The sequence below is a fragment of the Columba livia genome, chromosome 11, assembly GCF_036013475.1.
Source record: "Columba livia isolate bColLiv1 breed racing homer chromosome 11, bColLiv1.pat.W.v2, whole genome shotgun sequence".
Classification (NCBI taxonomy): domain Eukaryota; kingdom Metazoa; phylum Chordata; class Aves; order Columbiformes; family Columbidae; genus Columba; species Columba livia.
Window position 1 is genome coordinate 21,641,858 of NC_088612.1, and position 69,353 is coordinate 21,711,210.

Consider the following 69,353-nt stretch of genomic DNA (forward strand, 5'->3'; position numbering starts at 1 on the left):
CCAGAAAGTTCAGTTGGGACACTCAGCCCAGCCTTTTGCCATTTTGCAGAGGCCTCTGGGCTCCTCTGCCTTTTTTCTCTCTTTCTCTCTCTCTGGGATCAGCTTTAGGACCAGGTGTGGCTTGCTGGGATTAGCTGCTCATTTGTGGCCAGAGTTTATTTGGAATTGTTTTGAGTATATTTTATTTCTCTTATTTATATATCTCTCTCTATATCTATCTATATATATATAGATATTTACTAGTAGTGTATTAGTATTTTGTTATTTTAGTTATTTTATTAAACTGTGTTTATCTCAATCCGAGTTTCTCCCTTCCTTTTTGATTCTTTACCCTGCTGGGGTGGGGCAGGGGAGGGGGAGAGCGAATGGCTATTGGTTGTACTGCTAACTTGGCTTAAACCACGACACCTTGTTAAACCTCAGGCACTTGCCCTCAGCGCAACGCTCCAGCTGGTCCAGATCCCTCTGTATGGCCTTCCTACCTTCCAACAGATCAACGCTTTCACCCAATTTGGTGTCATCTGCAGACTCACTGAGGGTGCACTCAATCCCCTCATTCTGATTATTGACAAAGAGACCAAACAAAACTGCCTCCAGTACAGAGCCCTGAGGACACCACTCATAACCAGCCACCCACTGGATTTGGTTCCTTTCACCACAACTCTTTGGGCCCGGCCATCCAACCAGTTCTTTACCCATTGCAGATACACCATCCAGGCCATGAGCTGCAGCTTCTCCAGGAGATGCTGTAGGATATGGTGTCAAAGGCTTTACTAAAATCTAACTACACAACATCCACAGCCTTTCCCTCATCTACTACGTGGGTCATCTTGTCGTACAAGGAGATCAGGTTGGTCAAACAGAACCTGCCTTTCATAAACCCACGTTGACTGGGCCTGATCTTATGGTTCTCTTCTATATTCCATGTCATGATCCACAGGATTATCTGCTCCATGACCTTCCCTAGCACCAGGTTAGACTGACAGGTCTGTAGTTCCCTGGATCTTCCGTCTGACGCTTCTTCTAGATGGGTGTCACGTTAGCCAAATTCCAGTCAACTGGGACCTTCCCAGTTAGCTAAGACTGCAGATAATTAATGGAAAGTGGCTCAGTGATCACCTCCGCCAGCTCCCTCAGCAACGTTGGGTGCATCTCATCTGGCCCCATAGACTTGTGGATGTCCAAGCAGTATAGCAGGACGCTAACCATTTATCCTTGGATTATTTGTGCTTCATTCTGCTCAGCATCCCTGTCTTCTGGCTCAGGGGGCTGGGTACCTGAAGCACAACTGTTCTGACTATTAAAGACTGAGGCAAAGATGGCATTTAGTACTTCAGCATTTCCCTCATCTTCTGTCACTATGTTTCCCTCTGTATCCATCAGAGATGGACATTCCCCTTACCGCTCCTTATGTTGCAGATATATTAAACTTGTTGCCTTTTACAGTGGTGACCAGGCCCGTATCTTGACACAATGGAGTGCAACAGACTTACCACAGAATCCCAGAGTGTCAGGGGTTGGAAGGGCCCTGGAAAGCTCATCCAGTGCAATCCCCCCATGGAGCAGGAACACCCAGATGAGGTTACACAGGAAGGTGTCCAGGCGGGTTGGAATGTCTGCACAGAAGGAGACTCCACAACCTCCCTGGGCAGCCTGGGCCAGGCTCTGCCACCCTCACCCCAAACAAGTTTCTCCTCAGATTTCAATGGAACCTCCTGTGTTCAAGTTTGCACCCATTGCCCATTGTCCTGTCACTGGTTGTCACTGAGAAGAGCCTGGCTCCATCCTCCTGACACTCCCCCTTTCCATATTGATAACCATTAATGAGTCACCCCTTAGTTTCCTCTTCTCCAAGCTAAAACTTATAGATTTAACCAGTCAGTTTACAGGGAATGTTGGTGGGGGGACACATAAGGGGATGTTGCTGGCTGAATACAAAAGGCAGATCACAAAGCTTGTGTGCTCCAAGTACCTCAGTCAATGGGTAAAGGAGGAGGAATCACCTGTGTTTGGAATTAGGGTAAATACGGGGCTGTGTCTTCCCATGCTTTTGAGAGACCTCATAGAGACTCCAGTGCACTTTATTTATCAGTGTCCTCCAGGCTGAACAAAACCAGAGGCTTTAGCTGCTCTTCATTTGGCTTCTTCTCCAAACACTTCAGCAACTTTTTAGCCCTCTTCTGCTCACTCTCTAGTAGCTTAATATCTTCTTTATCCCATGGCACCCAGCCCTGCACACAGTGTCTCAGGTGAGGCCGCTCCAGTGCAGAGCAGAGCGGGACAGTCCCCTCCGTCACCTGGCTGGCCATGCTGTGCTGGATGCACCCCAGGGTACGGTTGGACCTCTTGGCTGCCAGGGCACACTGTTGGCTCATGTGCAACTTGACGTCAAACAGAACCCCCAGATCCTTCTCCGTGGAGCTGCTCTCCAGCATCTGGTCCCCCAGTCTGTATGTACAGCAAGGGTTGCCAAAGAGGGGAGAAGGACAAAGCAATGCCCTTGCACTTGCCAGCCCGAGTGCGGGGACACTGAGGTTTGCAGGGAGAGCTTGGTGCAGCCTGGTGATGGGTGCAGGGAAGAGTAGGGCAGGAGGCCTGAGAAGCAGTGCTGGTGCTGGCAGGTCCAGGCAGCATCAGGCAGAGCTGGGGAGGTCCCTGCAGAGCTGCTGGGGGGAGCAGAGTGGCGGAGCGGGAGCGTGCTGGGCCCATAACCCAGAGGTCGATGGATCAAAACCATCCTCTGCTACTTGCTTTTGGCCTCGCTCCAGCCCCACCAGACACTGCCTCTCCAGGTGCTCCCTGCACTGCTGCCCTCCTGCCCTCTGGACACCCAGGGCTGCCCAGGGCTGTCCCAGTGCCTGAGCCCCCTCTCTCTGCCACTGACACCTTCTCCTTTGCTTTCTCTGCAGGCACCGCTTCCAGTGCAGAGGAGGCTGTGGACCAGCAGCCAGAACACAGCACACAGTTCCCCCAGCAGGCAGGGGATGTCCTGGGGACACTGCTGTTTCCCACTTGCCACCAGGCAGCTCAGTCCCCGCCTTCCCAGGAACAAGAGGGGACTATCAGGGTTCTGCAGCTGGGAAGGAGGACAAGCCTGTTAGTGTGGGAACCACCTCTGTGTCAAGAGGTAAGGGGAAGACCTGTGTGGGATGTGGACAGTTCCAGCTCTGCAGTGCACCTGCTGCACCATAAAGCTGAGCCATCAGCAATGTGTGTGGCCCCTCTGTGAAGACATAATCGAGAAAGGGCAGAAAAAGCCAGGCTGAGAGAGGAGGAAGAAACGAAAAGAGTGGGAAAGAGCAGAGGGAAGATGCATCCTGCTCGTGCAGGTAAAGGAGCCTGGTGTGAAGGAGTCTGGAACAGCCTTAGGAGATGAACGCCATTCTCACTGAGGGAGAGGCTACTTTGGGACAGAAGGGAACAGTGTGTCCTGGAAGAAAGGCCCAGGGTTTGAAGTCAGCCAAGACAATCCTAGCAGAGGAAAGCAGTCTGGATCATGCAGGGTCTTTAACATGGGGGCGCAGGGAAGCAGCACTAGAGAGCACAAGTACAAGCATCAAACCACCCAACTCTGGGCTATCAATGCACTCTGTGAGGGGCAATGTTGAAGAGCATAAGCTGGAAACTTCATAACCAGGTCTTATGAACAGAAAGTGAGATTCTCAGGGCTTAGCAGCCTGGATCTTGTAACAGAAGGCATGTGAGGCTTATGCAAATAGCTCTGGCATTCCCTTGAAAAGCCCTGTGAGTAGGGGGTGCCTGGTGGCCCTGGAGGAAGAGCGTTTGTACTTGGTGATGGCCAGGCAGATGGAGAGAGTGCCAGGCTCACCCAGGACCATATGGCTGCAGTGGGGTGGCCACAGGAGAAAGACAACAGGTGTTCAGCAGGTCCCATGGTGTAATGGTGAGCACTCTGCACTCTGAATCCACTGGTCTGAGTTCAACACTCAGTGGGACCTCAAGTTTTAGCTCTCTCAGAGCTTTCCTCAGCATGCACACACCTCCACAGCCTTGCTGTTGGGTCATTTCTTTAATGCATTCCCATCAGCCCTCCTCTCCTGTGCTCCCAGCCCTGGGACTGACATCAGTGCCCCTTCTCCTGCCCTGTGCCCAACAAACCTCTGCAGGTTTCCCGAGCTCTGGCCCTGCCCCGTCTCAGCTCCCTTCTTCCTGATGGCTGCTTCTGGATGGGGGATCCAGCAGCGGCTCAGCAAATCACACAAGAGCTGAGGTGCAGATCATGCAGGCCAAGCCTGGCTCAAAGCAGGGTCAAGAAGAGGAGGCTGTTGAGGGCCTTGTCTGGTTGGCTGTTGGACATTTTCTAAGATGGAGAATCTACAGCCTTGCTGGGAACCTTTTCCCCATCTTGACCACCATTGTTTCTGGCATTAAGTTTTTTCCTCTCCTGTCCATTGCTTCTGGTGTCCTGTCAGGGAATTCCACCCGCCCTGGCACTGTTTCTGCATGGGGACACAGTCATTGTCATGGGAAAGAGCAGGTTCTCCCTCTTTCTTGCAGAGCGGTTGAACAACTGACAGAGGAGGAGGACAAACCACCATGAGTCTCCAGCTATGCTGCACAAAGTCTTTAATGAGAAGGAGCAAAAGCAGTGGCACAGAACAGAGATCAAGAAACACATCTGCAGGGTTCAGGGCAACACAGAGAACAGCCCATTGCCCAAGGACAAGCTTGAAACACCAAGCACTTGCCTTTCCCCATTCTGCTCCACCTGCTGGCAATCCCAGCCCAGCAAGAGCAGTCCCTAACTCCAGCACCCTCCCCCAGCACCAGGAGGTTCAGCAAAGCAGAAGAGAACGAGCCCTTTCTCAAGGAGCTCAGAGCAAAGCAGAGCCAGAGGAGGCACAGCGAGGCCTGACGTGCAGCCAGGAGCCGTGGGCACAGGTCCCTCCTGCCAGCTGGCATGAGGACACCCAGCCCATCTGCAAGGCCTGGCCACACTCCTGCTGTGCAGTCCCCATCATTCTTCCTGCTCCAGAAGGGACGATGCACCAGGTTCAGCAGTTCAGTCGGCAGCGGGGGGGAGGCAGGCACAGCCCTGACCCCCCCAGACCAAGGGAGCCCCCAGAAGAGATGGGAACCCCCCCAGTGCTGAGGGAGCTCCCAACAGCAGCTGACAGAGAGGATCCCACAACTGTGTTCTGAGGGAAAGAAGTGAGGATGGGGCCCGGCAGGGTCACCACCACTGGAGAGGCCTCAATGGCCACCGTCGAGTCACCACAGCGGGCGACACAGGGCTCACTGCAGCTGCTTGCAAGTGGGGTTGGGCCAGAGGAACCACAAGGTGCTGGAATACAGGGTCTGAAGCAAGACATCTCTCGGTGAGGGGGGCAAAGCTGAAACACAGAGCACAGACACAACACAATTTCAGTCTGTCTTTCTTGTCCTCACTTCTCTCTGCAGATGCACTTCACTCTCCTCCACCTGCCTTTTAACTCTAAGTTCAGAAATTGCCTCCAGCTCATCTTGCTGACATGTACAACAGGTATGACACCTCAGCTAAAGCTAGATTTGAATGCCTACGACCAAAGAAGTGCCTAACTGACTGCTGATGTCACAAGGACCTCCTCCTGCATTACCCAGTGCAAAAGCCCAGATGAAGGTTCATGCCACTAGTCCAGCAGAAATAGGCTGCGTGGAACAAGGGTCTCAGAAATCAGCTCTTGAGAACACACAGTGTGCACAGAGCTGCCATGGCCCTCACTGTGCTCTCTGAGTTGCATGGTCCAGAAAGGCTGAACCACTGTTGGGACAGGACCCAGCTCAGTGGATTTAAAGCCCCTGTGGAGAGCCTGATCATACCCCATCTCCAGAACAGGCAGTGCTGCATGGAAGGAGCCACTGGATGCACTTGGCCATTTGGTTAGAGACCATCTGTCTAAAGCAGAAATTCTGCTGAGCAGACCTCCCTGCAGCTGAGCCCCATTCATCCCCTTGTGCTTGAAAGAACCTTCCTCTTCCCAGCTATCCCCAGCCAGGCCCATCAAACGGGAAAGAGGTGGCAGCCCTTCAACAGTTCTATTGCTGTGCACATTGAGGCAGCCCAAGCATCCACCTGAGTAGCCACCATGACAGCAGTCCAGCCCATGGGGAGAGATGGAGTGCACAGAGTCTTACCTCGTTCCTGGAGGAAAGGGAGGCAAGAGAGGAGGATGCAGAGCCTGGAGCAGCGCAGGCTTTTATGCTGTGTCCTAGTGCTCTGTGGGGCCACAAACATTCCTTGCTCATGAAGCATCTAAGCTCCCATTAGTTGTTGCTTGCCAAAGCCTTGCTGGTGATTGAGTCCCTGCCCCTTTCATCTGAAATATTTTGCTCCCACTTCATAGTAACTGGAATGAGCTGTGAATCACAGAATGAGTTTTGATTCTAAAGGTCCTTAAATATAATTTTGTTCTACCCCCCTCACGTGGACAAGGACACCTTTCACAAGAAAAAGTTTCTCAAAGGCCCTTCCAGCTTTAAAGTGCTTTAAACACTTCCAAGATGGAGCAATCACAGCTTCTATGGAAGGCCTGGTCCAGTGTCTCACCACCATCACAGGGAAGAGTTTCTTTCAAATATTTAATCTACATCTAACCTTTTTCATTTTAAAAACTTTGCCTCTCTTCTTGTCACTGCACTCCCTGACAAAGTGTCCCTCCCGATCTTGAGGTCTCTGAAGAGCCTTCTATTCTCTAGCATAAAAAACCCCAAATCTCTCATCCTCTCCTCCTAGGAGAGGTGCCCAGACCCCCTGATCATCTGTGTGTACTACTCTGGACCCAATTGAGCAGGTCCATGTATTTCCTATGTTGGAGGCCCTACATCTAAACACTGTACTCCAGGTGGAGTCTCATGGGGCAGAGTAGATGGGTAGAATCACCTCTGACTTTCAGGCCACCCTTCTTCTGATACAGCCCAGGATACAACTGGCTTTCTGGGCTGCAAGCATGCATTGGCAGCTCATATTCAGTTCTTCATCCACCAATATGCCCAAATCCACCACCACAGGGCTGCTCTCTATTCAGTCATGGCGCAGCCCATATCCATGTTTGGGATTGCCCTGACCCAGGTGCAGGACCTTGCATATGGCTTTGTTGAACTTCATGAGGTTCGCCTGGACCCCCTCTCTAGCCTGTCAAGGTCCCTCTGGCTGGCATCCCTTCCCTCTAGAGTAACAACCATGTCACTCAACTTGGTCCCATCCGCAAGCTTGTTGAGGGTGAACTCAATCCCACTGTCTATGTTCTCAGGAAAGATTTTAAATAATACTGGTCCCAGTACAGACCCTTGTGGGACACCACTGGTCGTTGGTCTTCCCCCGGACTTCAAGACATTGACTGCAACTCTTTGAGTGTGACCACTGAGCCAATGTGTAGAAGGCCAGTAAGTTTCTCGGGCACAATTTGCCAGGACAACCATGTTGGCTGTCACCAGTCATCTTTGTTTCCATGTGCCTTAGAATAGTTTCCAGGAGGATCTGCCTTATGGTCTTGCTGGGCAAAGAGGTGAGACTGACCAGGCTGCAGTTCCCTCAGTCTTCCTTTCTACACTTTTAAAAAGTGGGGGTTATGTTTTCACTTTTCCAGAAATTTCACCAACCTGCCACAGCTCTTCAAATGTAATCGCTATTGGCTTTGCAACTTCATCTGCCAATTTCTTCAGGATCCTTGGATGCATCTCAACAAGTCCCGTGGAGTTGTGCACATTCACGTTTGTTATATGGGCTTGAACGTGATCTCCCGTGATGACTGGTACTTCATTCTCCCAGGCCCTGCCTTTGGATTGCATTAATTTGGTGTTGTGGCTAAGACACTTGCCAGTGAAGACAGTGACAAAAAATGTTGTTGAGTATATCTACCTCTTGCATGTCAATTGTAGTCATACTACCCCAGTCTTGACCCATTGGGTAAATTCTTCCGCACTAGTAAACAACAGGTCCAGCAGTGTCTCTCCTCTGGATGGAGTTTCCATCACCCGTAATAAAAAGTTGTCCTCAGCACATTCCAGTAGTTTCCCGGACTGCTTGCGGTTTGCCGTACCACTTTCCCAGCAGATGTCTGAGTGGCTGAAGCCCCCTATCAGGATCAGTGCTTGGTGACTGTGTGTCCTGGTTTTGTTAAAAATAAGTTTCTCTTTCAGTGAATTTGCCTGTCAGCTAAAGCCTTCATATTAACTGCATTTTCCTGGAGAACCAGACACATGTTTTGGTAAACCTAGCAATGGAATGCAGCCTTATTGATAAGCACGGATGGACATCTCGCGAGAGGGGAGACGAGAAACAAGTGACCAAGAAACTGACCAACTGTGTATAACATTCCATTCACGTGAATACTTCACATAAAAGTGCGAGATCACGAGGATCTCGTCCCTTTTTCCCTTTTTTTCCTTATGGCCGTCATTAGGAGAGGACCTTGCTAGTCGTCACTGCGAACTGAGGCCTAGTGAGAGACTGAATCCAGCTCCGGTTGGCTGCAGAGTCCAGTCCAGGACTTCGGGTGCCGGCTCTGCAGTTGCTGAGACTTTCAAGGTAGGTTTTGTATATTTTGTGTTATTTTCTCTATTCTTATTAGTAGCATTAGTAAAACATTGTTAATTTTTCCAACTCTCTTCTCTCTGTCCTTCTTTCCCTCCCGATCACCTGTCCTGAGTGGGAAGGGGGGAGAGGGAGGGGCAAAAAAGGGGGAAGTGGGGGGGAAGAGGAGGTTAACAATGTATTTGCCAGGGTTTTATTGTCACCCCGCAGTCTTAACCCTCGACATTGTGATACGTCGAAACAATTCTTCTGTGTCCCGCATTTGTAACGTAAATAAACTCTGAGGCTCAGCTTGTATGCAGCCAGATTTTAAGTGGGTTTGTGTCTCATGAATTGCCTTTGTCACATTGCCCTCTTCATGGTGAGCATAAACATGAGCCACGGTGAAATCCATCTATGATGGACACCTTGAGTTAGCTGTTGGGTGCTTTTAGTGCAGATATTCAAGCTAAACCTAAGGAACATTTCTACAATGGGTCATTGTAGACACACAGGAGAGAGCAAGTAGGTTCAAGACTGCACAATCTTGTACAGGAGAATAGATGCTGTTCTGCAGGGATGTTGCAAAGCTCAATAGCAAAGAAGGATCATTGTGGGCTGGAGGAAAACCCCTTGCAAGCAGGACTGAGGGCCACAAGGACCTTAAATACTCATATCAGGCTCTGCCACAGCTTGTTTAGTCTGCCCATGAGCCCAGGGAACAAAAGGAAGATTAATAATAATGAAGAGCAGACCAGAGGGTCAAGCCGATCTCTTTCAAGTAACCTCTCCATGGGATCTCCATAGCCACATCCCTTGATAAGCAGGCCCTCATGTTTCTTCCAAGAAGGAATCTAGGCTCGGATCAAGAAGTGAAGAACCTTGTGAAAAGAAGCAAATCAACACATAGGAGAGTGATCACAGAGAAGCCCATGCCCATCTGTGAAAGACACCCACACCCAAATCGACTTGATTTGCTCAGAAAGAGCATCCCATACCCCAGAGGTATGCATGGCCTGATTTTGCAGAGAGGTTCAGGGCGAGAGGCAAAAGCTCATGGCCTCTTTTCTTGGTCACAGATGGGGTGATCTATTCCATACATTTCAGACTACAAAGGGACATTGGATCAGTCTCACAGAGCACCTGGGAGTCATCATGATGTGAAAGAGTTGGGAAAAACCCTGAGCTCCTGGCAAACGTGAGTCATCATGCTGTGGACTCCAGTGGACAAAGTGCCCCAGCCTCAGGCATGTCAGAGATACCAGAGTCATAGCCTCATTCCTCTGAAAGCTCTACTTTCCTCAAAGGCATTACCACACCTTTTAGCATCATTCCTGAATCAACTGGTGCTTCTATGCAGCCTTGTGCTGCAGCTGACTTCCAAGGCATTGCTGTTTGTTTGCTGCTCAAGGGCTCTTGAGACTCCATGCTCTTCCAAATAATGATGGTTAGAAGGGACCTGAGAAGGTCCTCTGGACCAATCTCCTGCTCTGAGCAGACAAAGCTTCCCACTTACCTCAGGAAGCTCTGAGCCTTGTCCTGTTGACTTCTGAACTCTGCCACCATTGGAGAAGTCACTGTCTCTAGGACAGCACATCCAGGGCTGCACTGTGCCCCTTGCGGGCCACCAGGAGATGGCAGTGAGGGTGCCAGCATTGTTTAGCAGTTACACAGAAAGGTCTGGGGAGATGAGATGAATAGATTTTCTCATGTGGTCAGTATAATGACACCTCAGGGATGGCCACTTCTCTTTCTCCTTCTCAGTCTGGTTGTTTCATCCCACTTTTGAAACCCACCGATATCTAGGTTTGATCTGAATGAGCCAAGAAATCTGGTAGTGCTCCATGAAGACCATGAGTGCTGGATGTGTGAATGCCACATGGTCTGCATTTCACTTTCATGCCATTGAGTATAACCCTCTTCTGGGCAGCAGGTGTGACAGGAAGAAGAGGGAAAGTCTGTAGAAGCAGAACTTTCACTGTAAATCCTGGAAGGAGCCTTCACTCCTAATCCTTCTGTTTACTTCCCATCCACCTCCAGACCTCATCCCATAACCCTGGGATCTTCTGGAGAGAAGTACTGGCAGAGGAACAGACAGAACGTGAGGGCTGGAGCACGTGGTGTGTAGGGTAAGGCTCACGCCACTAGGGTTATGGAGTCTGGTGAAGATGAGCAATGTGGGGAGCAGGAGATGGATGTAAATGCAAAAGGGTAAGAGGGCTGAAGCTGTTGAGTTATTGGGGAATTTGAGCTGCTTGGAGCAGTTCATTGGAGCAGAGGACCTCCAGACACCCATTCCAACTGTTGTACTTCTCAGGTATGCTGAATGAAAGAGTCGCTTTGGTTGGAAGAGACCCTCAAGAAAATCAAGTGCAGCCGTTGACCTAACACTGTCACATGAGTCCTTGAGTAGCCAGCAAAAGGTCATGCCTTGGAACATAGCAACAGTTCAAGATCACGTAGAAGCACCAGTGGTTTCATGAGGCTACCAGCTGTGGTATCGCTGGTGCACCTGAGGCCAGGACAACATGTCCACTGAAATTCACAGCAATGACTCATGTTTGATGGTAGTTCAGGGTTTTCCCAGGTGCCCTAGGATGCTGATCCAATGTCCCTTTGTAGTCTGTAATGCATGGAATGGGCCGTGCCATTCCTGACCTTAGAAAAATGGCCATGAGCATTTGGTTCCTTGCCCTGCACTTGTCCGCATAAGCAGGCCATGCAAGCCTTAGGGCTCTGGGGTTCCCTTGCAGAGCAAACCAGGTCCATTTGGGTGTGGGTCTCTTTCAAGAAAGGACAAAGGCATCTCTTTAATCACAAAACCTGGATGTGGTACAGCCTGATGAACATGAACAAGGTTGTCGTCGCTGTCATTCCAACCCACAAGGGACTTCCCTCCAGCCTCAAGTGGTTTTTCCTTGCTGTTCAGCTTTGCCACATCCCTGTAGAGGTGCATCTCTTCTCCTGTATGAGATTGCACAGTCTCAACATTCTGTTACAACTTACTCATAGTCTCCTCCGTGTCTACAATGACCTGTGGGGAGAAACGTCTCTCAGGTTTAGCCTGTGTGCCTGCACTGAAAACATTGGAGAGTTGACTTGACGTATCCTTTAAAGCAGAACTTCACCATGATTGGTGGTTGCACTCACCATTAAGAAGGCAATGTAACAATCCATATCACAAAATAACCAAAAAAATCAACATGAATACTAGACTTAGACCTCAGAAGTAAGTTGCCTTATGAAGCTGGGACACAGATTAATTATTTTGGTGTCCAGCAGTATTAAAAAGGAACACAACATTTGGGATGAAAGGACCAAGTAATTAAGCACCAGCAAGGACTCATCAAGCAACAGCTACTATGTGTTTAAATGCTTCATGAGCAAGGAATGTTTGTGGCCCCACGGGGCACTAGGACACAGCATAAAAGCCTGCGCTGCTCCAGGCTCTGCATCCTCCTCTCTTGCCTCCCTTTCCTCCAGGAACGAGGTAAGCCTCTGTGCACTCCATCTCTCCCCATGGGCTGGACTGCTGTCATGGCGGCTACTCAGGTGGATCCTTGGGCTGCCTCAACGTGCACAGCACTAGAACTGTTGAAGGGCTGCCAACTCTTTCCCTTTTGATGGGCCTGGCTGGGGAGAGCTGGGAAGAGGAAGGTTGTTTCAAGCACAAGGGGATGAATGGGGCTCAGCTGCAGGGAGGTCTGCTTGCTCAGCAGAATTTCTGCTTTAGACAGATGGTCTCTAACCAAATGGTCAAGTGCATCCAGTGGCTCCTTCCATGCAGCACTGCCTGTTCTGGAGATGGGGTATGATCAGGCTCTCCACAGGGGCTTTAAATCCACTGAGCTGGGTCCTGTCCCAACAGTGGTTCAAGCTTTCTGGACCATGCAACTCAGAGAGCACAGTGAGGGCCATGGCAGCTCTGTGCACACTGTGTGTTCTCAAGAGCTGATTTCTGAGACCCTTGCTCCACGCAGTGCATTTGTGGTGGACTAGTGGCATGAACCTTCATCTGGGCTTTTGCACTGGGTAATGCAGGAGGAGGTCCTTGTGACATCAGCAATCAGTTAGTTCTTTGGTCCTAGGCATTCAAATCTAGCTTTAGCTGAGGTGTCATACCTGTTGTACACGTCAGCAAGCTGAGCTGGAGGCAATTTCTGAACTTAGAGTTAAAAGGCAGGTGGAGGACAGTGAAGTGCATCTCCAGAGAGAACTGAGGACAAGAAAGACAGACTGAAATTGTGTTGTGTCTGTGCTCTGTGTTTCAGCTTTGCCTCCCTCACCGAGAGATGTCTTGCTTCAGACCCTGTATCCCAGCACCTTGTGGTTCCTCGGGCCCAACCCCACTTGCAAGCAGCTGCAGTGAGCCCTGTGTCGCCCGCTGTGGTGACTCGACGGTGGCCATTGAGGCCTCTCCAGTGGTGGTGACCCTGCCGGGCCCCATCCTCACTTCTTTCCCTCAGAACACAGTTGTGGGATCCTCTCTGTCAGCTGCTGTTGGGAGCTCCCTCAGCACTGAGGGGGTTCCCATCTCTTCTGGGGGCTCCCTTGGTCTGGGGGGGTCAGGGCTGTGCCTGCCTCCCCCCCGCTGCCGACTGAACTGCTGAACCTGGTGCATCGTCCCTTCTGGAGCAGGAAGAATGACGGGGACTGCACAGCAGGAGTGTGGCCAGGCCTTGCAGATGGGCTGGGTGTCCTCATGCCAGCTGGCAGGAGGGACCTGTGCCCACGGCTCCTGGCTGCACGTCAGGCCTCGCTGTGCCTCCTCTGGCTCTGCTTTGCTCTGAGCTCCTTGAGAAAGGGCTCGTTCTCTTCTGCTTTGCTGAACCTCCTGGTGCTGGGGGAGGGTGCTGGAGTTAGGGACTGCTCTTGCTGGGCTGGGATTGCCAGCAGGTGGAGCAGAATGGGGAAAGGCAAGTGCTTTGTGTTTCAAGCTTGTCCTTGGGCAATGGGCTGTTCTCTGTGTTGCCCTGAACCCTGCAGATGTGTTTCTTGATCTCTGTTCTGTGCCACTGCTTTTGCTCCTTCTCATTAAAGACTTTGTGCAGCATAGCTGGAGACTCGTGGTGGTTTGTCCTCCTCCTCTGTCAGTTGTTCAACCGCTCTGCAAGAAAGAGGGAGAACCTGCTCTTTCCCATGACAGTGACTGTGTCCCCATGCAGAAACAGTGCCAGGGTGGGTGGAATTCCCTGACAGGACACCAGAAGCAATGGACAGGAGAGGAAATAAACTTAATGCCAGAAACAATGGTGGTCAAGATGGGGAAAAGGTTCCCAGCAAGGCTGTAGATTCTCCATCTTAGAAAATGTCCAACAGCCAACCAGACAAGGCCCTCAACAGCCTCCTCTTCTTGACCCTGCTTTGAGCCAGGCTTGGCCTGCATGATCTGCACCTCAGCTCTTGTGTGATTTGCTGAGCCGCTGCTGGATCCCCCATCCAGAAGCAGCCATCAGGAAGAAGGGAGCTGAGACGGGGCAGGGCCAGAGCTCGGGAAACCTGCAGAGGTTTGTTGGGCACAGGGCAGGAGAAGGGGCACTGATGTCAGTGCCAGGGCTGGGAGCACAGGAGAGGAGGGCTGATGGGAATGCATTAAAGAAGTGACCCAACAGCAAGGCTGTGCATGCAGAGGAAAGCTCTGAGAGAGCTAAAACTTGAGGTCCCACTGAGATTTGAACTCAGACCAGTGGATTCAGAGTGCAGAGTGCTCACCATTATACCATGGGACCTGCTGAACACCTGTTGTCTTTCTCCTGTGGCCACCCCAGTGCAGCCATATGGTCCTGGGTGAGCCTGGTACTCTCTCCATCTGCCTGGTCATCTAAGCCCTGAGAATCTCACTTTCTGTTCATAAGACCTGGTTATGAAGTTTCCAGCTTATGCTCTTCAACATTGCCCCTCACAGAGTGCATTGATAGCCCAGAGTTGGGTGGTTTGATGCTTGTACTTGTGCTCTCTGCTGCTGCTTCCCTGCACCCCCATGTTGGAGACCCTGCATGATCCGGACTGCTTTCCTCTGCTAGGATTGTCTTGGCTGACTTCAAACTCTGGGCCTTTCTTCCAGGACACACTGTTCCCTTCTGTCCCAAAGTAGCCTCTCCCTCAGTGAGAATGGCGTTCATCTCCTAAGGCTGTTCCAGACTCCTTCACACCAGGCTCCTTTACCTGCACGAGCAGGATGCATCTTCCCTCTGCTCTTTCCCACTCTTTTCGTTTCTTCCTCCTCTCTCAGCCTGGCCTTTTCTGCCCTTTCTCGAATATGTCTTCACAGAGGGGCCACACACATTGCTGATGGCTCAGCTTTATGGTGCAGCAGGTGCACTGCAGAGCTGGAACTGTCCACATCCCACACAGGTCTTCCCCTTACCTCTTGACACAGAGGTGGTTCCCACACTAACAGGCTTGTCCTCCTCCCCAGCTGCAGAGCCCTGATAGTCCCCTCTTGTTCCTGGGAAGGCGGGGACTGAGCTGCCTGGTGGCAAGTGGGAAACAGCAGTGTTCCCAGGACATCCCCTGCCTGCTGGGGGGAACTGTGTGCTGTGCTCTGGCTGCTGGTCCACAGACTCCTCTGCCTTGCTGATGGGCACTTTGGAAGCGGTGCCTGCAGAGAAAGCAAAGGAGAAGGTGTCAGTGGCAGAGAGAGGGGGCTCAGGCACTGGGACAGCCTTGGGCGTCCAGAGGGCAGGAGGGCAGCAGTGCAGGGAGCACCTGATGAACGCTGCAAGGGAGAGGCAGTGTCTGGTGGGGCTGGAGCGAGGCCAAAAGCAAGTAGCAGAGGATGGTTTTGATCCATCGACCTCTGGGTTATGGGCCCAGCACGCTCCCGCTGCGCCACTCTGCTCCCCCCAGCAGCTCTGCAGGGACCTCCCCAGCCCTGCCTGATGCTGCCTGGACCTGCCAGCACCAGCGCTGCTGCTCAGGCCTCCTGCCCTCCTCTTCCCTGCACCCATCACCAGGCTGCACCAAGCTCTCCCTGCAAACCTCAGTGCCCCCGCACTCGGGCTGGCAAGCGCAAGGGCCTTGCTTTGTCCTTCTCCCCTCTTCGGCAACCCTTGCTGTACATACAGACTGGGGGACCAGATGCTGGAGAGCAGCTCCACGGAGAAGGATCTGGGGGTTCTGTTTGACAGCAAGTTGGACATGAGCCAACAGCGTGCCCTGGCAGCCAAGAGGTCCAACCGTACCCTGGGGTGCATCCAGCACAGCATGGCCAGCCAGGTGAGGGAGGGGACTGTCCCGCTCTGCTCTGCACTGGAGCGGCCTCACCTGAGACACTGTGTGCAGGGCTGGGTGCCATGGGATAAAGAAGATATTAAGCTACTAGAGAGTGTGCAGAAGAGGGCTAAAAAGTTGCTGAAGGGTTTGGAGAAGAAGCCAAATGAAGAGCAGCTAAAGCCTCTGGTTTTGTTCAGCCTGGAGGACACTGATGAATAAAGTGCACTGGAGTCTCTATGGGGTCTCTCAAAAGCGTGGGAAGACACAGCCCCGTATTTACCCTAATTCCAAACACAGGTGATTCCTCCTCCTTTACCCATTGACTGAGGTACTTGGAGCACACAAGCTTTGCGATCTGCCTTTCGTATTCAGCCAGCAACATCCCCTTATGTGTCCCCCCACCAACATTCCCTGTAAACTGACTGGTTAAACCTATAAGTTTTTGCTTGGAGAAGAGGAAACTAAGGGGTGACTCATTCATGGTTATCAATATGGAAAGGGGGAGTGTCAGGAGGATGGAGCCAGGCTCTTCTTGGTGACAACAAGTGACAGGACAAGGGACAATGGGTGCAAATTGGAACACAGGAGGTTCCATTGAAATCTGAGGAGAAACTTGTTTGGGGTGAGGGTGGCAGAGCCTGGCCCAGGCTGCCCAGGGAGGTTGTGGAGACTCCTTCTGCGCAGACATTCCAACCCGCCTGGACACCTTCCTGTGTAACCTCATCTGGGTGTTCCTGCTCCATGGGGGGGTTGCACTGGATGAGCTTTCCAGGGCCCTTCCAACCCCTGACACTCTGGGATTCTGTTATAAGTCTGTTGCACTCCATTTTGTCAAGATACGGGCCTGGTCACCACTGTAAAAGGCAACAAGTTTAATACATCAGCAACATAAGGAGCGGTAAGGGGAATGTCCATCCCTGATGGATACAGAGGGAAACATAGTGACAGAAGATGAGGGAATTACTGAAGTACTAAATGCCATCTTTGCCTCAGCCTTTAATAGTCAGAACAGTTGTGCTCCAGGCACCCAGCCCCCTGAGCCAGAAGACAGGGATGCGAAGCAGAATGAAGCACAAATAATCCAGGGGGAAATGGTTAGTGTCCTGCTATACTGCTTGGACATACACAAGTCTATGGGGCCAGATGAGATGCACCCAAGGGTGCTGAGGGAGCTGGCGGAGGTGATCACCGAGCCACTTTCCATTAATTATCTGCAATCTTAGCTAACTGGGGAGGTCCCAGTTGACTGGAATTTGGCTAACGTGACACCCATCTAGAAGAAGCGTCAGAAGGAAGATCCAGGGAACTACAGACCTGTCAGTCTAACCTGGTGCTAGGGAAGGTCATGGAGCAGATAATCCTGTGGATCATGACATGGCATATAGAGGAGAACCAGAAGATCAGGCCCAGTCAAGGTGGGTTTATGAAAGGCAGGTCCTGTTTGACCAACCTGATCTCCTTGTATGACAAGATGACCCACGTAGTAGATGAGGGAAAGGCTGTGGATGTTGTGTAGTTAGATTTTAGTAAGGCCTTTGACACCATATCCCACAGCATCTCCTGGAGAAGCTGCAGATCATGGCCTGGATGGTGTATCTGCAATGGGTAAAGAACTGGTTGGATGGCCGGGCCCAAAGAGTTGTGGTGAAAGGAACCAAATCCAGTGGGTGGCTGGTTATGAGTGGTGTCCTCAGGGCTCTGTACTGGAGGCAGTTTTGTTTGGTCTCTTTGTCAATAATCAGAATGAGGGGATTGAGTGCACCCTCAGTGAGTCTGCAGATGACACCAAATTGGGTGAAAGCGTTGATCTGTTGGAAGGTAGGAAGGCCATACAGAGGGATCTAGACCAGCTGGAGCGTTGGGCTGAGGGCAAGTGCCTGAGGTTTAACAAGGTGTCGTGGTTTAACCCAAGTTAGCAGTACGACCAATAGCCATTCGCTCTCCCCCTCCCCTGCCCCGCCCCAGCAGGGGAAAGAATCAAAAAGGAAGGGAGAAACTTGGATTGAGATAAACACAGTTTAATAAAATAACTAAAATAACAAAATACTAATACACTACTAGTAAATATCTATCTATCTATCTATATATATATATATATAGAGAGAGAGATATATAGGAGAAATAAAATATACTCAAAACAATTCCAAATAAACTCTGGCCACAAATGAGCAGCTAATCCCAGCAAGCCACACCTGGTCCTAAAGCTGATCCCAGAGAGAGAGAAAGAGAGAAAAAAGGCAGAGGAGCCCAGAGGCCTCTGCAAAATGGCAAAAGGCTGGGCTGAGTGTCCCAACTGAACTTTCTGGCTACCAAGAGAGAGAGAGAGAGTGAAAAACCAGAGAGATCACTAGAGCCAAAACTGGAAGTTTCTTGCTCCCCAACTCTCCTTAAATCATTAGCAGGATACTAATGGGATGGAATACTCAAATTGATCAGTCTGGATGTCAGTCAAGCTCTGCTCCATTTCTGCTGCCCTTCCTTGATGCCTCACACCTGTAAGCAAGGTACTCAAAATGTCCTTGGCTCTCAGACCAAAGCAATTAAAAACATTAACTCTGTGTTGGGGTGTTATCTGCTTGTTCTCAACTAAGTCCAAATAAATAGTGTGCTAGCTATAAAAAAGGAAAGTTTTCTAACTGCACGAAGAAAGCTAACCCATTTTCAGTCAAACCAGCACACAAGGCCAAGTGCTGGGGCCTGCACTTGGGTCACAACATCCCCATGAACGCTGCAGGCTCAGGGAAGAGTGGCTGAAAAGCTGCCTGGCAGAAAGGGATCTGGGAGTGTTGATTGACAGCCAACTGAACATGAGCCAGCAGTGTGTTCAGGTGGCCAAAAGGCCGCCAGCATCCTGGCATGTATCAGGAATAGTGTGACCAGGAGGACTAGAGCAGTGGTGGTGCCACTGCACTCGGTGCTGGGGAGGTCTCACCTCGAATAGTGTGTTCAGTTTTGCGCCCCTCATCATAAGAGGGATATTGAAGTACTGGAGAGAGTGCAGAGGAGGTGATGAAGCTGGTGAAGGACCTGGAGCACAAGTGTGATGAGGAGCAGTTGAGGGAACAAGGTCTGTTTAGCCTTAAGAAAAGGAGGCTGAGGGGAGACCTTATTGCTATCTACAACTGCCTGAAGGGAGGTTGGAGAATGGAGGGGGTTGGTCTCTTCTCCCAAGAAACAACTGATTGGACAAGAGGAAATGGCCACAAGTTATGCCAGGGGAGGTTTAGATTGGATATTAGAAAAAGATTTTCCCGGAAAGGGTTTTCAGGCAATGGAACAGGCTGCCCAGGGCAGTACTGGAGTCACCATCCCTGGAGGGGTTGAAAAGGTGTTTCGAGAAGGTTCTTAGGCACATGGTTTAGTGCTAGGATTGGGTTATGGTTGGACTCAGTGATGCTGAGGGTCTCTTCCAACTGAAATGATTCTATGATTCTATGATACGATTCCATGACATGAAACTGTAATCCAGGCTAAGACTGAAGGTGCTGAATGTCTGTGTTAAGACACACAAAATCTCAAAATTAAGTACTTATAAACCGCTGCATCCCACACTAAAGTTGGGATTTGGTACCCAAGTATAAGTAGATATCCAGTGCTCTTAGGAATGTCCTTAAATCACAGGCATGGAGTGTGACAAAGGAACTGCAACAGACGTGTCCAGTTCTGGATCCAAAGGCAAAGTCAGGGTAGGATACTTGAGGACATTTAACATGTCTGTAGCAGTTCATGTAAATACAGATCAGTGGTTTCATCATTCAGCAGATCCTTCCAGTGGTCTGACTCAAGTCAAATGTTGACAATATCATGCTCAAGTTATGTCCACTCAAAACATAGCATTTTTTTCAGGGCAGATCTCTTCTCCGGGTTCCTAAGAGTGTAGATCAAGGGGTTCAGAGCTGGGGTGACAGCACTGTACAGGAGAGACACTTGCACATCCCTTTGAAGGGAGCTTCCTGAGGAGGGTGGTGTGTAATTGAAGAGCACTGGAATGTACAACAGTGCCACAACAGTGAGGTGGAAGGCACAGGTGGTGAAGGGCTTCCATCTTCCTTCCTGGGACCGGACTTTATGGAAGGTGAAGAAGATGAGGTAGAGGTAGGAGAGGACTATGAGAGCAAAGGAGCCTAGTGCAACAGATGTGGTAATGACATTGAGGAGGGTCATGTTGAGGCTGGTACTACTGCAAGCCAAATTCAACAGTGGCTTGATGTCACAGAAGAAGTGATGAATGTGGTTGTGGCCACAGAAAGTCAGCTGAGAGGTCATGACTGAGTGTATCATGGCATGCACAAAACCAATGGACCAGCTGGCCACAGCCAGCAGCAGACAAGTCTGGGGGCTCATGACAAGGGTGTAGCGCAAAGGATTGCAGATGGCCACGTAAGGGTCATAGGCCATGGTGGCCAGTAGCACAACCTCAGTACTTCCCAGGAAGTGGAAGAAGTGGATCTGAGCTAAGCACCCACCAAAAGAGATGGGCTGATGTCCAAAGAGAAGGCCAGTCAACATCTTGGGACCAGTGACTGTGGAGAAGACAATGTGCAGGCAGGACAAGTTCCCCAGGAAGAAGTACATTGGTGTGTGAAGATGGGGCTCAGCTATCACCGTGGTCACAATGGCACCATTTCCCAGAAGACTGGTCAAGTAGAGCAAGAGGAAGCAAACAAAGAAAAAGTGCTGCAGCCCCTGGATATCAGTGAGACCCAAGAGGATGAACTCGCTGAGCTCTGTCTGGTTCAGCATTGCTAGAACAGTAAGAAACAAAAGCAAAATCTCAAGGTTCCACAGTTGTGAGCAGCAAGAGCATTACAATACTTCAGACATGTAATCAAACACAATAGAAATGATGTGAGTGTGATGTATGTATATATGAAGTAAAACATGGCTAATTTCTCACATTCGCCCACATTCTTATTTCAGTTGTCCTCATCTGTAACTTCCTGCTGCAACCCATGATCTCATCAATCCAGCTCATAACTCATCATGTGAATCATTCTTGATGCTTTCTTTCCAGTATTGTGCCTACATTTCATTAAGTGGATTTCAACTTTCACATTTTATTGGTTGCAATCTCTTTTAGACAATTCTTCCATCTGAAAAACTGCACAATTTCCAATTTTGTATAAACAGCCAGCAGAACGTGCCCCAAGGTATCATACAGTCCTCAGTATTTCTTTTGGATGTTGATGAGAATATAGGAAGAGGCTGCCTGAGCTTGTGATCACAAACTGCTTTTCCTATTGGACTGTATACTTTGCCTAAAGAATGTCTCTAGGTTGCTCAGCAGCAGATGAATGGGACAAAAGCCAAGATCTCAGCTCCCGCAATACTGTGATGGAGCAAGACTGAACTTGCAGGAGACGAGTTACCTGGTGCAAGTTCCAGACGAACGGGCTCATCCCACTGAAAGTCGGTCATACTGCCCAATGAGACAACAAGGTCAGTTCTGTCACCATCGTTCGTCTTCTGAAATGCAAATGGGTACACACTTGCTTTCAGTTTTTTTTTCATAAAGAACAAAGAACAAACTCCTGACATTATTCTACTAGAGCAGGCAGGCACAGGTATTTCTGGCTTACAACAGAGACCCCAAATTTTACAAGTTGAGTAGTTTTCTCTGTACATTCAAAGCAGTGATGATTAAGATTGACGAATCCAACTAGAAAAATATAATTACTTGCAAAATATGCCTTTTAAATACGTTAGAAAATATACATATAGGTTAGAACATATCCTCAGCAAAGCTGAGGATAAATCAGAATATTTTGTGGAGTTAAGAGACCGAGAATTTCTGCTCTCCTTTTTTCTGTGGTATCTCCTTGACATTCTTGTAGCTGAGAGATCAATGCTGCAGCTGTGATGACAATGACTACTATGAGTTCTCAAGGGCTTGTAGTTATTCAGGTAGGATGCATGGAGGAAGCTTTGCAAATGGTACTAGAAATCTCTGGTGACCTCATTAGAGGAGGAATAAAGATTTTCCTTCATGTCCAAAATGTGCAAAATATCAACAAGCTCATGTGGGAATTAAATTTCCTATTGCTTTGTTCAGTCTCCTGAGATGAGATTTCTGAATCAATGGGGAATTGCACAGCAACATAGTGTTGCCTGAAGAAAGTGCATAGATGAGCACCCGTAAAACAGAAAAGATAAAGTGAAACAGTCCACAAAACACAAACAACCTATCTACCTCTCCTCCTCAACACCCCCCCCCCTAAAAGATCTAACACAAAGATCTCCATCTCGGTGCACAGAGTGTACGGCTGGAATTCCTCCTGAGTTGTGCAACCCCAGCTGACCTGAAGCAGTGTTTGGGCAACATTTCCTAAATCTCTTTCAAATATTAGAATTAGAATTAGTATTTGTGAAACCTCACATTTGTTCCATCCATTGTGCTCTCTTTGGATTTCTGATGTTTTATTTTCGCTGTGGTTTCACAGATAAGGATGAGATTCTGGCGTCTTTGTAGCAAAATACTTGCCAAATTTGCTTCTCAATGTCAGGAGTCAGCCCAAGGGCTCCTGGTTTCCTTTCTGAAGCAAAACAGCCATCCATTAAAAATTGTGGGATCCATACCAAGGTCTGGCTGCCCTACATACCACTCCAATAGTAAGATGGGGCTCAGCTATCACCGTGGTCACAATGGCACCATTTCACAGAAGACTGGTCAAGTAGAGCAAGAGGAAGCAAACAAAGAAAAAGTGCTGCAGCCCCTGGATATCAGTGAGACCCAAGAGGATGAACTCGTTGAGCTCTGTCTGGTTCAGCATTGCTGGAACAATAAGAAGCAAAAGCAAAATGTCAAGGTTCCACAGTTGTGAGTAGCAAGAGCATAACAAAACATCAGACATAATCAAACACAGAAGAAACTAACATGGACAAAAAAAACTTGAATGTAGTCTTCTCCTATTTCTGTCTAGAGCCAAGAAAATCTTCAAATGAAGCCTTCCACCTATGCATAACAGAAGAGTATGTAAGATGTGAAACAGGACTGCTTTCTCACCTTCACCCACACTCATATTTCAGTTGTTCTCATCTGTAACTTCCTGCTGCAACTCCTGATCCCATGAATAAATCTTCTAAGTTCTGATGCTTTCTTTCCACTGTTGTGCCTACATTTCATTAAGTTGATTTCAGTTTTCACATTTCTAATGGTTACCATCTCTTCCAGACAGTTCTGAGATATGAAAAATTGCACACTTTCTGATTTTGTATAAACAGCCCGCAGAAGGTGCTCTAAGGTACCATACAGTCCTCAGCATTTCTTTTGGATGCTGATGAGAATAAAGCAAGAGGCTGCCTGAGCTTGTGATCACAAACTGCTTTTGCTATTGGAATGTATACTTTGCCTAAAGAATGTCTCTTGGTTGCTCAGCAGCAGACGAATGGGACAAAAGCCAATATCTCAGCTCCCGCAATACTGTGATGGAGCAAGACTGAACTTGCAGGAGACGAGTTACCTGGTGCAAGTTCCAGACGAATGGGCTCATCCCACTGAAAGTCAGTCATACTGCCCACTGAGACAACACGGTCAGTTCTGTCACCATCGTTCGTCTCTGGGCAATTCCCAACCATACAGAATAAAGAACAAAATCCTGACATTATTTTAGTAGAGCAGGCAGGCACAGCTATTTCTTGGTTACAACAGAGACTGCAAATATTACATGATGAGTGGTTTTCTCTGTACATTCAATGCAGTGATGACTAAAATTGATCAATCCAACTAATGAAAAAATATTACTTTCAAAAGACATCTTTTAAAGAAGCTAAAACATATATAGGAACATTTCACAGTCTTTCTCATCCATTCTGTTGTATTATATACTTCTACTTGAAACAAATGATTTTTGAAAGCCATTCAGAGAGGTCTCCAGCCCTATCGCTCCTTTTCTCATGCTTCCTTAGCTTAGTTTTTCAGCATGAAAACAGGAAACAAACAGGGAACTTCCAAACTGATTTCACCATAAAAGAACATGAGCATGTTGCACACATGCGTTCACTCTGGAACACTGCTCACATTTCTCTGAAAATGCCTTTAGTCTGATCTTTGGACAAGCTCCATTGGAAAAATCAGATTTGATAATATTACAGCCTTATCAATATTTTAGTCTGTCACCTGCACTGCAAGAGTTAGAGATGCCATTCTGTGTGCAATACCAATGCTTCAGTTTCTTCCATGTGATTTGCCACCTTTAGGCTCCAAAGCCCTCCTCATTGAAATGCATCTGCAGAAAGACAGCATTTCATTCAGGTGTGTTCCACTACCTCCTCTGGTTCTGCCTGTTTTTCTCACTCAACCACAGATGATCTAATCCCTTTCCTTTCTTCCCTCTAAACACCTTTTTCTTCTGTTTCTAACACTTCCCTTCTATTTCCCAGTTGCTGACTAATAAATTTTCTGTGATAAACTAATGAGCACATGCAGTCAAAAGAAAATAGTTTTCCCAAACATATTCTCTTTTATTTTCAATTTTATTTTTATTTTAGTTTCCTTCTAACTTAAACACAAATGCCAATACAAGATATTTCATGCTGAGGTTTTCCTATTTTTCCAACTATATAAATAACGTAATATAAAAAAATAGTTCTGCACAATCCTCACCTCTCTGTCAATCAGCACTTTTCTCATTGCAGTAGGGCCCTTTGATTGAGAGTCAGGAAGCAAAGCCGAGGACAAAGCAACGTATTTTGTGGAGTTAAGAGTGTTTCTACTCTCCTTTTTTCTGTGGTATCTCCTTGGCATTCCTGTAGCTAAGAGATCAATGCTGCAGCTGTGATGACAATGACTACTGTGAGTTCTCAGGGGCTTGTAGTTATTTGGGTAGGATTCAAGGAGCAGACTTTGCAAATGCTACCAGAAATCTCTGATGACCGAATTAGAGGAGCAAAAAGTCTTTTCTTCTTGTCCAGAATGTGCAAAATATCAACAACCTCATGTGGGAATTAAATTTCCTATTGCTTTGATCAGTCTCCTGAGATGAGTTTTCTGAATCAATGGTGAATTGCACAGCAACATAGTGTGTAGATGAGCACCTGCAAAGTAGAAGAGTGAAAATAAAGCAGCACATAGAGACTAGATAATAACAAAATCTTCCCAAAACTAACCAAACCAACCAACCCACCCGCAGCCCTCCTTCCAAGAAAACCAAAAAACATCTCCCAATTTGGTGTCATTGGTGAACTTACTTTACATTCCATTAAGTCCTGCGTTTAAGTTGTTTATGAAGATATCTGGCCCTAAGAGGGATCCCTGCAGGACCCCATAGTGGCTGCTCATCAGCCCAACAAAAACTGTTTACTAGAACCCTTTGAGCCTGACCCATCAGCCCAATTCTTGCCCACTGCGTGGTTCTCTGGGACCCCCAGGGCCCACCTTTGGTATTGTAGACCAAGAGGAAGAAAGCACGACATCTCTGCTTGTCTGTGTCCCTGTTTATGAAGTGATCATGCTCACCAAGCCATGAGTACGGGTATGAGATCCAGATTCAGTTGCCTAAATGCAGATCTGTAGTGCAATTCTTGACAAGGTAAGGTATCCTAGGATGATGGATGTGACCCAGAACTTAATATAGTCCCTTCTTCTTCTGTGATGATATTTAGACCCCAGCTGGCACACTCCATAGGGTCTAAACCATTTCTGTACACCTGTGTACACATAACTACATACCAGTCCTAGACTGTCTCTATAAAGGACAAAACCAAAGGCACTTCCCAGTGCCATCCCAGTTGTCTCAATAACTACTTTGTACAGCATGTCTTTTAGTGATTTTGCCTGTCAGCTAAAGCCTTCATATTAGTTGCATTTTCCCTGAGAACCAGATACATGTTTTGGCACACATATCAATGGAATGCAAACTTATTGATAAGGACAGATTCACATCTCGCGAGAGGGACAACAAGAAACAAGTGACCAAGAAACTGATCAACTGTGTATAACATTCCATTCACATGAATACTTCATATAAAAGTGGGAGATCATGAGGACCTATTCCCGTTTTCCTCATGGCTGACATTAGGAGAGGATCTTGCTAGTCGTCCCTGCAAACTGAGGCCTAGTGAGAGACTGAATCCAGCTCCGGTTGGCTGCAGAGTCCAGTCCAGGACTTTGGGTGCCGGCTCTGCAGTTGCTGAGACTTTCAAGTTAGGTTTTGTATATTTTGTATTATTTTCTCTATTCTTATTAGTAGCATTAGTAAAACATTTTTAATTTTTCCAACTCTCTTCTCTTTGTCCTTCTTTCCCTCCCGATCACCTGTCCTGAGTGGGAAGGGGGAAGAAGGAGGGGCAAAAGTGGGAAGTGGGGGGAGGAGAGGAGTTTAACAATACATCTGCCAGGGTTTTATAGGCACCCCACAATCAAAACCCTCGATAAGGAACTACTCTGTTAGGCTGGGATTTGCTTGGAGTTCTATATCACTAATGCTTTTTTTCCATCTTCTTCTCTGTTGAGTCTTCTTTCTTGATGAAATGTGGTTCTTAATGGGCCAGATATGACTTCTGCACAAAGTATGCCAGCAGGTGTAAGTAACTCACATGGTTGTGCTTTGAAGCTGTGCAGAAACAACACTTTGTCATGTACAGGCTGCCTTCCCTTCCAACAGCAAGATAAAGGATGTCAGCATGGAGTCTTCCTCTGGTTAGAGGGTCTTTCTATTCACTGATGAATCAGTTGAAGAACAACTCACAGATGATTTCCATTTTATTTTTATTTTAGACACGTTATAATTAGTAGCAGTAGGAGTATATTACTTTATTTTGTTATTTTATTATGCTGTTTTTATGTCAGTCCATGAGTTTCCCCTTTCCATTTTGCATCTCTTCCCTGTTTGGAGAAGAGGGACGGGTGGACTGAGTGAGCAGCTCTCATGGTTTTGATTGCTCACTGGGGTTAAGCCACAACAGCTTGGAAAAGGTTCACCTCATGAGTTCCTCCATCACCTTCCCAGAGACCAAAGTGAAGCTGGGCAACCTGTAGTTCTCCATGTCCTCCTTCTTGCCCTTTTCAAAGACAGGAGTGACATTTCCATTCCTTCCGTCCTCAGACGTCTCCCCCAGTCACAGTGAGCATACAAAGATTATGCAGAGTGGCCTCATGATGACGTCAGCCAGCTCCCTCAGCACTCATGGGAGCATCCCGTCAGGGTTCCTGGACTTATGTATGTCCGGTATTCCCTGCCGTGATCTTCTTTCACCGAGGATTTGCCATTCATGCTCCAGACTCTGTCCCTGATCTCTAGGGTCTGGGATTCCTGAAGCCTGGTCTTGCTAGTAAACACCAAGGACAAGTGGGCATACGGTATATCCCCCTTTTCTATGTCCTGTGTCACCAGGTCCCCCAGCTCATTCAGCAATGGGCCCACATTTTCCTTTGTCTGCCTTTTGTCACCTATGTACTTACAGAAGCCTTTCTTGCTGTCTTTGACATCCCTGGCCAGATTCAATTCCATTTCAGCTTTGGCTTTCAATACCGAGCCTATTGCATGCTCAAACAGGACATGAACTTTGAAAAATAAGAATTCTTAATTATCTCATGCACTTTCACCATGCAAACTGGCAGATTGATGCTTCAGAGAATATACCTGTGTGGCTGATGAAAAATCCCTTCAGCCATGCAAAACACGCACACACACCACACACTGCAGGAATGCTCTGAAGAGGCAGGTGGAACCCAGGAGAGCTTGAGGCTCAGAGGAGGAGGATGGAGCAAGCATTCAAATCTGTTGCAACAGAAACCACAATCATCTCAATGTGAAAGGAAACTGGAGAGATTATTTGTTTGGGTTTGGTTTTGTTTTTTTTTTGACAAATGAGCAAAAACTGTAACAAGCAGTTGTACTTTAGGAAAAGCCAACATACAGTCTTTTTAGGATTATGTTAAAGTAACGTATCTTGAGCATTTATTAGGGTCAGTGTGAATTGCTCGTGATGGCAATTTGTAAGTGATCTCCCTGAGATGGAAGCTTTTCATCTCGTTTTCTCCCCCATCCTGTCCTGTCCTGTCCAGGAGGGGGAGTGAGCGAGCGGCTGCGTGGGAGCCTGGCAGCCGCCCAAAGCCAGGTCACCACACACGGATAAAGACATTTCCATTCACACGGATGAGACAATGAGAGAACTCACAGAAACGAGAAAGCCATGTAATTTGTGACAGAGCAGCAGCAGTTCTGAACACGTGGAAAGAAACACTGCTAATACTATAATTAGATTGCTAGTATGTCATAAGACATACTGCACACTCATATAGCCCAAAGATATTAAAAAAAAAGATCACTTAACGCATGATCTCATCATCCTAAGAAGTTGCTCACTGGAGGTCTGATCCTACTGGGAGCAAGTGAAAATTCAAATACTTCCACCCATTTGCTGTCAGAGCCTTTGGAATCAGAGACAAGAAGCAGCCTCTTACAGATGAAATCAAAGTTATGTTCCTTTCCTTTTTTCCCTCTATTCATAATTTCTCATCCTCTCTGCCTTGAGAATTATTGCCTCTGCTGAAGAGAGAGAGAAAACTCTACCCGTTGTAGTAAGATAAGGTAATATTTCTGTTCCTCATTCTTACTTGATGCCTATGGCAGAACCAAGACATAAGTGTGTTTCTATGGTTTATTTTTTCTCATTGGAGCCTGGAGCTGCTATTACGATGTACAAGGGGAATCCATCTCACCTACCTTTAGGCACCAGCAGTGCAGATATTTAAATCTGAATTAGCCACTCAAACAAGAGAAATAAAAACCTCCGTGGCATCAGTGGTTAATATTATCTGAGATGCCTACGGGGGTGAAACAGTAATTACACTGACAGTATGCCTGCTTATTTCTATTGTCTATAGAAAACCTTGGCAACTGTAGCTGCCCATTTTGCTCATAAATATGTTGATTAAGGGAATCACAGCATCCATACTTTCTAACCTCCCCCCCACCCTTTTCCCTTTCATCTTTGTCTTTCAAAAATCAGCCAAGTATCTTTTGGCCAAAACAGTCCAGGAAGTTTCCCAGAGAAATAATTCTGTGAGCAGATCTGCTGAGATGATAAATCCCAGAAAATGGCAGCAAGGTGTAGATGCTGGCAGCCACTTTCATGGGGGCAGCCGTTGGTATGCTGGGCATCATGTTACTTCCCAGAGCTTACATTAAATGAAAACTCAGAATACAGATTTTATATGATTTGATGAAACAAAAGTAAGTGAGTGAACACTTTTATGAATTTAAAGCTGTTTAGGTTTGGATTGTATTTTGCAGGATTAACAGTGAAAATAACTCAGGTAGATCACTTCTGCTTGAGTCAGACCAGGAGGTGGGAAGCCACAGGATCTCCATATCACCTGGCTTAGAGCACCAATAATATTTCAGTTATTTCCAGCTATCAAAAAATTAGGCCATTGTACACTCATTTCATGATTAATGATCCTCCAATCCTGGCATCCTTGGACATCCACTTTAGAAGGAAATAAATGGTGCTTCTGTCTTGTGCTGTATTTCCCACCATTAAATACAAACCAGTTCCAAGATGACTGGTTCACAGTTAGATGCCTGCAGACATTTAGATGCTGAAATTTACTGAGAGACATCCAGCCCATCCACAGTGAATTCTTCTGTCACATCATAGATGCCACTCTTACACTAAGGTGACCTGCCCTTTGGAAGGATTCATTTGTTTCTATATAAAATAAGGACAGAATGGTTATTGGAAATTTTAATGTCTATTTTGTGTTTACCTAAATATGAGAAGATGCATCCCAGCCTGTGACTGTTAAAGATGATCTTGAAGAGGTTGCCCAGCTGAGATATTTTTCCACTGGGGTCACTGTCATATCCAGTCCAAGTTTCATCTCATTCATATTTTAAGCTTCATTGTACTTGCAAGTGTAGCAATTCCTGAGACCACAAGTCTGTCCCAATCTACTAACCCTTTTTCTTGTGTGTTTTGTTTTGCTTTTTCTCTTTTAGGACAGAACCTGTGGAGGAAATGAAGCCAGGAAACCAAACCATCGCTACTCACTTCTTCCTTTCAGGGTTTGCCTTCCATGGCAAGATGCAGCTCCTGTTTTTCATGCTGATTTCCATCATGTTCCTGGCCACGTTGATAGGGAACTCTCTAATTGTTGTGATCACAACCGTTGACCCTGTCCTACACACGCCCATGTACTACCTCCTAAAGAATCTTGCCTTGACAGAAATCTGCTACAGCCTCACCATTGTCCCCAAGATGCTTGCAATTCTGCTGGTGGAGAGAAAAATTATTTCCTTCACAGCTTGCGCCTTGCAGCTCAACTGCGTTATTCTTTTTGTCACCTGTGAGTGTTTCCTCTTAGGAGCAATGGCTTATGACCGGCAAGCGGCAATATGCCACCCATTGCATTATGCCACCCTGATGAACAGGGATCGCTGCTTCAAGATGGCCATTGGGTCTTGGCTGTGTGGTGTCCCTGTGGCTCTGGGCTTCACCACATGGTTATTTACCCTGCCCTTCTGTGGGAGAAACACAGTTGATCATTTCTTTTGTGATGTTTCTCCTTTGCTGAAGCTGGTGTGTGTAGACACAGCCTTCTTTGAACTACTGATTTTTATTGCTATTGTCCTAATAGTGATGATTCCCTTTTCTCTGATAGCCATCTCCTACCTTTGCATTATCCATGCTGTTCTTCAGATCCCCTTGGCTGTGGGCCAGAGGCGAGCCTTTTCCACCTGTGCAGCTCACCTGGTGGTTGTGACTCTTTTCTACAGCACAACTGGCATCATTCACCTGCGACCCAAGTCCAGCCTCTCATCCAACATGAAGAAAATGGTGTCCCTGTCTTACACCGTGGTCACTCCCATGCTCAACCCCATCATCTACAGCCTGAGGAACCAGGAAGTCAAGCAAAGCCTGAGGACATGTATTGACAAGTGGTTACTCTGGAAGCAGATGACTGTTTTTTCGCTCTCCAGGTGATTGATTCCTTGTAGATGCAAAGATTACAGGTGTTTCCCTAATGGAAAAAAATCATTGGTATTTATGAATGAAATGAAATGCTTTTAAAAGACCTGTGCTATTTGAGTAATTTTTTGCAGTTAAATCCTTGAAATATCTGCCCTTTTTTACTTGACGTATTAGAATTAATTATAGTTGTTGCACCTCAGGGCTTGCAAACAAAGAAGTGAACCCAGCTCATAGTAGGAATATTGCAAAGTAGATTACAAAATTCTTATCCCCCCAACCCCCTCTACCTCCATGTCCATTAAACAGACAAACTCTCTGGCTTGGGAAACAGATGTTTGTTTTCCTCTGCATCAATGCGAAAGTTATAGCCTGAATCGTTTCCCCCTCAAGAAAGGACCCTCAATAACGCTTTGAGAATCAAGTTAGTAGCTCATGATTGGAGCAAGTGTCCTTGCTGCTGGTGCGAGAGACTGGGTTCTAGTCTGGACTTGATCTGATTTTTTTGCACTCAGAACAAAGATCTCTTTCCCAAACTAGCTAGTAACTTGCTCAGTTCAGGACAGAAAGGGTAAGCTGAAACAGCGCCAGCTCGCTGCGGTAGCTTTGTTTTAATTAGTTCCCTTCTCATGTAGACTGAGGGAAAGCTAAGGGAGGGGATGGATCCATAACTCATTGAACCTGGTACTTTCTGTCTGATTCTTTCTCTGGCTTGCCAGAGGGAGTATTCATTAAAGTGAAATGTAACTTGTGCATCTATTTTCTTACAGCATATTATAAGATTTTTCATCTTATTTTCTCCTCCTGTCCTGTCCTGTTGAGGAGGGGACATTAGAGAACAGCTGGGTGGGCGTCCAGCTGCAGCCTAAGGACAACCCACCACAGTAGCAAAAGTAACAAGTGTTGCTAAGAGTGGATTTTGGGAATAAAAAATGGATAAAATAGGAAATGAAAATAAAGGTATGGGGTAGAAGGATGAAAGATTTTAATGCATTGTGGGACAGGCAAGTGGAAAGGTTACAGTTGATTATAGAAATGACACAATGTGTGAATGGAATGGTCAGAGGATACTTTGATGTTTCAGAGAATGTTGGACCTGAGCATGATGCAGATGGCATGGAGATTATACTGTGTCCGACTGGCATGGAGTCAACCGTCTTCCTAGCAGCTAGTGTGGTGTGTGCTTTGCATTTTTGGCTTAAAGAGTGTTGAAAAAACACCAATATTTTGGCTATTGGTGAGCAGTGCTTGTTCAGAGTCAAGTCTTTCTCTCCACAAAGACTCATAGTCTTGGGATAGGATGGAGACTAGGAGGGAACACAGCCAGGACAGCTGGCCCAAACTGCCCAAGGGGACATTCCATACCATATGAGGTTTCGCACAGCAAGAAAAGCTCAAGGAATGGAGGAGGATGAGACCATGTTCACAGTTAAGGTGTTTGTTTTCTCAAGCCACACTTAGGCATGCTGAGTCCCTGCTTCCTAGGAAGTGGCTGGACATCTGCCTGATGATGTGAAGTTGTGAATTAAGTCCATTTTTGCTTGTGCACACAGCTTTTTCTCCCCTTATTAAACTGTCATTACCTTGATCCACAACTCTTTCCACTTCCTTTTAATTTTCTCCCCACAAGAGAGGGGAGTGTGAGAGGTACGATGCTTACGCAGTTGCAGAAAATTGGAGAATAAACTGACTCCCTTGACATGGTAATAAGGGACAAACGATAAGGGAGACATTGAGAAGAACCAAACCTTGTCAGTCAATGACTCGATGAAGGTAAACAGGGACAAACAAAGGCAGGGTAACCAGGAAAGTGTATAAAATGAACTGGTCCCGTGAAAACAGGGCCAGTCAATGCACTCACCTGGTGAGCCCTGCACCTCATCTCTGCAGTCTGTCCTATCATCTTATAGCTTCTTATTTTCAATCTCTTCTCTGCTGCTGGTGGGACCTGGGTGTGGGATTATAAACCAGGAATATCCAAAACTGTCTTACTATTGGAGTGGTATGTAGGGCAGCCAGACCTTGGTATGGATCCCACAATTTTTAATGGATGGCTGTTTTGCTTCAGAAAGGAAACCAGGAGCCCTTGGGCTGACTCCTGACATTGAGAAGCAAATTTGGCAAGTATTTTGCTACAAAGACGCCAGAATCTCATCCTTATCTGTGAAACCACAGCGAAAATAAAACATCAGAAATCCAAAGAGAGCACAATGGATGGAACAAATGTGAGGTTTCACAAATACTAATTCTAATTCTAATATTTGAAAGAGATTTAGGAAATGTTGCCCAAACACTGCTTCAGGTCAGCTGGGGTTGCACAACTCAGGAGGAATTCCAGCCGTACACTCTGTGCACCGAGATGGAGATCTTTGTGTTAGATCTTTTAGGGGGGGGTGTTGAGGAGGAGAGGTAGATAGGTTGTTTGTTTTTTGTGGACTGTTTCACTTTATCTTTTCTGTTTTACGGGTGCTCATCTATGCACTTTCTTCAGGCAACACTATGTTGCTGTGCAATTCCCCATTGATTCAGAAATCTCATCTCAGGAGACTGAACAAAGCAATAGGAAATTTAATTCCCACATGAGCTTGTTGATATTTTGCACATTTTGGACATGAAGGAAAATCTTTATTCCTCCTCTAATGAGGTCACCAGAGATTTCTAGTACCATTTGCAAAGCTTCCTCCATGCATCCTACCTGAATAACTACAAGCCCTTGAGAACTCATAGTAGTCATTGTCATCACAGCTGCAGCATTGATCTCTCAGCTACAAGAATGTCAAGGAGATACCACAGAAAAAAGGAGAGCAGAAATTCTCGGTCTCTTAACTCCACAAAATATTCTGATTTATCCTCAGCTTTGCTGAGGATATGTTCTAACCTATATGTATATTTTCTAACGTATTTAAAAGGCATATTTTGCAAGTAATTATATTTTTCTAGTTGGATTCGTCAATCTTAATCATCACTGCTTTGAATGTACAGAGAAAACTACTCAACTTGTAAAATTTGGGGTCTCTGTTGTAAGCCAGAAATACCTGTGCCTGCCTGCTCTAGTAGAATAATGTCAGGAGTTTGTTCTTTGTTCTTTATGAAAAAAAAACTGAAAGCAAGTGTGTACCCATTTGCATTTCAGAAGACGAACGATGGTGACAGAACTGACCTTGTTGTCTCATTGGGCAGTATGACCGACTTTCAGTGGGATGAGCCCGTTCGTCTGGAACTTGCACCAGGTAACTCGTCTCCTGCAAGTTCAGTCTTGCTCCATCACAGTATTGCGGGAGCTGAGATCTTGGCTTTTGTCCCATTCATCTGCTGCTGAGCAACCTAGAGACATTCTTTAGGCAAAGTATACAGTCCAATAGGAAAAGCAGTTTGTGATCACAAGCTCAGGCAGCCTCTTCCTATATTCTCATCAACATCCAAAAGAAATACTGAGGACTGTATGATACCTTGGGGCACGTTCTGCTGGCTGTTTATACAAAATTGGAAATTGTGCAGTTTTTCAGATGGAAGAATTGTCTAAAAGAGATTGCAACCAATAAAATGTGAAAGTTGAAATCCACTTAATGAAATGTAGGCACAATACTGGAAAGAAAGCATCAAGAATGATTCACATGATGAGTTATGAGCTGGATTGATGAGATCATGGGTTGCAGCAGGAAGTTACAGATGAGGACAACTGAAATAAGAATGTGGGCGAATGTGAGAAATTAGCCATGTTTTACTTCATATATACATACATCACACTCACATCATTTCTATTGTGTTTGATTACATGTCTGAAGTATTGTAATGCTCTTGCTGCTCACAACTGTGGAACCTTGAGATTTTGCTTTTGTTTCTTACTGTTCTAGCAATGCTGAACCAGACAGAGCTCAGCGAGTTCATCCTCTTGGGTCTCACTGATATCCAGGGGCTGCAGCACTTCTTCTTTGTTTGCTTCCTCTTGCTCTACTTGACCAGTCTTCTGGGAAATGGTGCCATTGTGACCACGGTGATAGCTGAGCCCCATCTTCACACACCAATGTACTTCTTCCTGGGGAACTTGTCCTGCCTGCACATTGTCTTCTCCACAGTCACTGGTCCCAAGATGTTGACTGGCCTTCTCTTTGGACATCAGCCCATCTCTTTTGGTGGGTGCTTAGCTCAGATCCACTTCTTCCACTTCCTGGGAAGTACTGAGGTTGTGCTACTGGCCACCATGGCCTATGACCCTTACGTGGCCATCTGCAATCCTTTGCGCTACACCCTTGTCATGAGCCCCCAGACTTGTCTGCTGCTGGCTGTGGCCAGCTGGTCCATTGGTTTTGTGCATGCCATGATACACTCAGTCATGACCTCTCAGCTGACTTTCTGTGGCCACAACCACATTCATCACTTCTTCTGTGACATCAAGCCACTGTTGAATTTGGCTTGCAGTAGTACCAGCCTCAACATGACCCTCCTCAATGTCATTACCACATCTGTTGCACTAGGCTCCTTTGCTCTCATAGTCCTCTCCTACCTCTACCTCATCTTCTTCACCTTCCATAAAGTCCGGTCCCAGGAAGGAAGATGGAAGCCCTTCACCACCTGTGCCTTCCACCTCACTGTTGTGGCACTGTTGTACATTCCAGTGCTCTTCAATTACACACCACCCTCCTCAGGAAGCTCCCTTCAAAGGGATGTGCAAGTGTCTCTCCTGTACAGTGCTGTCACCCCAGCTCTGAACCCCTTGATCTACACTCTTAGGAACCCGGAGAAGAGATCTGCCCTGAAAAAAATGCTATGTTTTGAGTGGACATAACTTGAGCATGATATTGTCAACATTTGACTTGAGTCAGACCACTGGAAGGATCTGCTGAATGATGAAACCACTGATCTGTATTTACATGAACTGCTACAGACATGTTAAATGTCCTCAAGTATCCTACCCTGACTTTGCCTTTGGATCCAGAACTGGACACGTCTGTTGCAGTTCCTTTGTCACACTCCATGCCTGTGATTTAAGGACATTCCTAAGAGCACTGGATATCTACTTATACTTGGGTACCAAATCCCAACTTTAGTGTGGGATGCAGCGGTTTATAAGTACTTAATTTTGAGATTTTGTGTGTCTTAACACAGACATTCAGCACCTTCAGTCTTAGCCTGGATTACAGTTTCATGTCATGGAATCGTATCATAGAATCATAGAATCATTTCAGTTGGAAGAGACCCTCAGCATCACTGAGTCCAACCATAACCCAATCCTAGCACTAAACCATGTGCCTAAGAACCTTCTCGAAACACCTTTTCAACCCCTCCAGGGATGGTGACTCCAGTACTGCCCTGGGCAGCCTGTTCCATTGCCTGAAAACCCTTTCCGGGAAAATCTTTTTCTAATATCCAATCTAAACCTCCCCTGGCATAACTTGTGGCCATTTCCTCTTGTCCAATCAGTTGTTTCTTGGGAGAAGAGACCAACCCCCTCCATTCTCCAACCTCCCTTCAGGCAGTTGTAGATAGCAATAAGGTCTCCCCTCAGCCTCCTTTTCTTAAGGCTAAACAGACCTTGTTCCCTCAACTGCTCCTCATCACACTTGTGCTCCAGGTCCTTCACCAGCTTCATCACCTCCTCTGCACTCTCTCCAGTACTTCAATATCCCTCTTATGATGAGGGGCGCAAAACTGAACACACTATTCGAGGTGAGACCTCCCCAGCACCGAGTGCAGTGGCACCACCACTGCTCTAGTCCTCCTGGTCACACTATTCCTGATACATGCCAGGATGCTGGCGGCCTTTTGGCCACCTGAACACACTGCTGGCTCATGTTCAGTTGGCTGTCAATCAACACTCCCAGATCCCTTTCTGCCAGGCAGCTTTTCAGCCACTCTTCCCTGAGCCTGCAGCGTTCATGGGGATGTTGTGACCCAAGTGCAGGCCCCAGCACTTGGCCTTGTGTGCTGGTTTGACTGAAAATGGGTTAGCTTTCTTCGTGCAGTTAGAAAACTTTCCTTTTTTATAGCTAGCACACTATTTATTTGGACTTAGTTGAGAACAAGCAGATAACACCCCAACACAGAGTTAATGTTTTTAATTGCTTTGGTCTGAGAGCCAAGGACATTTTGAGTACCTTGCTTACAGGTGTGAGGCATCAAGGAAGGGCAGCAGAAATGGAGCAGAGCTTGACTGACATCCAGACTGATCAATTTGAGTATTCCATCCCATTAGTATCCTGCTAATGATTTAAGGAGAGTTGGGGAGCAAGAAACTTCCAGTTTTGGCTCTAGTGATCTCTCTGGTTTTTCACTCTCTCTCTCTCTCTTGGTAGCCAGAAAGTTCAGTTGGGACACTCAGCCCAGCCTTTTGCCATTTTGCAGAGGCCTCTGGGCTCCTCTGCCTTTTTTCTCTCTTTCTCTCTCTCTGGGATCAGCTTTAGGACCAGGTGTGGCTTGCTGGGATTAGCTGCTCATTTGTGGCCAGAGTTTATTTGGAATTGTTTTGAGTATATTTTATTTCTCCTATATATCTCTCTCTCTCTATATATATATATATAGATAGATAGATAGATATTTACTAGTAGTGTATTAGTATTTTGTTATTTTAGTTATTTTATTAAACTGTGTTTATCTCAATCCAAGTTTCTCCCTTCCTTTTTGATTCTTTCCCCTGCTGGGGCGGGGCAGGGGAGGGGGAGAGCGAATGGCTATTGGTCGTACTGCTAACTTGGGTTAAACCACGACACCTTGTTAAACCTCAGGCACTTGCCCTCAGCCCAACGCTCCAGCTGGTCTAGATCCCTCTGTATGGCCTTCCTACCTTCCAACAGATCAACGCTTTCACCCAATTTGGTGTCATCTGCAGACTCACTGAGGGTGCACTCAATCCCCTCATTCTGATTATTGACAAAGAGACCAAACAAAACTGCCTCCAGTACAGAGCCCTGAGGACACCACTCATAACCAGCCACCCACTGGATTTGGTTCCTTTCACCACAACTCTTTGGGCCCGGCCATCCAACCAGTTCTTTACCCATTGCAGATACACCATCCAGGCCATGATCTGCAGCTTCTCCAGGAGATGCTGTGGGATATGGTGTCAAAGGCCTTACTAAAATCTAACTACACAACATCCACAGCCTTTCCCTCATCTACTACGTGGGTCATCTTGTCATACAAGGAGATCAGGTTGGTCAAACAGGACCTGCCTTTCATAAACCCACCTTGACTGGGCCTGATCTTCTGGTTCTCCTCTATATGCCATGTCATGATCCACAGGATTATCTGCTCCATGACCTTCCCTAGCACCAGGTTAGACTGACAGGTCTGTAGTTCCCTGGATCTTCCTTCTGACGCTTCTTCTAGATGGGTGTCACGTTAGCCAAATTCCAGTCAACTGGGACCTCCCCAGTTAGCTAAGATTGCAGATAATTAATGGAAAGTGGCTCGGTGATCACCTCCGCCAGCTCCCTCAGCACCCTTGGGTGCATCTCATCTGGCCCCATAGACTTGTGTATGTCCAAGCAGTATAGCAGGACACTAACCATTTCCCCCTGGATTATTTGTGCTTCATTCTGCTTCGCATCCCTGTCTTCTGGCTCAGGGGGCTGGGTGCCTGGAGCACAACTGTTCTGACTATTAAAGGCTGAGGCAAAGATGGCATTTAGTACTTCAGCATTTCCCTCATCTTCTGTCACTATGTTTCCCTCTTTATACATCAGGGATGGACATTCCCCTTACCACTCCTTATGTTGCAGATATATTAAACTTGTTGCCTTTTACAGTGGTGACCAGGCCCGTATCTTGACAAAATGGAGTGCAACAGACTTATAACAGAATCCCAGAGTGTCAGGGGTTGGAAGGGCTCTGGAAAGCTCATCCAGTGCAACCCCCCCATGGAGCAGGAACACCCAGATGAGGTTACACAGGAAGGTGTCCAGGCGGGTTGGAATGTCTGCGCAGAAGGAGTCTCCACAACCTCCCTGGGCAGCCTGGGCCAGGCTCTGCCACCCTCACCCCAAACAAGTTTCTCCTCAGATTTCAATGGAACCTCCTGTGTTCCAATTTGCACCCATTGTCCCTTGTCCTGTCACTTGTTGTCACTGAGAAGAGCCTGGCTCCATCCTCCTGACACTCCCCCTTTCCATATTGATAACCATGAATGAGTCACCCCTTAGTTTCCTCTTCTCCAAGCAAAAACTTATAGGTTTAACCAGTCAGTTTACAGGGAATGTTGGTGGGGGGACACATAAGGGGATGTTGCTGGCTGAATACGAAAGGCAGATCGCAAAGCTTGTGTGCTCCAAGTACCTCAGTCAATGGGTAAAGGAGGAGGAATCACCTGTGTTTGGAATTAGGGTAAATACGGGGCTGTGTCTTCCCACGCTTTTGAGAGACCCCATAGAGACTCCAGTGCACTTTATTCATCAGTGTCCTCCAGGCTGAACAAAACCAGAGGCTTTAGCTGCTCTTCATTTGGCTTCTTCTCCAAACCCTTCAGCAACTTTTTAGCCCTCTTCTGCACACTCTCTAGTAGCTTAATATCTTCTTTATCCCATGGCACCCAGCCCTGCACACAGTGTCTCAGGTGAGGCCGCTCCAGTGCAGAGCAGAGCGGGACAGTCCCCTCCCTCACCTGGCTGGCCATGCTGTGCTGGATGCACCCCAGGGTACGGTTGGACCTCTTGGCTGCCAGGGCACGCTGTTGGCTCATGTCCAACTTGCTGTCAAACAGAACCCCCAGATCCTTCTCCGTGGAGCTGCTCTCCAGCATCTGGTCCCCCAGTCTGTATGTACAGCAAGGGTTGCCGAAGAGGGGAGAAGGACAAAGCAAGGCCCTTGCGCTTGCCAGCCCGAGTGCGGGGGCACTGAGGTTTGCAGGGAGAGCTTGGTGCAGCCTGGTGATGGGTGCAGGGAAGAGGAGGGCAGGAGGCCTGAGCAGCAGCGCTGGTGCTGGCAGGTCCAGGCAGCATCAGGCAGAGCTGGGGAGGTCCCTGCAGAGCTGCTGGGGGGAGCAGAGTGGCGCAGCGGGAGCGTGCTGGGCCCATAACCCAGAGGTCGATGGATCAAAACCATCCTCTGCTACTTGCTTTTGGCCTCGCTCCAGCCCCACCAGACACTGCCTCTCCCTTGCAGCGTTCACCAGGTGCTCCCTGCACTGCTGCCCTCCTGCCCTCTGGACACCCAGGGCTGCCCAGGGCTGTCCCAGTGCCTGAGCCCCCTCTCTCTGCCACTGACACCTTCTCCTTTGCTTTCTCTGCAGGCACCACTTCCAAAGTGCCCATCAGCAAGGCAGAGGAGGCTGTGGACCAGCAGCCAGAGCACAGCACACAGTTCCCCCCAGCAGGCAGGGGATGTCCTGGGAACGCTGCTGTTTCCCACTTGCCACCAGGCAGCTCAGTCCCCACCTTCCCAGGAACAAGAGGGGACTATCAGGGCTCTGCAGCTGGGGAGGAGGACAAGCATGTTAGTGTGGGAACCACCTCTGTGTCAAGAGGTAAGGGGAAGACCTGTGTGGGATGTGGACAGTTCCAGCTCTGCAGTGCACCTGCTGCACCATAAAGCTGAGCCATCAGCAATGTGTGTGGCCACTCTGTGAAGACATATTCGACAAAGGGCAGAAAAGGCCAGGCTGAGAGAGGAGGAAGAAACGAAAAGAGTGGGAAAGAGCAGAGGGAAGATGCATCCTGCTCGTGCAGGTAAAGGAGCCTGGTGTGAAGGAGTCTGGAACAGCCTTAGGAGATGAACGCCATTCTCACTGAGGGAGAGGCTACTTTGGGACAGAAGGGAACAGTGTGTCCTGGAAGAAAGGCCCAGGGTTTGAAGTCAGCCAAGACAATCCTAGCAGAGGAAAGCAGTCCGGATCATGCAGGGTCTTCAACATGGGGGTGCAGGGAAGCAGCAGCAGAGAGCACAAGTACAAGCATCAAACCACGCATCTCTGGGCTATCAATGCACTCTGTGAGGGGCAATGTTGAAGAGCATATGCTGGAAACTTCATAACCAGGTCTTATGAACAGAAAGTGAGATTCTCAGGGCTTATCAGCCTGGATCTTGTAACAGAAGGCATGTGAGGCTTATGCAAATAGCTCTGGCATTCCCTTGAAAAGCCCTGTGAGTAGCGGGTGCCTGGTGGCCCTGGAGGAAGAGCGTTTGTACTTGGTGATGGCCAGGCAGATGGAGAGAGTGCCAGGCTCACCCAGGACCATATGGCTGCACTGGGGTGGTCACAGGAGAAAGACAACAGGTGTTCAGCAGGTCCCATGGTGTAATGGTGAGCACTCTGCACTCTGAATCCACTGGTCTGAGTTCAAATCTCAGTGGGACCTCAAGTTTTAGCTCTCTCAGAGCTTTCCTCAGCATGCACAGCCTTGCTGTTGGGTCACTTCTTTAATGCATTCCCATCAGCCCTCCTCTCCTGTGCTCCCAGCCCTGGCACTGACATCAGTGCCCCTTCTCCTGCCCTGTGCCCAACAAACCTCTGCAGGTTTCCCGAGCTCTGGCCCTGCCCCGTCTCAGCTACCTTCTTCCTGATGGCTGCTTCTGGATGGGGGATCCAGCAGCGGCTCAGCAAATCACACAAGAGCTGAGGTGCAGATCATGGAGGCCAAGCCTGGCTCAAAGCAGGGTCAAGAAGAGGAGGCTGTTGAGGGCCTTGTCTGGTTGGCTGTTGGACATTTTCTAAGATGGAGAATCTACAGCCTTGCTGGGAACCTTTTCCCCATCTTGATCACCATTGTTTCTGGCATTAGGTTTTTTCCTCTCCTGTCCATTGCTTCTGGTGTCCTGTCAGGGAATTCCACCCACCCTGGCACTGTTTCTGCATAGGGACACAGTCACTGTCATGGGAAAGAGCAGGTTCTCCCTCTTTCTTGCAGAGCGGTTGAACAACTGACAGAGGAGGAGGACAAACCACCACGAGTCTCCAGCTATGCTGCGCAAAGTCTTTAATGAGAAGGAGCAAAAGCAGTGGCACAGAACAGAGATCAAGAAACACATCTGCAGGGTTCAGGGCAACACAGAGAACAGCCCATTGCCCAAGGACAAGCTTGAAACACAAAGCACTTGCCTTTCCCCATTCTACTCCACCTGCTGGCAATCCCAGCCCAGCAAGAGCAGTCCCTAACTCCAGCACCCTCCCCCAGCACCAGGAGGTTCAGCAAAGCAGAAGAGAATGAGCCCTTTCTCAAGGAGCTCAGAGCAAAGCAGAGCCAGAGGAGGCACAGCGAGGCCTGACGTGCAGCCAGGAGCCGTGGGCACAGGTCCCTCCTGCCAGCTGGCATGAGGACACCCAGCCCATCTGCAAGGCCTGGCCACACTCCTGCTGTGCAGTCCCCATCATTCTTCCTGCTCCAGAAGGGACGATGCACCAGGTTCAGCAGTTCAGTCGGCAGCGGGGGGGAGGCAGGCACAGCCCTGACCCCCCCAGTCCAAGGGAGCCCCCAGAAGAGATGGGAACCCCCCCAGTGCTGAGGGAGCTCCCAACAGCAGCTGACAGAGAGGATCCCACAACTGTGTTCTGAGGGAAAGAAGTGAGGATGGGGCCCGGCAGGGTCACCACCACTGGAGAGGCCTCAATGGCCACCGTCGAGTCACCACAGCGGGCGACACAGGGCTCACTGCAGCTGCTTGCAAGTGGGGTTGGGCCCGAGGAACCACAAGGTGCTGGGATACAGGGTCTGAAGCAAGACATCTCTCGGTGAGGGAGGCAAAGCTGAAACACAGAGCACAGACACAACACAATTTCAGTCTGTCTTTCTTGTCCTCACTTCTCTCTGCAGATGCACTTCACTCTCCTCCACCTGCCTTTTAACTCTAAGTTCAGAAATTGCCTCCAGCTCATCTTGCTGACATGTACAACAGGTATGACACCTCAGCTAAAGCTAGATTTGAATGCCTAGGACCAAAGAAGTGCCTAACTGACTGCTGATGTCACAAGGACCTCCTCCTGCATTACCCAGTGCAAAAGCCCAGATGAAGGTTCATGCAACTAGTCCACCACAAATGTGCTGCGTGGAGCAAGGGTTTCAGAAATCAGCTCTTGAGAACACACAGTGTGCACAGAGCTGCCATGGCCCTCACTGTGCTCTCTGAGTTGCATGGTCCAGAAAGACTTGAACCACTGTTGGGACAGGACCCAGCTCAGTGGATTAAAAGCCCCTGTGGAGAGCCTGATCATACCCCATCTCCAGAACAGGCAGTGCTGCATGGAAGGAGCCACTGGATGCACTTGTCCATTTGGTTAGAGACCATCTGTCTAAAGCAGAAATTCTGCTGAGCAGACCTCCCTGCAGCTGAGCCCCATTCATCCCCTTGTGCTTGAAAGAACCTTCCTCTTCCCAGCTCTCCCCAGCCAGGCCCATGCAAAAGGAAAGTGGTGGCAGCCCTTCAGCAGTTCTATTGCTGTGCACGTTGAGGCAGCCCAAGGATCCACCTGAGTAGCCACCATGACAGCAGTTCAGCCCATGGGGAGAGATGGAGTGCACAGAGTCTTACCTCGTTCCTGGAGGAAAGGGAGGCAAGAGAGGAGGATGCAGAGCCTGGAGCAGCGCAGGCTTTTATGCTGTGTCCTAGTGCTCTGTGGGGTCACAAACATTCCTTGGTCATGAAGCATCTAAGCTCCCATTAGTTGTTGCTTGCCAAAGCCTTGCTGGTGATTGAGTCCCCGCCCCTTTCATCTGAAATATTTTGCTCCCACTTCATAATAACTGGAATGAGCTGTGAATCACAGAACGAGTTTTCATTCTAAAGGTCCTTAAATATAATTTTGCTCTACCCCCCTCACGTGGACAAGGACACCTTTGACAAGAAAAAGTTTCTCAAAGGCCCTCCCAGCTGTGCTTTAAACACTTCCAAGATGGAGCAATCACAGCTTCTATGGAAGGCCTGGTCCAGTGTCTCACCACCATCACAGGGAAGACTTTCTTTCAAATATTTAATCTACATCTAACCTTTTTCATTTTAAAAACTTTGCCTCTCTTCTTGTCACTGCTCTCCATGACAAAGTGTCCCTCCCCATCTTGAGGTCTCTGAAGAGCCTTCTATTCTCTAGCATAAAAAACCCCAAATCTCTCATCCCCTCCTCCTAGGAGAGGTGCCCAGACCCCCTGATCATCTGTGTGTACTACTCTGGACCCAAATGAGCAGGTCCATGTATTTCCTATGTTGGAGGCCCTACATCTAAACACTGTACTCCAGGTGGAGTCTCATGGGGCAGAGTAGATGGGTAGAATCACCTCTGACTTTCAGGCCACCCTTCTTCTGATACAGCCCAGGATACAACTGGCTTTCTGGGCTGCGAGCATGCATTGGCAGCTCATATTCAGTTCTTCATCCACCAATATGCCCAAATCCTCCACCACAGGGCTGCTCTCTATTCAATTATGGCGCAGCCCATATCCATGTTTGGGATTGCCCTGACCCAGGTGCAGGACCTTGCATATGGCTTTGTTGAACTTCATGAGGTTCGCCTGGACCCCCTCTCTAGCTTGTCAAGGTCCGTCTGGCTGGCATCCCTTCCCTCTAGAGTAACAGTCATGTCACTCAACTTGGTCCCATCCGCAAGCTTGTTGAGGGTGAACTCAATCCCACTGTCTGTGTTCTCAGCAAAGATTTTAAATAATACTGGTCCCAGTACAGACCCTTGAGGGACACCACTGGTCGTTGGTCTTCCCCCGGACTTCAAGACATTGACTGCAACTCTTTGAGTGTGACCACTGAGCCAATGTGTAGAAGGCCAGTAAGTTTCTCGGGCACAATTTGCCAGGAGAACCATGTTGACTGTCACCAGTCATCTTTGTTTCCATGTGCCTTAGACTAGTTTCCAGGAGGATCTGCCTTATGGTCTTGCTGGGCAAAGAGGTGAGACTGACCAGGCTGCAGTTCCCTCAGTCTTCCTTTCTACACTTTTAAAAAGTGGGGGTTATGTTTTCACTTTTCCAGAAATTTCACCAACCTGCCACAGCTCTTCAAATTTAATCGCTATTGGCTTTGCAACTTCATCTGCCAATTTCTTCAGGATCCTTGGACGCATCTCAACAAGTCCCGTGGAGTTGTGCACATTCACGTTTGTTATATGGGCTTGAACGTGATCTCCCGTGATGACTGGTACTTCATTCTCCCAGGCCCTGCCTTTGGATTCCATTAATTTGGTGTTGTGGCTAAGACACTTGCCAGTGAAGACAGTGACAAAAAAAGTTGTTGAGTATATCTACCTCTTGCATGTCAATTGTAGTCATACTACCCCAGTCTTGACCCCTTGGATAAATTCTTCCGCACTAGTAAACAACAGGTCCAGCAGTGTCTCTCCTCTGGATGGAGTTTCCATCACCCGTAATAAAAAGTTGTCCTCAGCACATTCCAGTAGTTTCCCGACTGCTTGCGGTTTGCCGTACCACTTTCCCAGCAGATGTCTGGGAGGCTGAAGCCCCCTATCAGGATCAGCGCTGGGTGACTGTGATACGTCAAAACAGTTCTTCTGTGTCCCACATTTGTAAGGTAAATAAACTCTGAAGCTCAGCTTGTGTGCAGCCAGATTTTAAGTGGGTTTGTGTCTCATGAATTGCCTTTGTCACATTGCCCTCTTCATGGTGAGCATAAACACGAGCCATGGTGAAATGCATCTATGATGGACACCTTGAGTTAGCTGTTGGGTGATTTTAGTGCAGATATTCAAGCTAAACCTAAGGAACATTTCTACAATGGGTCATTGTAGACACACAGGAGAGAGCAAGTAGGTTCAAGACTGCACAATCTTGTACAGGAGAATAGATGCTGTTCTGCAGGGATGTTGCAAAGCTGAATAGCAAAGAAGGATCATTGTGGGCTGGAGGAAAACCCCTTGCAAGCAGGACTGAGGGCCACAAGGACCTTAAATACTCGTATCAGGCTCTGCCACAGCTTGTTTAATCTGCCTATGAGCCCAAGGAACAAAAGGAAGATTAATAATAATGAAGAGGAGACCAGAGGGTCAAGCTGGTGTCTTTCAAGTAACCTCTCCATGGGATCTCCATAGCCACATCCCTTGATAACCAGGCCCTCATGTTTCTTCCAAAAAGGAATCTAGGCTCAGATCAAGAAGTGAAGAACCTTGTGAAAAGAAGCAAATCAACACATAGGAGGGTGGTCACAGAGAAGCCCATGCCCATCTGTGAAAGACACCCACACCCAAATCGACTTGATTTGCTCAGAAAGAGCATCCCATACCCCAGAGGTCTGCATGGCCTGAGTTTGCAGACAGGTTCAGGGCAGAGAGCCGAAAGCTCATGGCCTCTTTTCTTGGTCACAGATGGGGTGACCCATTCCATACATTTCAGACTACAAAGGGACATTGGATCAGTCTCACAGAGCACCTGGGAGTCATCATGATGTGAAAGAGTTGGGAAAAACCCTGAGCTCCTGGCAAACGTGAGTCATCATGCTGGGGGCTCCAGTGGACAAAGTGCCCCAGCCTCAGGCATGTCAGAGATACCAGAGTCACCAGAGTCATAGCCTCATTCCTCTGAAAGCTCTGCTTTCCTCAAAGGCATTACCACACCTTTTAGCATCATTCCTGAATCAACTGGTGCTTCTATGCAGCCTTGTGCTGCAGCTGACTTCCAAGGCATTGCTGTTTGTTTGCTGCTCAAGGGCTCTTGAGACTCCATGCTCTTCCAAATAATGATGGTTAGAAGGGACCTGAGAAGGTCCTCTGGACCAATCTCCTGCTCTGAGCAGACAAACTTCCCACTTACCTCAGGAAGCTCTGAGCCTTGTCCTGTTGACTTCTGAACTCTGCCACCATTGGAGAAGTCACTGTCTCTAGGACAGCACATCCAGGGCTGCACTGTGCCCCTTGCGGGCCACCAGGAGATGGCAGTGAGGGTGCCAGCATTGTTTAGCAGTTACACAGAAAGGTCTGGGGAAATGAGATGAATAGATTTTTTCATGTGGTCTGTATAATGACACCTCAGGGATGGCCACTTCTCTTTCTCCTTCTCAGTCTGGTTGTTTCATCCCACTTTTGAAACGCACTGATATCTAGGTTTGATCTGAATGAGCCAAGAAATCTTGTAGTGGTCCATGAAGACCATGAGTGCTGGATGTGTGAATGCCACATGGTCTGCATTTCACTTTCATGCCATTGAGTATAACCCTCTTCTGGGCAGCAGGTGTGACAGGAAGAAGAGGGAAAGTCTGTAGAAGCAGAACTTTCACTGTAAATCCTGGAAGGAGCCTTCACTCCTAATCCTTCTGTTTACTTCCCATCCACCTCCAGACCTCATCCCATAACCCTGGGATCTTCTGGAGAGAAGTACTGGCAGAGGAACAGACAGAACGTGAGGGCTGGAGCACGTGGTGTGTAGGGTAAGGCTCACGCCACTAGGGTTATGGAGTCTGGTGAAGATGAGCAATGTGGGGAGCAGGAGATGGATGTAAATGCAAAAGGGTAAGAGGCCTGAAGCTGTTGAGTTATTGGGGAATTTGAGCTGCTTGGAGCAGTTCATTGGAGCAGAGGACCTCCAGACACCCATTCCAACTGTTGTACTTCTCAGGTATGCTGAATAAAAGAGTCGCATTGGTTGGAAGAGACCCTCAAGAAAATCAAGTGCAGCCGTTGACCTAACACTGTCACATGAGTCCTTGAGTAGCCAGCAAAAGGTCATGCCTTGGAACACAGCAACAGTTCAAGATCACGTAGAAGCACCAGTGGTTTCATGAGGCCATGAGCTCTAGTATCGCTGGTGCACCTGAGGCCAGGACAACATGTCCACTGAAATTCACAGCAATAACTCATGTTTGCCGGTAGTTCAGGGTTTTTCCCAGGTGCTCTAGGAGGCTGATCCAATGGCCCTTTGTAGTCTGCAATGCATGGAATGGGCCGTGCCATTCCTGACCTAAGAAAAATGGCCATGAGCATTTGGTTCCTTGCCCTGCACTTGTCCGCATAAGCAGGCCATGCAAGCCTTAGGGCTCTGGGGTTCCCTTGCAGAGCAAACCAGGTCCATTTGGGTGTGGGTCTCTTTCAAGAAAGGACAAGGGCATCTCTTTAATCACAAAACCTGGATGTGGTACAGCCTGATGAACATGAACAAGGTCGTTGTGGCTGTCATTCCAACCCACAAGGGACTTCCCTCCAGCCCCAAGTGGTTTTTCCTTGCTGTTCAGCTTTGCCACATCCCTGTAGAGGTGCATCTCTTCTCCTGTATGAGATTGCACAGTCTCAACATTCTGTTACAACTTACTCATAGTCTCCTCCGTGTCTACAATGACCTGTGGGGAGAAACGTCTCTCAGGTTTAGCCTGTGTGCCTGCACTGAAAACATTGGAGAGTTGACTTGACGTATCCTTTAAAGCAGAACTTCACCAGGACTGGTGGTTGCACTCACCATTAAGAAGGCAATGTGACAATCCATATCACAAAATAACCAAAAAAATCAACCTGAATACTAGACTTAGACCTCAGAAGTAAGTTGCCTTATGAAGCTGGGACACAGATTAATTATTTTGGTGTCCAGCAGTATGAAAAAGGAACACAACATTTGGGATGGAAGGACCAAGTAATTAAGCACCAGCAAGGACTCATCAAGCAACAGCTACTATGTGTTTAGATGCTTCATGAGCAAGGAATGTTTGTGGCCCCACAGAGCACTAGGACACAGCATAAAAGCCTGCGCTGCTCCAGGCTCTGCATCCTCCTCTCTTGCCTCCCTTTCCTCCAGGAACGAGGTAAGCCTCTGTGCACTCCATCTCTCCCCATGGGCTGGACTGCTGTCATGGTGGCTACTCAGGTGGATGCTTGGGCTGCCTCAACGTGCACAGCAATAGAACTGTGAAGGGCTGCCAACTCTTTCCCTTTTGATGGGCCTGGCTGGGGAGAGCTGGGAAGACGAAGGTTGTTTCAAGCACAAGGGGATGAATGGGGCTCAGATGCAGGGAGGTCTGCTTGCTCAGCAGAACTTCTGCTTTAGACAGATGGTCTCTAACCAAATGGACAAGTGCATCCAGTGGCTCCTTCCATGCAGCACTGCCTGTTCTGGAGATGGGGTATGATCAGGCTCTCCACAGGGGATTTTAATCCACTGAGCTGGGTCCTGTCCCAACAGTGGTTCAAGTCTTTCTGGACCATGCAACTCAGAGAGCACAGTGAGGGCCATGGCAGCTCTGTGCACATTGTGTGTTCTCAAGAGCTGATTTCTGAGACCCTTGTTCCATGCAGCCTATTTGTGGTGGACTAGTGGCATGAAACTTCATCTGGGCTTTTGCACTGGGTAATGCAGGAGGAGGTCCTTGTGACATCAGCAGTCAGTTAGGCACTTCTTTGGTCCTAGGCATTCAAATCTAGCTTTAGCAGAGGTGTCATACCTGTTGTACATGTCAGCAAGATGAGCTGGAGGCAATTTCTGAACTTACAGTTAAAAAGCAGGTGGAGGAGAGTGAAGTGCATCTGCAGAGAGAAGTGAGGACAAGAAAGACAGACTGAAATTGTGTTGTGTCTGTGCTCTGTGTTTCAGCTTTGCCTCCCTCACCGAGAGATGTCTTGCTTCAGACCCTGTATCCCAGCACCTTGTGGTTCCTCGGGCCCAACCCCACTTGCAAGCAGCTGCAGTGAGCCCTGTGTCGCCCGCTGTGGTGACTCGACGGTGGCCATTGAGGCCTCTCCAGTGGTGGTGACCCTGCCGGGCCCCATTCTCACTTCTTTCCCTCAGAACACAGTTGTGGGATCCTCTCTGTCAGCTGCTGTTGGGAGCTCCCTCAGCACTGGGGGGGTTCCCATCTCTTCTGGGGGCTCCCTTGGACTGGGGGGGTCAGGGCTGTGCCTGCCTCCCCCCCGCTGCCGACTGAACTGCTGAACCTGGTGCATCGTCTCTTCTGGAGCAGGAAGAATGATGGGGACTGCACAGCAGGAGTGTGGCCAGGCCTTGCAGATGGGCTGGGTGTCCTCATGCTAGCTGGCAGGAGGGACCTGTGCCCACGGCTCCTGGCTGCACGTCAGGCCTCGCTGTGCCTCCTCTGGCTCTGCTTTGCTCTGAGCTCCTTGAGAAAGGGCTCATTCTCTTCTGCTTTGCTGAACCTCCTGGTGCTGGGGGAGGGTGCTGGAGTTAGGGACTGCTCTTGCTGGGCTGGGATTGCCAGCAGGTGGAGCAGAATGGGGAAAGGCAAGTGCTTGGTGTTTCAAGCTTGTCCTTGGGCAATGGGCTGTTCTCTGTGTTGCCCTGAACCCTGCAGATGTGTTTCTTGATCTCTGTTCTGTGCCACTGCTTTTGCTCCTTCTCATTAAAGACTTTGTGCAGCATAGCTGGAGACTCGTGGTTGTTTGTCCTCCTCCTCTGTCAGTTGTTCAACCGCTCTGCAAGAAAGAGGGAGAACCTGCTCTTTCCCATGACAGTGACTGTGTCCCCATGCAGAAACAGTGCCAGGGTGGGTGGAATTCCCTGACAGGACACCAGAAGCAATGGACAGGAGAGGAAAAAACCTAATGCCAGAAACAATGGTGATCAAGATGGGGAAAAGGTTCCCAGCAAGGCTGTAGATTCTCCATCTTAGAAAATGTCCAACAGCCAACCAGACAAGGCCCTCAACAGCCTCCTCTTCTTGACCCTGCTTTGAGCCAGGCTTGGCCTCCATGATCTGCACCTCAGCTCTTGTGTGATTTGCTGAGCCGCTGCTGGATCCCCCATCCAGAAGCAGCCATCAGGAAGAAGGGATCTGAGATGGGGCAGGGCCAGAGCTCGGGAAACCTGCAGAGGTTTGTTGGGCACAGGGCAGGAGAAGGGGCACTGATGTCAGTGCCAGGGCTGGGAGCACAGGAGAGGAGGGCTGATGGGAATGCATTAAAGAAGTGACCCAACAGCAAGGCTGTGCATGCAGAGGAAAGCTCTGAGAGAGCTAAAACTTGAGGTCCCACTGAGATTTGAACTCAGACCAGTGGATTCAGAGTGCAGAGTGCTCACCATTACACCATGGGACCTGCTGAACACCTGTTGTCTTTCTCCTGTGGCCACCCCAGTGCAGCCATATGGTCCTGGGTGAGCCTGGCACTCTCTCCATCTGCCTGGCCATCACCAAGTACAAACGCTCTTCCTCCAGGGCCACCAGGCACCCGCTACTCACAGGGCTTTTCAAGGGAATGCCAGAGCTATTTGCACAAGCCTCACATGCCTTCTGTTACAAGATCCAGGCTGATAAGCCCTGAGAATCTCACTTTCTGTTCATAAGACCTGGTTATGAAGTTTCCAGCTTATGCTCTTCAACATTGCCCCTCACAGAGTGCATTGATAGCCCAGAGTTGGGTGGTTTGATGCTTGTACTTGTGCTCTCTGCTGCTGCTTCCCTGCACCCCCATGTTGAAGACCCTGCATGATCCGGACTGCTTTCCTCTGCTAGGATTGTCTTGGCTGACTTCAAACCCTGGGCCTTTCTTCCAGGACACACTGTTCCCTTCTGTCCCAAAGTAGCCTCTCCCTCAGTGAGAATGGCGTTCATCTCCTAAGGCTGTTCCAGACTCCTTCACACCAGGCTCCTTTACCTCCACGAGCAGGATGCATCTTCCCTCTGCTCTTTCCCACTCTTTTCGTTTCTTCCTCCTCTCTCAGCCTGGCTTTTTCTGCCCTTTCTCAAATTTTTCTTCACTGAGGGGCCACACACATTGCTGATGGCTCAGCTTTATGGTGCAGCAGGTGCACTGCAGAGCTGGAACTGTCCACATCCCACACAGGTCTTCCCCTTTCCTCTTGACACAGAGGTGGTTCCCACACTAACAGGCTTGTCCTCCTCCCCAGCTGCAGAGCCCTGATAGTCCCCTCTTGTGTCTGGGAAGGTGGGGACTGAGCTGCCTGGTGGCAAGTGGGAAACAGCAGCGTTCCCAGGACATCCCCTGCCTGCTTGGGGGAACTGTGTGCTGTGCTCTGGCTGCTGGTCCACAGCCTCCTCTACCTTGCTGATGGGCACTTTGGAAGCGGTGCCTGCAGAGAAAGCAAAGGAGAAGGTGTCAGTGGCAGAGAGAGGGGGCTCAGGCACTGGGACAGCCCTGGGCAGCCCTGGGTGTCCAGAGGGCAGGAGGGCAGCAGTGCAGGGAGCACCTGGTGAACGCTGCAAGGCAGAGGCAGTGTCTGGTGGGGCTGGAGCGAGGCCAAAAGCAAGTAGCAGAGGATGGTTTTGATCCATCGACCTCTGGGTTATGGGCCCAGCACGCTCCCGCTGCGCCACTCTGCTCCCCCCAGCAGCTCTGCAGGGACCTCCCCAGCTCTGCCTGATGCTGCCTGGACCTGCTAGCACCAGCGCTGCTGCTCAGGCCTCCTGCCCTCCTCTTTCCTGCACCCATCACCAGGCTGCACCAAGCTCTCCCTGCAAACCTCAGTGTCCCCGCATTTGGGCTGGCAAGCGCAAGGGCCTTGCTTTGTCCTTCTCCCCTCTTCGGCAACCCTTGCTATACATACAGACTGGGGGACCAGATGCTGGAGAGCAGCTCCACGGAGAAGGATCTGGGGGTTCTGTTTGACAGCAAGTTGGACATGAGCCAACAGTGTGCCCTGGCAGCCAAGAGGTCCAACCGTACCCTGGGGTGCATCCAGCACAGCATGGCCAGCCAGGTGAGGGAGGGGACTGTCCCGCTCTGCTCTGCACTGGAGCGGCCTCACCTGAGACACTGTGTGCAGGGCTGGGTGCCATGGGATAAAGAAGATATTAAGCTACTAGAGAGTGTGCAGAAGAGGGCTAAAAAGTTGCTGAAGGGTTTGGAGAAGAAGCCAAATGAAGAGCAGCTAAAGCCTCTGGTTTTGTTCAGCCTGGAGGACACTGATGAATAAAGTGCACTGGAGTCTCTATGGGGTCTCTCAAAAGCGTGGGAAGACACAGCCCCGTATTTACCCTAATTCCAAACACAGGTGATTCCTCCTCCTTTACCCATTGACTGAGGTACTTGGAGCACACAAGCTTTGCGATCTGCCTTTCGTATTCAGCCAGCAACATCCCCTTATGTGTCCCCCCACCAACATTCCCTGTAAACTGACTGGTTAAACCTATAAGTTTTTGCTTGGAGAAGAGGAAACTAAGGGGTGACTCATGCATGGTTATCAATATGGAAAGGGGGAGTGTCAGGAGGATGGAGCCAGGCTCTTCTTGGTGACAGCCAGTGACAGGACAAGGGGCAATGGGTGCAAATTGGAACACAGGAGGTTCCATTGAAATCTGAGGAGAAACTTGTTTGGGGTGAGGGTGCCAGAGCCTGGCCCAGGCTGCCCAGGGAGGTTGTGGAGTCTCCTTCTGTGCAGACATTCCAACCCGCCTGGACACCTTCCTGTGTAACCTCATCTGGGTGTTCCTGCTCCATGGGGGGATTGCACTGGATGAGCTTTCCAGGGCCCTTCCAACCCCTGACACTCTGGGATTCTGTGGTAAGTCTGTTGCACTCCATTGTGTCAAGATACGGGCCTGGTCACCACTGTAAAAGGCAACAAGTTTAATATATCAGCAACATAAGGAGCGGTAAGGGGAATGTCCATCCCTGATGGATATAGAGGGAAACATAGTGACAGAAGATGAGGGAAATGCTGAAGTACTAAATGCCATCTTTGCCTCAGTCTTCAATAGTCAGAACAGTTGTGCTTCAGGTACCCAGCCCCCTGAGCCAGAAGACAGGGATGCTGAGCAGAATGAAGCACAAATAATCCAAGGATAAATGGTTAGCGTCCTGCTACACTGCTTGGACATCCACAAGTCTATGGGGCCAGATGAGATGCACCCAAGGGTGTCGAGGGAGCTGGCAGAGGTGATCACCAAGCCACTTTCCATTAATTATCTGCAGTCTTAGCTAACTGGGAAGGTCCCAGTTGACTGGAATTTGGCTAACGTGACACCCATCTAGAAGAAGCGTCAGAAGGAAGATCCAGGGAACTACAGACCTGTCAGTCTAACCTGGTGCTAGGGAAGGTCATGGAGCAGATAATCCTGTGGATCATGACATGGCATATAGAAGAGAACCATAAGATCAGGCCCAGTCAACGTGGGTTTAGGAAAGGCAGGTTCTGTTTGACCAACCTGATCTCCTTGTATGACAAGATGACCCACGTAGTAGATGAGGGAAAGGCTGTGGATGTTGTGTAGTTAGATTTTAGTAAGGCCTTTGACACCATATCCCACAGCATCTCCTGGAGAAGCTGCAGCTCATGGCCTGGATGGTGTATCTGCAATGGGTAAAGAACTGGTTGGATGGCCGGGCCCAAAGAGTTGTGGTGAAAGGAACCAAATCCAGTGGGTGGCTGGTTATGAGTGGTGTCCTCAGGGCTCTGTACTGGAGGCAGTTTTGTTTGGTCTCTTTGTCAATAATCAGAATGAGGGGATTGAGTGCACCCTCAGTGAGTCTGCAGATGACACCAAATTGGGTGAAAGTGTTGATCTGTTGGAAGGTAGGAAGGCCATACAGAGGGATCTGGACCAGCTGGAGCGTTGGGCTGAGGGCAAGTGCCTGAGGTTTAACAAGGTGTCGTGGTTTAACCCAAGTTAGCAGTACGACCAATAGCCATTCGCTCTCCCCCTCCCCTGCCCCGCCCCAGCAGGGGAAAGAATCAAAAAGGAAGGGAGAAACTCGGATTGAGATAAACACAGTTTAATAAAATAACTAAAATAACAAAATACTAATACACTACTAGTAGATATCTATCTATATATATATAGATATAGAGAGAGATATATAAATAAGAGAAATAAAATATACTCAAAACAATTGCAGATAAACTCTGGCCACAAATGAGCAGCTAATCCCAGCAAGCCACACCTGTTCCTAAAGCTGATCCCAGAGAGAGAGAAAGAGAGAAAAAAGGCAGAGGAGCCCAGAGGCCTCTGCAAAATGGCAAAAGGCTGGGCTGAGTGTCCCAACCGAACTTTCTGGCTACCAACAGAGAGAGAGAGTGAAAAACCAGAGAGATCACTAGAGCCAAAACTGGAAGTTTCTTGCTCCCCAACTCTCCTTAAATCATTAGCAGGATACTAATGGGATGGAATACTCAAATTGATCAGTCTGGATGTCAGTCAAGCTCTGCTCCATTTCTGCCGCCCTTCCTTGATGCCTCACACCTGTAAGCAAGGTACTCAAAATGTCCTTGGCTCTCAGACCAAAGCAATTAAAAACATTAACTCTGTGTTGGGGTGTTATCTGCTTGTTCTCAACTAAGGCCAAAAAATTGGTGTGCTAGCTATGAAAAAGGAAAGTTTTCTAACTGCACGAAGAAAGTTAACCCATTTTCGGTCAAACCAGCACACAAGGCCAAGTGCTGGGGCCTGCACTTGGGTCACAACAACCCCATGAACGGTGCAGGCTCAGGGAAGAGTGGCTGAAAAGCTGCCTGGCAGAAAGGGATCTGGGAGTGTTGATTGACAGCCAACTGAACATGAGCCAGCAGTGTGTTCAGGTGGCCAAAAGGCCACCAGCATCCTGGCATGTATCAGGAATAGTGTGACCAGGAGGACTAGAGCAGTGGTTTTGCCACTGCACTCGGTGCTGGGGAGGTCTCACCTCGAATAGTGTTTTCAGTTTTGGGCCCCTCATCATAAGAGGGTTATTGAAGTACTGGAGAGAGTGCAGAGGAGGTGATGAAGCTGGTGAAGGACCTGGCGCACAAGTGTGGTGAGGAGCAGTTGAGGGAACAAGGTCTGTTTAGCCTTAAGAAAAGGAGGCTGAGGGGAGACCTTATTGCTATCTACAACTGCCTGAAGGGAGGTTGGAGAATGGAGGGGGTTGGTCTCTTCTCCCAAGAAACAACTGATTGGACAAGAGGAAATGGCCACAAGTTATGTCAGGGGAGGTTTAGATTGGATATTAGAAAAAGATTTTCCCGGAAAGGGTTTTCAGGCAATGGAACAGGCTGCCCAGGGCAGTACTGGAGTCACCATCCCTGGAGGGGTTGAAAAGGTGTTTAGAGAAGGTTCTTAGGCACATGGTTTAGTGCTAGGATTGGGTTATGGTTGGACTCAGTGATGCTGAGGGTCTCTTCCAACTGAAATGATTCTATGATTCTATGATACGATTCCATGACATGAAACTGTAATCCAGGCTAAGACTGAAGGTGCTGAATGTCTGTGTTAAGACACACAAAATCTCAAAATTAAGTACTTATAAACCGCTGCATCCCACACTAAAGTTGGGATTTGGTACCCAAGTATAAGTAGATATCCAGTGCTCTTAGGAATGTCCTTAAATCACAGGCATGGAGTGTGACAAAGGAACTGCAACAGACGTGTCCAGTTCTGGATCCAAAGGCAAAGTCAGGGTAGGATACTTGAGGACATTTAACATGTCTGTAGCAGTTCATGTAAATACAGATCAGTGGTTTCATCATTCAGCAGATCCTTCCAGTGGTCTGACTCAAGTCAAATGTTGACAATATCATGCTCAAGTTATGTCCACTCAAAACATAGCATTTTTTTCAGGGCAGATCTCTTCTCCGGGTTCCTAAGAGTGTAGATCAAGGGGTTCAGAGCTGGGGTGACAGCACTGTACAGGAGAGACACTTGCACATCCCTTTGAAGGGAGCTTCCTGAGGAGGGTGGTGTGTAATTGAAGAGCACTGGAATGTACAACAGTGCCACAACAGTGAGGTGGGAGGCACAGGTGGTGAAGGGCTTCCATCTTCCTTCCTGGGACCGGACTTTATGGAAGGTGAAGAAGATGAGGTAGAGGTAGGAGAGGACTATGAGAGCAAAGGAGCCTAGTGCAACAGATGTGGTAATGACATTGAGGAGGGTCATGTTGAGGCTGGTACTACTGCAAGCCAAATTCAACAGTGGCTTGATGTCACAGAAGAAGTGATGAATGTGGTTGTGGCCACAGAAAGTCAGCTGAGAGGTCATGACTGAGTGTATCATGGCATGCACAAAACCAATGGACGAGCTGGCCGCAGCCAGCAGCAGACAAGTCTGGGGGCTCATGACAAGGGTGTAGCGCAAAGGATTGCAGATGGCCACATAACGGTCATAGGCCATGGTGGCCAGTAGCACAACCTCAGTACTTCCCAGGAAGTGGAAGAAGTGGAGCTGGGCCAAGCACCCACCAAAAGAGATGGGCTGATGCCCAAAGAGAAGGCCAGTCAACATCATGAGACCAGTGACTGTGGAGCAGACGATGTCCAGGCAGGACAAGTTCTCCTATTTCTGTCTAGAGCCAATAAAATCTTCAAATGAAGTCTTCCACCTATGCATAACATCGGAGTATGTAAGGTGTAAAACAGGACTGCTTCCTCACCTTCACCCACACTCATATTTCAGTTGTCCTCATCTGTAACTTCCTGCTGCAACTCCTGATCCCATCAATAAATCTTCTAAGTTTTGATGCTTTCTTTCCACTGTTGTGCCTACATTTCATTAAGTTGATTTCAGTTTTCACATTTCTAATGGTTACCATCTCTTCCAGACAGTTCTGAGATATGAAAAATTGCACACTTTCTGATTTTGTGTAAACAGCCAGCAGAAGGTGCTCTAAGGTACCATATAGTCCTCAGCATTTCTTTTGGATGCTGATGAGAATAAAGCAAGAGGCTGCCTGAGCTTGTGATCACAAACTGCTTTTCCTATTGGACTGTATACTTTGCCTAAAGAATGTCTCTAGGTTGCTCAGCAGCAGACGAATGGGACAAAAGCCAAGATCTCATCTCCCACAATACTGTGATGGAGCAAGACTGAACTTGCAGGAGACGAGTTACCTGGTGCAAGTTCCAGACGAACGGGCTCATCCCACTGAAAGTCGGTCATACTGCCCAATGAGACAACACGGTCAGTTCTGTCACCATCGTTCGTCTCTGGGCAATTCCCAACCATCCAGAATAAAGAACAAAATCCTGACATTATATTAGTAGAGCAGGCAGGCACAGCTATTTCTTGGTTACAACAGAGACTGCAAATCTTACAAGATGAGTAGTTTTCTCTGTACATTCAATGCACGGATGACTAAAATTGATCAATCCAACTAATAAGAAAATAATGACTTTCAAAATACATCTTTTAAAGAGGTTATAACATATATAGGTACATTTCACAGTCTTTCTCATCCATTCTGTTGTACTATATACTTGAAACAAATGATTTTTGAAAGCCATTCAGAGAGGTCTCCAGCCCTATCACTCCTTTTCTCATGCTTCCTTAGCTTAGTTTTTCAGCATGAAAACAGGAAACAAACAGGGAACTTCCAAACTGGTTTCACCATAAAAGGACATGAGCAAGTTGCACACATGCGTCCACTCTGGAACACTGCTCATATTTCTCTGAAAATGCCTTTAGTCTGGTCTTTGAACAAGCTCTATCGGAAACATTAGGTTTGATAATATTACAGCCTTATCAATATTTTAGTGTATCACCTGCACTGCAAGAGTCAGAGATGCCATTCTGTGTGCAATACCAATGCTTCAGTTTCTTCCATGGGATTTGCCACCTTTAGGCTCCAAAGCCCTCCTCATTGAAATGCGTCTGCAGAAAGACAGCATTTCATTCAGGTGTGTTCCACTACCTCCTCTGGTTCTGCCTGTTTTTCTCAGCCAACCACAGGTGATCTAATCCCTTTCCTCTCTTCCTTCTGAACATCTTTTTTTTCTTCTCCTTCTACTACTTCCCTTCTGTTTCCCAGATGCTGACTAATATTTTCTCCGATTAACTGCTGAGCACATACAGTCAAAAGAAAATAGTCTTCCCACACTTATTCTCTTTTATTTTCAATTTTATTGTTATTGTTATTTTAGTTTCCTTCTAACTTAAACACAAATGCAAGTACAAGATTTTTTATGCTAAGTTTTTCCTATTTTTCCAACTATATAAATTACATAATATAAAAAAATAGTTCTGCACAATCCTCACCTCTCTGTCAATCAGCACTTTTCTCATTGCAGTAGGGCCCTTTGATTGAGAATCAGGAAGCAAAGCCAAGGACAAAACAACATATTTTGTGGAGTTAAGAGTGTTTCTACTCTCCTTTTTTCTGTGGTATCTCCTTGGCATTCCTGTAGCTGAGAGATCAATGCTGCAGCTGTGATGACAATGACTACTGTGAGTTCTCAGGGGCTTGTAGTTATATGGGTAGGATTCAAGGAGCAGACTTTGCAAATGCTACCAGAAATCTCTGATGACCGAATTAGAGGAGCAGAAAGTCTTTTCTTCATGTCTAGAATGTGCAAAATATCATCAGCAATTAAATTTCTTATTGCTTTGATCAGTCTCCTGAGATGAGTTTTCTGAATCAATGGTGAATTGCACAGCAACGTAGTGTGTAGATGAGCACCTGCAAAGTAGAAGAGTGAAAATAAAGCAGCCCACAGAGACCAGATAATAACAAATCCTTCCCAAAACTAACCAAGGCAACCAACCCACCCGCAGCCCTCCTTCCAAAAAAGCCAAAAAACATCTTCTCACAGTTTTGTGTCATTGGTGAACTTACTTAACATTCCATTAAGTCCTGCGTTTAAGTTGTTTATGAAGATATCTGGCCCTAAGAGGGATGCCTGCAGGACCCCATAGTGGCTGCTCACCAGCCCAACACAAACCTGTTTACTGGAACCCTTTGAGCCTGACCCATCAGCCCGTTTCTTTCCCACTGCATGGTTCTCTGGGGCCCCCAAGACCATGTAAGACTCATTTTGACTTTGCTTAACATTAGTATATGGCGTTATAATTTTCTCATCCTCAGGCAGAGTTTTAAATGCTTCCCTAGCTAAGTGCATTGACAGATGCAATATTGGCACAAGCAGAGCCTAGCTTGTCTTTGTACATCAGCAAACTCTCCCTGGCCTGTGAGCATATCAAATGCAGCTGTTCTTAATGGATCTCTGTCACCCCTTTCTAAATTCTGTATTACTGCTTATTGTACCATATCATACCAGCATGTCCACCAGAGTAGCTGCTGAATTGTTGTTAATATCATTTGCATCGACGTTCATTAATCCAATGGATTCACAAGATTAAGTAGTAAAAATATTATCAATAAATGCCTGAGTATAAGGTGACTGTAACCCGTGTTCTTTTACTGATTTCCTCGCCTCCTTGACTACTTCCCAGGGAAAAGGAGCCCAGTAACTAGAGTTCTTTCTCCTGTCATTCCCTGTACCTCCCAGCATTACCGGATACACAGACGGTAAAACTTTGCCCTCAAGTAATGCATTTTTTGTAATACCTTGCCACCTCATGGTAGGATTGCCACCTGCAACTCCCCCCTTTCCCTCACCAGAATGCCTATCAGAGGTGTTCTGTTCCAGTTTATGCATTGTAATGTCGTCTCTGCATTCTTGGTCTTCTAGTTGAGCTTGTTGAATCTGTTGCTGTCTCTCCAAATCTTCTACCTTCTGAATAAGCTTTTGGGCCCATTTAGGCTTCATCGGAATCCCAGGATGAATCGGAGGTTCAGGAGTAGGCAGTGTAGACAGTGGCAAAGGAGGAAAAAACTGTTTCTTCTTCATTGAATCAGAGGGTGCATTTGGATCAATGTCCATATCGTCAGTAGACTGGTCCTGGTTTTTTGGCAATTCTTCCCTCAGAAAAGGCACAGACTATTCCTCTGTTGTCTTTTCTTCTGGGAGTGAATACTTTGCTGGATCAGGAGCAAACGCTTGCAATTGAACTGGAACAGCCTGTTTCAAATCACTGAGGCTCATAACGGTCTTTTTGTCCTTTAACTGTTGCAAGTTGGACTCAAAGCCACGAAGGCGCTCTGTGTAACATTTTTTTCGGCTTTTAACTGTTTCAATGTAGAAATTATCAGTCACCAGGTGGTTGCAAGGCTGTTAATATCTTTTTCACTGTGGCTGATTGCTTCCCACAACGCATTTCCCACTTTTTCCCAAGTCTCTATTGAAAAGCTCCTGACGGATTGGTAGGAAACCCATTGTCCCAGTCTTTTTAGGTTATTCTCCTCATACTTCACTCCTCTCCTAGAGAGGATATGCAAGAGGAGCTGCAGTATTGCCCCTTCTTCATTAGATATATTCTGCCCCACCTCCTCTCGCCTCCAGCTGCTCACCTCTTCGGTTGTCCATTGCAATGATATTCTTCCTCCTGTCGCTACCGCAGCAAACAGGAGAGACACAGCCCGCAGACTGCGCCCCGGTCACGGTCCAGCTGCGCCATCTCCAGCTGAGGCTCGTTCCTCATAGCTGTCGTCCACCCTCCGTAACTTCTTGCGGATCACGTCGGGGTCACCACTTGCAAGGGAGAAAACCACAGGCTCCACACATCCAATGTGAATTGAAGTGAAGACATTTATTGTTTGTTACAATTCTCCCTCATTATCTTTTTGACTTATCCACCCATCAGAATACTGCAGGTAATTGGATAATAACTACTGTTCACAAACTAACAAGTGATTGGATTTAACAAATCTGCACAAGCTCTAGTGTTAAGCAAAAAGTATTTATAAAATTGCTGACTTGCTGACTCTTTTCTTCACTGGACACTCTTTCTTTTGTTTTCACTCAAGCCTGCACAAAGTCATGTCAGGCACGTAGGCTGCTCGACTCTTGCTCTCTTGCTGGACACGTAGGCCTCAGAGGCCTATACAGTTCAGTTCCATACAATGTCCTTGAAATATCTGCCCTTTTTTACTTGGCGTATTGGAATAAATTATAGTTGTTGTACCTCAGGCCTTGCAAACAAAGAAGTGAACCCAGCTCATAGTAGGAATATTACAAAGTAGATTACAAAATTCTTATCCCCCCTACCCCCCCTACCTCCATGTCCATTAAGCAGGCAAACTCTCTGGGTTGGGAAACAGATGTTTGTTTTCCTCTGCACCAATGCAAAAGTTATAGCCTGGATCGTTTCCCCCTCAAGAAAGAACCCTCAATAACGCATTGAGAATCAAGTTAGTAGCTCACGATTGGAGGGGAGGAGCCGTGTCTCCTGCAAGTGTCCCTGCTACCGGTGGGAGAGACTGGGTTCTAGTCTGGACTTGATCTGATTTTTTTGCACTCAGAACAAAGATCTCTTTCCCAAACTAGCTAGTAACTTGTTCAGTTCAGGACAGAAAGGGTAAGCTGAAACACCGCCAGCTCGCTGCGGTAGCTTTGTTTTAATTAGTTCCCTTCTTATGTGGACTGAGGGAAAGCTAAGGTAGGGGATGGATCCATAACTCATTGAACCTGGTACTTTCTGTCTGATTCTTTCTCTGGCTTGCCAGAGGGAGTGTTCATCAAAGTGAAATGGAGCTGGTGCTTCTATTTTCTCTCAGCTTATTTTGATCTAATTTCAGTCCTAATTCTAGAATTGCTTATACACAAGCAGTATTTTCTCTTCCACTTTGTGTCATTATTACCTAAATCACATCACTGTAGGAGATAAGGGAATTAGGGAGTTAAGTCTAGCCTGGGAAAAATAAGGAGAGGTGGGGGCAGGTGCTTTTGTTTTGTCTTTGTTTCTCACCATCCAGTCTATTTTAATTGGCAAAAAATAGATTAATTTTCCCCAAGTTGGCCTGTTTTGCCTTTGATGGTAATCAGTCAATGATCTTCACATACTTATCTCAAGAGATTTTTCATCTTATTTTCTCCTCCTGTCCTGTCCTGTTGAGGAGGTGACATGAGAGAACAGCTGGGTGGGAGTCCAGCTGCAGCCCAATCCACTACAGTAGTAAATGTAACAATGCTGCTAAGAGTGGATTTTGGGAATAAAAAATGGATAAAATAGGAAATGAAAATAAAGGTATGGGGTAGAAGGATGAAAGATTTTAATGCATTGTGGGTTAGGTAAGTGGAAAGTTTTCAGTCGGTTATAGAATTAACACAGTGTGTGAATGGGATGGTCAGAGGATACTTCTATGTTTCAGAGAACGTTGGACCTCAGCATGATGCAGATGGCATGGAATGAGGGGAGGAGATTGTACTGTGTTGGGCTGGCATGGAGTCAGCCTTCTTCCTAGCAGCTCGTGTGGAGTGTGCTTTGTATTTTTGGCTTAAAGGGTGTTGAAAAAACACCAATATTTTGCCTATTGCTGAGCAGTGCTTGTTCAGAGTCAAGTCTTTCTCTCCACAAAGACCCATAGTCTTGGGATAGGATGGAGATTGGGAGGGAACACAGCCAGGACAGCTGGCCCAAACTGCCCAAGGGGATATTCCATACCATATGAGGTTTCGCACAGCAAGAAAAGCTGAGGAAATGGAGGAGGATGAGACCATGTTCACAGTTAAGGTGTTTGTTTTCTCAAGCCACACTTAGGCATGCTGAGTTCCTGCTTCCTAGGAAGTGGCTGGACATCTGCCTGATGATGTGAAGTTGTGAATTAAGTCCATTTTTGCTTGTGTACACAGCTTGTTCTCTCCTTATTAAACTGTCATTACCTTGATCCACAACTCTTTCCACTTCCTTTTAATTTTCTCCCCACAAGAGAGGGGAGTGTGAGAGGTACGATGCTTACGCAGTTGCAGAAAATTGCAGAATAAACTGACTCCCTTGACATGGTAATAAGGGACAAACGATAAGGGAGACATTGAGAAGAACCAAAACTTGTCAATCAATGACTCGATGAAGGTAAACAGGGACAAACAAAGGCAGGGTAAACAGGAAAGGGTATAAAATGGACTGGTCCCATGAAAACAGGGCCAGTCAATGCACTCACCTGGTGAGCCCTGCACCTCATCTCTGCAGTCTGTCCTATCATCTTATAGCTTCTTATTTTCAATCTCCTCTCTGCTGCTGGTGGGACCTGGGTGTGGGATTCTAAACCAAGAATATCCAAAACTGTCTTACTATTGGAGTGGTATGTAGGGCAGCCAGACCTTGGTACGGATCCCACAATTTCTATGGGTGGCTGTTTTGCTTCAGAAAGGAAACCAGGAGCCCTTGGGCTGACTCCTGACATTGAGATGCAAACTTGGCAAGTATTTTGCTACAAAGAGGCCAGAATCTCATCCTTATCTGTGAAACCACAACGAAAATAAAACATCAGAAATCCAAAGAGAGCACAATGGATGGAACAAATGTGAGGTTTCACAAATACTAATTCTAATTCTAATATTTGAAAGAGATTTAGGAAATGTTGCCCAAACACTGCTTCAGGTCAGCTGGGGTTGCACAACTCACGAGGAATTCCAGCTGTACACTCTGTGCACCGAGATGGAGATCTTTGTGTTAGATCTTTTAGGGAGGGGGTGTTGAGGAGGAGAGGTAGATTGGTTGTTTGTTTTTTGTGGACTGTTTCACTTTATCTTTTCTGTTTTACGGGTGCTCATCTACGCACTTTCTTCAGGCAACACTATGTTGCTGTTCAATTCCCCATTGATTCAGAAATCTCATCTCAGGAGACTGAACAAAGCAATAGGAAATTTAATTCCCACATGAGGTTGTTGATATTTTGCACATTTTGGACATGAAGGAAAATCTTTATTCCTCCTCTAACGAGGTCACCAGAGATTTCTAGTACCATTTGCAAAGCTTCCTCCATGCATCCTACCTGAATAACTACAAGCCCTTGAGAACTCATAGTAGTCATTGTCATCACAGCTGCAGCATTGATCTCTCAGCTACAAGAATGTCAAGGAGATACCACAGAAAAAAGGAGAGCAGAAATTCTCGGTCTCTTAACTCCACAAGATATTCTGATTTATCTTCAGCTTTGCTTTATAACTCTCAGAGAGCCCTACTACAATGAGAAAAGTGCTGATTGACAGTGAGGTTTGTGCAGAATTCATGTTTTTTTTATGATTAATCAGATAAATAGTTGGAAAAATAGGCAAGCTTCAGCATGAAAAATCTTGTCTTTGCAGTTGTATTTAACGTAGAGTCTTAAAGTAATAAAAAAACTAATAAAAGAAAAAAACAGATTGGGAGAACTATTTGTATGGATGTGTTCATCAGTTACTTAGATTATATATTAGTCAGCACCTGTGAAACAGAAGGGAATTAGTAGAAGGAGATGAAAAAATAAGATGTTTAGAAGGAAGAGAGGAAAGGGATTAGATCACCTGTGGTTGGCTGAGAAAAACAGGCAGAACCAGAGGAGGTAGTGGAACACACCTGAATGAAATGCTGTCTTTCTGCAGATGCATTTCAATGAGGAGGGCTTTGGAGCCTAAAGGTGGCAAATCCCATGGAAGAAACTGAAGCATTGGTATTGCACAGAGAATGGCATCTCTAACTCTTGCAGTGCAGGTGACACACTAAAATGTTGATAAGGCTGTAATATTATCAAATCTAATGTTTCCAATGGAGCTTGTTCAAAGATCAGACTGGAAGTATTTTCATATGTGCATAAATTACCTTCAGCCTACGTGCTCAAGGTCTTATATTGTATAATCAGTTTGAAAGTTCTCTGCTTGTTTCCTGTTTACACGCTGAAATAATAAGCTAAGGAAGCATGAGAAAAGGAGTGATTGGGATGGAGACCTCACATAATGGTTTTCAAAAATCACCTATTTTCAGTAGAGGTATAAACTATGACAGGATGGACAAGAAAGTTTGTGAGATATATCTGTATATGTTCTAACCTATTTAAAAGGCATATTTTGCAAGTAATTATATTTTTCTAGTTGGATTTGTCAATCTTAATCATCACTGCGTTGAATGTACAGAGAAAACTACTCAACTTGTAAAATTTGGGGTCTCTGTTGTAAGCCAGAAATAGCTGTGCCTGCCTGCTCTAGTAGAATAATGTCAAGAGTTTGTTCTTTGTTCTTTATGAAAAAAAACTGAAAGCAAGTGTGTACCCATTTGCATTTCAGAAGACGAACGATGGTGACAGAACTGACCGTGTTGTCTCATTGGGCAGTATGACCGACTTTCAGTGGGATGAGCCCGTTCGTCTGGAACTTGCACCAGGTAACTCGTCTCCTGCAAGTTCAGTCTTGCTCCATCACAGTATTGCGGGAGCTGAGATCTTGGCTTTTGTCCCATTCGTCTGCTGCTGAGCAACCTAGAGACATTCTTTAGGCAAAGTATACAGTCCAATAGGAAAAGCAGTTTGTGATCACAAGCTCAGGCAGCCTCTTGCTTTATTCTCATCAACATCCAAAAGAAATGCTGAGGCCTGTATGATACCTTGGGGCACCTTCTGCTGGCTGTTTATACAAAATTGGAAATTGTGCAGTTTTTCAGATGGAAGAATTGTCTAAAAGAGATTGCAACCAATAAAATTTGAAAGTTGAAATCCACTTAATGAAATGTAGGCACAATACTGGAAAGAAAGCATCAAGAGTGATTCACATGATGAGTTATGAGCTTGATTGATGAGATTATGGGTTGCAGCAGGAAGCTACAGATGAGGACAACTGAAATATGAATGTGGGTGAATGTGAGAAATTAGCCATGTTTTACTTCATATATACATACATCACACACACATCATTTCTATTGTGTTTGATTACATGTCTGAAGTATTGTAATGCTCTTGCTGCTCACAACTGTGGAACCTTGACATTTTGCTTTTGTTTCTTACTGTTCTAGCAATGCTGAACCAGACAGAGCTCAGCGAGTTCATCCTCTTGGGTCTCACTGATATCCAGGGGCTGCAGCACTTTTTCTTTGTTTGCTTCCTCTTGCTCTACTTGACCAGTCTTCTGGGAAATGGTGCCATTGTGACCATGGTGATAGCTGAGCCCCATCTTCACACACCAATGTACTTCTTCCTGGGGAACTTGTCCTGCCTGGACATTGTCTTCTCCACAGTCACTGGTCCCAAGATGTTGACTGGCCTTCTCTTTGGACATCAGCCCATCTCTTTTGGTGGGTGCTTAGCTCAGATCCACTTCTTCCACTTCCTGGGAACTACTGAGGCTGTGCTACTGGCCACCATGGCCTATGACCGTTACGTGGCCATCTGCAATCCTTTGCGCTACACCCTTGTCATGAGCCCCCAGACTTGTCTGCTGCTGGCTGTGGCCAGCTGGTCCATTGGTTTTGTGCATGCCATGATACACTCAGTCATGACCTCTCAGCTGATTTTCTGTGGCCACAACCACATTCATCACTTCTTCTGTGACATCAAGCCACTGTTGAATTTGGCTTGCAGTAGTACCAGCCTCAACATGACCCTCCTCAATGTCATTACCACATTTGTTGCACTAGGCTCCTTTGCTCTCATAGTCCTCTCCTACCTCTACATCATCTGCTTCATTTTCCATAAGGTCCGGTCCCAGGAAGGAAGATGGAAGCCCTTCTCCACCTGTGCCTCCCACCTCACTGTTGTGGCACTGTTGTACATTCCAGTGCTCTTCAATTACACACCACCCTCCTCAGGAAGCTCCCTTCAAAGGGATGTGCAAGTGTCTCTCCTGTACAGTGCTGTCACCCCAGCTCTGAACCCCTTGATCTACACTCTTAGGAACCAGGAGATGAGATCTGCCCTAAAAAAAATGCTAGGGAAAAAATCACGTTCCTGGAGGAATGTGACTAAAACAAGGACAAGGCTCAGAATGTAGTTTACTCCACCTCTCCTGTTTCTAAGAGAGAGCTCAGGACACTGTGTTGCAAGAAACTGGAAAACGACGGATTATCTCATGTAGTTTAACACATTAAGAAGGTAATTGTGTAGATCTAAATCAAACTTGAGATATTCATGCACTTGATGCTCCTTCCATCATATTTAGATGCAATGTGTATGGTAGCCCATGTGGTCTCCAGCTTCTAATACAGAAGCATTTGTGCCTCTTGCAGGACTTGAGGCATAGCTGTCCTATGCAGGTGTCCTAGATGTCTAAGACATGAAATTAACAACTCTGCTAAGGCATCTGAATGACCCTGTGGTCATTCAGAGCTCCTGTATAGCTGAAGAGAGTTAGTGTGTGTTATGTTTTGGGTGGACATAACTTGAGCGTGATATTGTTAACATTTGACTTGAGTCAGCCCCGTGGAGGGATCTGGTGAACGGTGAAACAATTGATCTGTATTTACATGAACTGCTACAGACATGTTAAATGTCCTCGAGTATCCTACCCTGACTTTGCCTTTGGATCCAGAACTGGAGACATCTGTTGCAGGTTCTTTGTCAAACTCCATGCCTGTGAATTAAGGACGTTTCTAAGAGCACTAGATATCTACTTACACTTGGGTACCAAATCCCAGCCTTTATGTGGGATGCAGAAGATTGATTATAAGTGCTTCTTTTGGAGGTGTTGTGGGTCTTTCAGTCATTTCAGACATTCAGCACCTTCAGTCTTAGCCTGGATTACAGTTCCATGTCATGGAATCGTATCATAGAATCATTTCAGTTGGAAGACACCCTCAGCATCACCGAGTCCAACCATAACCCAACTGTAGCACTAAACCATGTCCCTAAGAACCTTCTCTAAACACATTTTCAACCCCTCCAGGGGTGTTGACTCCCCACTGCCCTGGGCAGCCTGTTCCTATACCTGACAACCCTTTCCATGAAGAATTTTTTCCTGTATCCAATATAAACCTCCCCTGGTGCAGCTTGAGGCCATTTCCTCTTGTCCAATCACTTGTTACCTGGGAGAAGAGACCAACACCCTCTATTCTCCAGCCTCCTTTCAGGCAGTTGTAGATAGCAATAAGGTCTCCCCTCTGCCTCCTTTTCTTAAGGCTAAACAGACCTTGTTCCCTCAACTGCTCCTCATCACACTTGTGCTCCAGGTCCTTCACCAGCTTCATCACCTCCTCTGCACTCTGTCCAGTACTTCAATATCCCTCTTATGATGAGGGGCCCAAAACTGAACACACTATTCAAGGTGAGACCTCCCCAGAACCGAGTGCAGTGGCACAACCACTGCTCTAGTCCTCCTGGTCACACTGTTCCTGATACATGCCAGGATGCTGGTGGCCTTTTTGGCCACCTGGACACACTGCTGGCTCATGTTCAGTCGACTGTCAATCAACACCCCCAGATCCCTTTCTGCCAGGCAGCTTTTCAGCCACTCTTCCCTGAGCCTGCACCGTTCATGGGGATGTTGTGACCCAAGTGCAGGCCCCGACACGTGGACTTGGTGAACCTCAGAAAATTGGCCTCTGCCCAGTGATCCAGCCGGTCCACATGCCTGTGCATGGCCTTCCCACCTGCCAGCAGATCAACACTCCCACCCAATTTGGTGTCACCTACAAACTTAGTGAGGGTGCACCCTATCCCCTCACCCAGGTTATTGAAAAAATGATTAAACAATACTGGGCCCAGTACAGAGCCCTGGGGACACCACTCGTAACCAGCCACCCACTGGATTTGGCTCCTTTCACCACAACTCCTTGGGCCCAGCCACCCAACCAGTTCTTTATCCATTGCAGATACACCATCCAGGCCATGAGCTGCAGCTTCTCCAGGAGATGCTGTGGGATAAGATGTCAAAGGCTTTACTAAAATCTAAGTACACAACATCCACAGCCTTTCCCTCATCTACTACGTGGGTCATCTTGTTGTACAAGGAGATCAGGTTGGTCAAACAGGACCTGACTTTCATAAACCCACCTTGACTGGGCCTGATCTTACGGTTCTCTTGTATGGGCCATGTGATATTACCCAAGATCACCTGCTCCATGACCTTCCCTAGCACCAAGATTAGACTGACAGGTCGGTAGTTCCCCGAGTTCTCCTTACGGCCCTTCTCGTAGATGGGCATCACATTAGCCAACTTCCAGTCAACTGGGACCTCCCCAGTTGGCTAAGATTGCTTGTAGATAATGGAAAGTGACTCAGAGATCACCTCTGCCAGCTCCCTCAGCACGCTTGGGTGCATCTCATCTGCCCCCACGAACTTGTGGATGTCCAAGTAGTGTAGCAGGACGCTAATCATTTATCCTTGGATTATTGGGTTTGATTCTGCTCCCCACGCCTGTCTTCTGGCTCAAGGGGCTGGGTACCTGGAGCACC

At 47.5% G+C, this 69,353-nt stretch overlaps 5 protein-coding genes, 4 long non-coding RNA genes and 4 other non-coding genes across 13 annotated transcripts; 6 read left to right on the forward strand and 7 right to left on the reverse strand.

Moving 5' to 3' along the window:
- Positions 1 to 4,570: 4,570 nt before the first annotated feature.
- Positions 4,571 to 6,356, reverse strand: LOC135580606 (uncharacterized). Its single transcript, XR_010475525.1, has 2 exons — positions 6,136 to 6,356; positions 4,571 to 5,354 (listed from the first exon to the last, which is right to left on the reverse strand). It is a non-coding gene; the product is annotated as an uncharacterized LOC135580606 (long non-coding RNA).
- Positions 6,357 to 11,924: 5,568 nt separating this feature from the next.
- Positions 11,925 to 13,567, forward strand: LOC135580607 (uncharacterized). Its single transcript, XR_010475526.1, has 2 exons — positions 11,925 to 12,002; positions 12,784 to 13,567. It is a non-coding gene; the product is annotated as an uncharacterized LOC135580607 (long non-coding RNA).
- A 1,714-nt stretch (positions 13,568 to 15,281) lies between these two features.
- On the reverse strand, positions 15,282 to 15,353 carry TRNAM-CAU (transfer RNA methionine (anticodon CAU)). The gene has a single exon. It is a non-coding gene; the product is annotated as a tRNA-Met (tRNA).
- Positions 15,354 to 18,649: 3,296 nt separating this feature from the next.
- On the reverse strand, positions 18,650 to 20,470 carry LOC106146086 (olfactory receptor 12D1-like). The gene has a single exon (XM_013371720.3). The coding sequence runs from the start codon at positions 20,468 to 20,470 to the stop codon at positions 19,541 to 19,543; it is 930 nt and encodes a 309-aa protein (XP_013227174.2). The 3' UTR covers positions 18,650 to 19,540.
- A 9,197-nt stretch (positions 20,471 to 29,667) lies between these two features.
- Positions 29,668 to 30,859, forward strand: LOC135580517 (olfactory receptor 10A7-like). The gene has a single exon (XM_065076345.1). It carries the CDS (start codon positions 29,690 to 29,692, stop codon positions 30,653 to 30,655), a length of 966 nt encoding a protein of 321 aa, XP_064932417.1. The 5' UTR covers positions 29,668 to 29,689; the 3' UTR covers positions 30,656 to 30,859.
- A 3,637-nt stretch (positions 30,860 to 34,496) lies between these two features.
- On the forward strand, positions 34,497 to 36,317 carry LOC135580518 (olfactory receptor 12D1-like). Its single transcript, XM_065076346.1, has one exon. The coding sequence runs from the start codon at positions 34,497 to 34,499 to the stop codon at positions 35,424 to 35,426; it is 930 nt and encodes a 309-aa protein (XP_064932418.1). The 3' UTR covers positions 35,427 to 36,317.
- Positions 36,318 to 40,857: 4,540 nt separating this feature from the next.
- Positions 40,858 to 40,929, forward strand: TRNAQ-CUG (transfer RNA glutamine (anticodon CUG)). Its single transcript has one exon. It is a non-coding gene; the product is annotated as a tRNA-Gln (tRNA).
- A 601-nt stretch (positions 40,930 to 41,530) lies between these two features.
- On the reverse strand, positions 41,531 to 43,222 carry LOC135580608 (uncharacterized). The gene is made up of 2 exons (XR_010475527.1): positions 43,097 to 43,222; positions 41,531 to 42,314 (listed from the first exon to the last, which is right to left on the reverse strand). It is a non-coding gene; the product is annotated as an uncharacterized LOC135580608 (long non-coding RNA).
- Positions 43,223 to 48,210: 4,988 nt separating this feature from the next.
- LOC135580519 (uncharacterized) lies at positions 48,211 to 49,876 on the forward strand. Its single transcript, XR_010475299.1, has 2 exons — positions 48,211 to 48,307; positions 49,093 to 49,876. It is a non-coding gene; the product is annotated as an uncharacterized LOC135580519 (long non-coding RNA).
- A 601-nt stretch (positions 49,877 to 50,477) lies between these two features.
- On the reverse strand, positions 50,478 to 50,549 carry TRNAQ-CUG (transfer RNA glutamine (anticodon CUG)). Its single transcript has one exon. It is a non-coding gene; the product is annotated as a tRNA-Gln (tRNA).
- A 1,172-nt stretch (positions 50,550 to 51,721) lies between these two features.
- Positions 51,722 to 51,793, reverse strand: TRNAM-CAU (transfer RNA methionine (anticodon CAU)). Its single transcript has one exon. It is a non-coding gene; the product is annotated as a tRNA-Met (tRNA).
- A 3,739-nt stretch (positions 51,794 to 55,532) lies between these two features.
- LOC135580609 (olfactory receptor 12D1-like) lies at positions 55,533 to 57,279 on the reverse strand. The gene has a single exon (XM_065077216.1). The coding sequence runs from the start codon at positions 56,669 to 56,671 to the stop codon at positions 55,973 to 55,975; it is 699 nt and encodes a 232-aa protein (XP_064933288.1). The 5' UTR covers positions 56,672 to 57,279; the 3' UTR covers positions 55,533 to 55,972.
- An 8,652-nt stretch (positions 57,280 to 65,931) lies between these two features.
- Positions 65,932 to 66,954, forward strand: LOC135580610 (olfactory receptor 12D2-like). Its single transcript, XM_065077217.1, has one exon. It carries the CDS (start codon positions 65,983 to 65,985, stop codon positions 66,952 to 66,954), a length of 972 nt encoding a protein of 323 aa, XP_064933289.1. The 5' UTR covers positions 65,932 to 65,982.
- Positions 66,955 to 69,353: the final 2,399 nt, after the last annotated feature.

Bases quoted from the DNA above. Each gene is read 5' to 3' on its own strand.
- LOC135580610 (XM_065077217.1), top strand. From the start codon at position 65,983: ATGCTGAACCAGACAGAGCTCAGCGAGTTCATCCTCTTGGGTCTCACT.
- LOC106146086 (XM_013371720.3), bottom strand. From the start codon at position 20,470: ATGCTGAACCAGACAGAGCTCAGCGAGTTCATCCTCTTGGGTCTCACT.
- LOC135580517 (XM_065076345.1), top strand. From the start codon at position 29,690: ATGAAGCCAGGAAACCAAACCATCGCTACTCACTTCTTCCTTTCAGGG.
- LOC135580518 (XM_065076346.1), top strand. From the start codon at position 34,497: ATGCTGAACCAGACAGAGCTCAGCGAGTTCATCCTCTTGGGTCTCACT.
- LOC135580609 (XM_065077216.1), bottom strand. From the start codon at position 56,671: ATGATGTTGACTGGCCTTCTCTTTGGGCATCAGCCCATCTCTTTTGGT.